The sequence below is a fragment of the Bos mutus genome, chromosome 7 (assembly GCF_027580195.1).
Source record: "Bos mutus isolate GX-2022 chromosome 7, NWIPB_WYAK_1.1, whole genome shotgun sequence".
In the NCBI taxonomy this organism is placed as follows: Eukaryota; Metazoa; Chordata; class Mammalia; order Artiodactyla; family Bovidae; genus Bos; species Bos mutus.
Genome location: NC_091623.1, coordinates 95,988,327 through 96,060,415, shown reverse-complemented (window position 1 = coordinate 96,060,415; position 72,089 = coordinate 95,988,327).

Genomic DNA, 72,089 nt, shown 5'->3' with positions numbered 1-72,089 from the left:
TAGAAACCCTACCCTGATTCCTTTCCTCTAGACCGATGATTCTCAAACAGTAGTGTATCAGAATCACCTGGAGGGCTTGTAGAAACAGAGATGGTTGGGTCCCACTTCCCAGAGCTTCTGATTCAATAGTAGGTCTGGGGTGGGGCTTGAGAATGTGCAGTTTTAACACGTTCCCAGATGCTGCTGCTGTTGCTAGTTCAGGACCACACTTTGAAAACTACAGCTCTGGGGAAACACCTGTACTTTTCCTTTACATACGATTTTACACAGCTTATATAGTAGTTTTGTTTACTGGTTTATTTCCCCAATCAGCATGTATTCATCAGAGGGAAGAGGCAAGGTGTTATCAATCTCTATAACCCAGCACTTGGTACTGAGCCTGGCACATAGATGCTATGTTAACAGAAGGAAAAGTGGGGAAAAGGAAGAGAGACACTTAGAAAAAAGACTGGAAGACAGAATTAGATACAAAGGTCTTCAGAGCATGTCCCCAGATCAATACTTTTTATTTTTGGCACAGAATACTATTATACTACAAAGATAGTATATTCTACTAAACATAGTAGAACCAGTGCAGTGTAGTGGCTACAAGTGTGGACTCTGATATCACACAGCCAAATGTTAAGCCTCCTAGTTTCACCATATGATGTTAGACCTGTTACTTAATCCCTCTTTAAAATTTAGGTTTTACACTCATAAAATGTGAATAATAAAAATTCTGCCTAATGGGATTGTTTTAATATTTATCTGAGGTAATACTCAGTGGTGTTTAATAGTTCTTAGCATATCATAAGCACCCAATAAATGTTAACTACCATTTTATTATCTGTCCCTTTAAATAGCTTAGTTACAAAATGATGTGATTTCAGTGATTGAATAGACATGAGCATCAACAACCAAATATAAGCTAGGTTGCTTATTTCTTAGGAATTTTCGTGTGTTGAAGCACTGGGTTTATTTAAGATTCCACATATATTTTTAAATTCAGATGATTGTTATCAAGGTGGAACGATGGACTCAGGAAGAAACCGACTTCAGTTTTATGAAGTAAAGTTGTACGTTTGCTACTTGAAACTTATTTTTTAAATATTCATCTTGTAAAAGGGAAAAAGCCTTCAAAAGGATACATCTGCTAAAAGAATATTTCCATTAAAATAACTTATGGTTAAAAAGACAGTTTTATCCAAATATCTCAAGAGGCTTTACAGTCATTATCTAAATATCCCTCCAAAATATCATTAACATATGCTATGCCAATTTTCTGGGGAGAAAATGCCTGTCAAGTGAAAATGTTCAGAAGCAGAATTCTAGTGTTAGATCAGTAATCTAAGCCAGAAGGTAAAACATTACAATAAAAAGATGAAACTGACAGGAAAGAATTTTAGACAACTGTATTGAGGAGGAGTCTATAGACCTTACACAAAGATGATCTTTCTCTCAAAGGCTACAAGTGGAAGGGAAATATTGTAATCACTTGAATAGTGTTCCTCCTCCTCTTTCTGTTCACTCATTCAATTGTTCAACAAACAGAATCTAAGGTGTACCAGACTATGCTAAGCATTTATCTTGTACTACAGCATTTGATTTATATACATATTTACAAACAAGATATTGTGATTAACTCTACTTACAGAACAGAAGCTTATAGGGATGAAGAAATGTACCTGATTCCTCCAGCTTTGTTTTACTACAGGGCTACAGTAATCAAGACAGTATGGTAGTGGCACAAAAACAGAAATATAGATCCATGGAATAGGAAAGCTCAGAGATAAACCCACATACCTATGGTTTCCTAATCTATGACAAAGGAGGCCAGGATATACAATAAAGCAAAGGCAGCTTCTTCAATAAGTGGTGCTGGGTAAACTGGACAGCTACATGTAAAGAATGAAATCAGAACATTCCCTAATATCATACACAAAAATAAACTAAAAATGAATTAAAGACCTAAATGTAAGGCTAGACATAATAAAACTCTTAGAGGAAGACATAGGCAGAACACTCTGACATAAATCACAGGAAAATCTTTTTGACCCATCTCCTATAGTAATGAAAATAAAAATAAACAAATGGGACCCGATTAAGCTTTAAAGGTTTTGCATAGCAAAGGAAACCATAGACAACATGAAAAGTCAACCTTTAGAATGGGAGAAAATATTTGCAAATGAAGCAATTGAAAAAAGATTAATCTCCAAAATATAAAAACAGCTCATGTAGCTCAATATAAAAAAACAAACAACCCAATCAAAAAATTGGTGGAAGACCTAAATCAATATTTTTCCAGACAAGATATATAGATGACTGACAAACAGATGAAAAAGATGCTGAACATCACTAATTATTAGAGAAATGCAAATCAAAACTACAATGAGATATCACCTCACATCTGTCAGAAAGGCTATCATCACAAAATCTATTATCCAAACAATAAATGCTGGAGAGGGTGTGGAGAAATGAGAACCCTCTTGCACTGTTGGTGGGAATGTATATTGATACACCACTATAGAGAACAGTATGGAAGTGTCGGGGGGTTTGTAATTTCCTCGGTTCTGTCTATCGCCACAGCAAATTTTGAAGCGATGGATGAACCAGTGTTACAGCTCACAGTTCAGTTTTTTTTTTTTTTTTGGTAAGCAAAGGAAAATACATCCTCAAGGCATGAGGTGGGCTGACCCAAAAGAGGCCTACAGAAGAGCTGAGCGGCTCAATTTTGGCTCCCCTTTTTATATGTTTTTTTCCTCCCCCTGAGCCTGCCCTGTGTAAATTGGGTTAGCCAGGAGGGCTGTTTGCTTCACCTGAGGTCCTAACTCTTGTCCTCAGATCTTGCTTTGTTCTATTTTCATGGGCTTTTTCCTTTCTTTGTCTTTCAGCCACTATTATTTTGGACTCCTTTTTCCTATTCTAGCTACCTAACACTACTGTATAGCATTGTATCTACTCAATGCTCTGTGATGACTTAAATGCGAAAAAATCCAAGAAAAAGAGAGGGGATACATGTATATACATAGTTGATTCAGTTTGCTGTACAGTAAAAACTAGCATAACATTGTAAAACAACTCTATTCCAATAAAAATTACAAAAAAGAAATGTACCTGAGTCACAGAGTATTGGAAAACTGAGTGTTTCTAAATCCAGATGCTGGGTTCTGATCACCATGCCACTCGGTGGTGGTCTGTGACAGGGTGTTCGCAGAACTGGGGATGCATGGAAGCCAAAAGCGGCTTTGAAAATGACTGTCTGAATGTGACTGTATAAACTATTGAGGGGGTGATGGGCAGGAAGCCTAGGGGTCCCCAAACAGAGGAAATAGGCTACAAGTTTCAGACGTTTTTTATCTCTCTTTTAAGCGGCAAAAGAAAACAAACTAAAAGTGTCAGATTCTTTTTCCTTTCTTTATACAAAATTAAATGAAGGTTTATTTTAAAATTCTGTGTTGCCATGACGACACCTGGTTCCACCTAAACTTAACTTTTCTCAAACTTTGAGCTAACCAATGCATTTTTCTTATGGAAATGTTTTTCTTGAGCTACGTTAACGAATTACATCTTTCTTCAAGTAGGTTCAGCCTAAGACTCAGAACTGACTTGACAAACCAGTATGTTTTACTCATGCAAATGTCCTCTTAAGCTATGTTAATGAGACTGTGTATTTGCTTAGAAACCCGCCTTTCTTCAGGATTCTTGTAAATTGTTTTATGGCCCAGGATGACTCACCTTGTGTCAATGTTATCTCAAAATGCATGTTGTGAGTGAGGGGCCTGGTGCCACTCTCTGAGTTCTGAGACATTTCCTTTCTCTAAATAGCAGCCTGCTAGTAGGTATACCATTCAGGTATGACCTAAATCAAATCCCTTATGATTATACACTGGAAGTGAGAAATAGATTTAAGGGACTAGATCTGATAGACAGAGTGCCTGATGAACTATGGACAGAAGCTCGTGACATTGCACAGGAGACAGGTATCAAGACCATCCCCATGGAAAAGAGATGCAAAAAAGCAAAATGGCTGTCTGAGGAGGCCTTACAAATAGCTGTGAAAAGAAGAGAAGTGAAAAGCAAAGGAGAAAAAGAAAGATATTCCCATTTGAATGCAGAGTTCCAAAGAATAGCAAGGAGAGATAAGAAAGTCTTCCTCAGTGATCAATGCAAAGAAATAGAGGAAAACAACAAAATGGGAAAGACTAGAGATCTCTTCAAGAAAATTAGAGATACCAAGGGAACATTTTATGCAAACATGGGCTCGATAAAGGACAGAAATGGTATGGACCTAACAGAAGCAGAAAATATTAAGAAGACATGGCAAGAATACACAGAAGAAATGTAAAAAAAGAGCTTCACAACCCAGATAATCACGATGGTGTGATCACTCCCCTAGAGCCAGATATCCTGGAATGTGAAATCAAGTGTGCCTTAGGAAGCATCACTATGAACAAAGCTAGTGGAGGTGATGGAATTCCAGTTGAGCTATTTCAAATCCTGAAAGATGATGCTGTGAAAGTGCTGCACTCAATATGCCAGCAAATTTGGAAAACTCAGCAGTGGCCACAGGACTGGAAAAGGTCAGTTTTCATTCCAATCCCAAAGAAAGTCAATGCCAAAGAATAATCAAACTTCCGCACAATTGCACTCATCTCACACGCTAGTAAAGTGGTGCTCAAAATTCTCCAAGCCAGGCTTCAGCAATATGTGAACCATGAACTTCCAGATGTTCAAGCTGGTTTTAGAAAAGGCAGAAAAACCAGAGGTCAAATTGCCAGCATCTGCTGGATCATTGAAAAAGGAAGAGAGTTCCAAAAAAACATCTATTTCTGCCTTATTGATTATCCCAAAGCCTTTGACTGTGTGGATCACAATAAACTGTGGAAAATTCTTAAAGAGATGAGAATACCAGACCACCTGACCTGCCTCTTGAGAAACCTACATGCAAGTCAGGAAGCAACAGTTAGAACTGGACATAGAACAACAGACTGGTTCCAAATAGGAAAAGGAGTACGTCAAGGCTGTATATTGTCACCCTGCTTATTTAATTTATATGCATGAGAAACGCTGGGCTGGAGGAAGCACAAGCTGGAATCAAGATTGCTGGGATAAATACCACTAACCTCAGATATGCAGATGACACCACCCTTATGGCAGAAAGTGAAGAGGAACTAAAAAGCCTTTTGATGACAGTGAAAGAGGAGAGTGAAAAAGTTGGCTTAAAGCTCAACATTCAGAAAACCAAGATCATGGCATCTGGTCCCATCACTTCATGGGAAATAGATGGGGAAACAATGGAAACAGTGGCAGACTTCATTTTTTTGGGCTCCAAAATCACTGCAGATGGTGATTGCAGCCATGAAATTAAAAGATGCTTACCCCTTGGAAGGAAAGTTAATGACCAACCTAGATAGCATATGAAAAAGCAGAGACATTACTTTGCCAACAAAGGTCCATCTAGTCAAGGCTATGGTTTTTCCAGTGGTCATGTATGGATGTGGGAGTTGGACTGTGAAGAAAGCTGAGCGCAGAAGAATTGATGCTTTTGAACTGTGGTGTTGGAGAAGACTCTTGAGAGTCCCTTGGGCTGCAAGGAGGTCCAACCAGTCCATCCTAAAGGAGATCAGTCCTGAGTGTTCATTGGAAGGACTGATTCTAAAGCTGAAACTGCAATACTTTGGCCACCTCATGCGAAGAGTTGACTCATTGGAAAAGACCTTGATGCTGGGAGGGATTGAGGGCAGGAGGAGAAGGGGACGACAGAGGATGAGATGGCTGAATGGCATCACTGACTCGATGGACATGAGTTTGAGTGAACTCAGGGAGTTGGTGATGGACATGGAGGCCTGGTGTGCTGCGGTTCATGGGGTTGCAATTGAGTCGGACACGACTGAGACACTGAACTGACAAGGGGGCACTCTTTCTGCCCACTTCTGATGTCTATGTCAGAAGCTTTCTCTATCGCTTTTATATTTTAATAAAACTTTACTACACAAATGCTCTGAGCAATCAAGCCTTGTCACTGGCCCCAGCTTGAATTCTTCTCTTCTGGAGGCCAACATTCCCAATGTCTTTCATGGCTCAGGAACAACATTTCACTAATCTATGTGCAAGTTATAAAAGCTTATGTCTGTATTTAATTTATTAAGCAATTACTTATGTATTTTAAATAGTGTATTCTGAAAGTGATTTGTTAACTTGGAATATAGCTTTTCCCCAAACTCATTTTTCATGGGAGTATGATTGAAATACTGGACATGCATTTCCTTGCCTTCATTAAAACCAAATTTGAGTTTTCAAAAGAAAATTATTTTCACTTTTGTTTAGACTGTTTAATGTTTATGACATAGCATTTTTGGTATTTGTGTCTGCTCTTATCATGGAAATGTTATTCTAAACCATCCATACTTAATTGTATGGCTTTGATGGCTATTTTGCTTATTCAGGCATATATATTATAGTGATTATATGCAGTATTGTATATAATGTATATGTTGTAATGTACTATATGTATATGCTTCTCAGGTGGTGCAGTGGTAAAGAATCTACCGCCAATGCAAGAGACACAGGTTCAGTCACTGATTCAGGAAGATCCCTTGGAGAAGGAGATAGCAACCCACTCCAGCATTCCTGCCTGGGAAATCCCATGGACAAAGAAGCCTGGAGGGCTACAGTCCATGTGGTCACAAAGAATCAGACATGAGTTAGCGACATGACAGGAACAATATGTGTATTTATGCATGCTGTGTGCTCAGTCACTTCAGTCATGTCCAACTCTTTACAACCCTATGGACTGAAACCCGCCAGGCTCCTCTGTCCATGGGGTACTCCAGGCAAGAATACTGGAGTGGGTTGCCAGGCCTCCTCCAGGAGACCTTCTGACCCAGGGGTTGAACTGCATCTCCTGCAGTGCAGGCAGACTCTTTACTGCTGAGCCACTTGGGAAGCCCAATGTGTGTATATATATAACTATTTATACATTATATTAATGTAAAATATGATGTAAAAGTCTTTCTTAAAATTTCATTTCACATTTTCAGGTATACAATTTTACCACCAAAGAGTAATTATTGAATTCATGCTAAGTTTTTAACAGATTTCTGTCAAGTAACCTTTATGAACACTAAGATAGTATCGATAGAGTTGTAGGATCAAATGACTTACTCAAATAGTACTAATTTGCCTTCGAGATTAAATATGTAAGAAATTATTCTGTAATATGAAAGACTTGTTAGGGTTCTAATAAAATCCATCATTTTATTTATTGAGATAGAGTTCTTTTTTGGAGTGGTGGACTAAAAATGTTATTGCCTTATACTTAATCATATTTGATAACCATGGTATTCAAAGGTAGAGGTTTTATAAAGCTTTTGAAAAGTGACTCAAGGGGGTCAGCCCAATTTCCATTTGTTTTATCTTTCTGTCTCTCTGGTGTTAGTTTCATCCTAAGACTGTTCCCCTTTAGCAAAATGGTAGCAGATGGTGCTTTGAGAATAAGGAGAGATGGAAAAAGGGAAAGAAGGAAGGAGAGGGAGGTAGAGAGACAGGGATCAAGACAGTGCTGTTTTTCTAACCATGTAACAAAAGGATTTCATTTAGTCTAACAGGGCCGATTGATATTATCTGCTAACCCTTGAATCAATCCATGTGACCATAGAAATGTCAAGCATAAATTGACTTGTTCCAATTAGAGTGTGCCTCTGAGGCTGGAGATGGATAAATCTCCAAAGTGCATGGCTATTCCACAGTGAGGGATGGATGAAACAGAGGCTGGTGTGTCCACTATTTGTTTCAATGTAGCAGTATTGACTTCTATGGGGATAGTGCATAAAAACATCCCAAAGCACTCTCATATCCATGCTTTCACTTGATTTCCAGAACTCTTGAGTAATGAGGTATCAGATCAGATCAGATCAGATCAGTCGCTCAGTCATGTCCGACTCTTTGCGACCCCATGAATCACAGCTCGCCAGGCCTCCCTGTTCTTCACCAACTCCCGGAGTTCACCCAGACTCATGTCCATCAAGTCAGTGATGCCATCCAGCCATCTCATCCTCTGTCGTCTCCTTCTCCTCCTGCCCCAATCCCTCCCAGCATCAGAGTCTTTTCCAATGAGTCAACTCTTCGCATGAGGTGGCCAAAGTACTAGAGTTTCAGCTTTAGCATCATTCCTTCCAAAGAAATCCCAGGGCTGATCTCCTTCAGAATGGACTGGTTGGATCTCCTTGCAGTCCAAGGGACTCTCAAGAGTCTTCTCCAACACCACAGTTCAAAAGCATCGATTCTTCCGTGCTCAGCTTTCTTCACAGTCCAACTCCCACATCCATACATGACCACAGGAAAAACCATAGCCTTGACTAGACGAACCTTTGTTGGCAAAGTAATGTCTCTGCTTTTGAATATGCTATCTAGGTTGGTCATAACTTTCCTTCCAAGGAGTAAGCGTCTTTTAATTTCATGGCTGCGGGCACCATCTGTAGTGATTTTGGAGCCCAGAAAAATAAAGTCTGACACTGTTTCCACTGTTTCCCCATCTATTTCCCATGAATGAGGTATAAGTAGGATTATTTCCATTTGATGGATGAGGACACTGAATTCAGTGTGGCTAAGTTACCTTGAGCTCAGGTTTATTCTTTAACTCCAGGTTCAACACTTTCTAGACACTTGTTCATTTTGTTAAAATAACTAGTTCAAAAGTTGAATGATTCAGTCAAAATATGCATTTTCTATCATGTTACCCAATACTTGTAGTATTGAATTTTAAAACTTTTGCTATCCTATTATTCCAAAATGGTAGCAAGTAACAGTAGACAATGTTGCCTAGGGATATAAGGAAGAGTCCGAAATCACACCTACCTTGGTTGGCATCTTTGTTTTCAAATAGCCTCTCAGTTAAACAGGGTCACAGACAGAGAGTCCACTTTGTATATTTGCCTTAGAAACTTGCTGCCACCTTTCTACTATTGTGATTGGTAGTTGTAGTTGTAATGTTTGTGTTCTCCCAAGACATCAATATAGGAGAAAGCCTAAATGCCAATATGCAAGGAGAGCTAGAGACCATCTAGAAACTTTACAGTGTTCAAGCAAAGGGTTCTCTGTGACAGTTTGACAGTAGTCTCAGAAGAATAGAAGATTCTTGAATAAAAATTCAAAGAGAAAAATTTCCAAATTGGAAGAAAATCCTTTCTTGGGAGGCTTGCTCACTTTGCTTCTCCTAATAATATCTTTTCACTATTTAATATAGATGTTGACGGTTATAATAGGAAATGGCTGGACTGAGAAGGAATTGTGAAAATATTACAATTGGAGGCTATAAGATTTAGTAATAATTAACCCCTAAAGCTGGTCTTAATATATTCAATTGTTAGGCTGCAGTCCATGGGGTCGCTGAGTCGGACACGACTAAGCGACTTCACTTTCACTTTTCACTTTCATGCATTGGAGAAGGAAATGGCAACCCACTCCAGTGTTCTTGCCTGGAGAATCCCAGGGATGGGAGCTTGGTGGGCTGCCATCTATGGGATCGCATAGAGTCGGACATGACTGAAGTGACTTAGCAGCAGCAGCAGCTTTCACAATGCCATTGAATGCCACCATGATGTCAACAATGTTCCTAAAATTCTTGTGGTCATGTATATACCTTTTTCTGTTTTCTCCGGATCTTAAAGAACTTATACATTTATGTGGCATGGACATGCAGATGGTGGTTCTAGAATTAGTAACAAACATACAGAGTAAAACATTCATACCATATACGTACCTACAGATAGATATGCTTATCATAAGATGGAAAGGAATATTCATACTAGAGAAAGGAAGAAGTGAAGTCGCTCAGTCATGTCTGACTCTTTGCAACCCCATGTACTGTAGCCTACCAGACTACTCTGTCCATGGGATTTTCCAGGCAAGAGTACTGGAGTGGGTTGCCATTTTAGAGGTTAAGTTCTATAACTACTGGGCAAAGCCCTTTGGCAAATGGTGGGAGTAGGGGAATGTATCATTCCTCTTTAACAAATTAAGCATAGCAAGGGGCCATATAAATAATAAAATACATTGGACTTTATTTAATAATAAGCATTTACACAAATTCCAAATCCATTGCAGGGGTCCCCAGTCTCTGGGACCTAATGACTGATGATTTTAGGTGGAGCTGATGTAACAATAATAGAAATGAAGCATGCAATAAATGTAATCTTAAATCATCCCCAGACCATCCCCCCAACTCTGGTCTGTGAAAAAAACTGTCTTCTGTGAAACTTGTCCCTGGTGCCACAAAAAGTAAGGAAGACCAAACTTGACCAAACAAAAGTCACTAGCAACTGAGTATAGATAAATGTCAAATATGGGGCGCTGTTAAAAATGTTAGAGAAAATCAGAAGACTGAAGCTCTCAAAAAGGTGTTCTAGAGGAGATAGGATTTTGTGTGAGAAATTCATGAAGTAGCAATCCCCAGGCAGGCAATAAGTGGGTTAAGTGTTAGTGAATTTGTGGTAAGATGGATGAGGTTTATTTCAGGAGAAGTGTGTTCAAGTCTAAAAATAGTGGGGAAAAAATGGTTAGAGGCCAGCTTGCAATATGCCTTTGAGAAAAGACTGAGCTGCACCAATCCCTTGCTAGACTCACTGCCCAGTGCTCACCAGAAATTCTCTTAGATCCTAGAGGTCAGAAGTATAAGAACTCATGTCTACTTATAGTAGTTCCAAGGATTTCAGCATCATTCTCCCTACCCTACCCCCAACCACACAAACACACACACACTACTCCCCAGGTTACAGCTCCTATTCTTTTCTTGGTTAAAAAAAATTTTTTTTTTCCCAGCCACACAGATAATTTGAAATTTCTCTGCTAGTATTTCTGGGCTTCAGGTACAGCATTTTTCTTAGCTGGTAGCTGCCATGAAATTTTGCTTCAGATTAGGACTTTATTATTATTTTTCCTTCCTACTCTACTCTTTTTCATGTTGCCATACTGTTACTGTAGAATTTAAATCAGTAATACATTTAGGTAGACAGTTTCTATGGAAAATACAAATCAAGATAGAGTCACAGCACATCTAATTTGCTGTGCACAGTTGGTGTTTGATAACGGGCTGTAACTGAGAAAGATTCAACTCCTGTTTTATGCTGTCTTATCATGGCGATTATCATGGAGATTAACAGAAGCAATACAAAACAAAGACTTCATTTTGGGGGGGGGGGGAAACAAGTAAATATGAGTAATAGTCACTAAAACAGAAATGACATTAATGAAATGGTGCTGATATTTTGAAACTGGTTGTGTCTAAATATAAATCAGCATTTTGTTCAACACCTGAAGTGTTAATTAAAATATCTAATCTAAAGCCTTAATCAGTTTTTAAAATTATATTTTTAATTGATTGCTTTACAATATTGATATCTCCATACATCAACATGAATTAGCCATAGGTGTACGTATGTCCCCTCCCTTTTGAACCTCCCTTTCACCTCCCTCTTCATTCCACACTTCTAGGTTGTCACAAGCCCTGGTTTGAGTTCCCTGAGTCATACAGCAAATTTTCATTGGCTATCTATTTTACATACAGAAATATATATGCTTCCATGCTACTCTCTCCATTCATCTCACCCTGTCCTTCCTCTCCTCTGCCCTTGTCTGTAAGTCTGTTCTCTGTGTCTGCATCTCTGTTGCTGCCCTGCAAATAGGTTCATCAGTACCATCTTTCTAGATTCCATATATAAGCATTAATATATGATATTTGTTTTTCTCTTTCTGACTTACTTCACTCTGTATAATAGTCTCAAGGTTCATCCAGTTCATTAGAACTGAGTTGACTGCATTCCTTTTTATGGCTGTCTACTCAGTTTTGAAGAAGCTTAAAACACAAAGGCAAGGATGGAGAGAGTAGAAAAATTGGATGATTACTTAGCCATGACAAACCTAGACGATGTATTAAAAAGCAGAGACATCACTTTGCCAACAAAGATCTATCTAGTCAAAGCTATGGTTTTTCCAGATGTGAGAGTTGGACCATAAAAGAGGCTGAGTGCTGAAGAATTGAGGCTTTCAAACTGTGGTATCGGAGAAGACTCTTGAGAGTCTCTTGGACAGCAAGGAGATCAAACCAGTCAGTCCTAAAGGAAATCAGTCCTAAAAGGAAATCAGTCCTGAATATTTACTGGAAGGACTGATGCTAAAGCTGAAGCTCCAATACTTTGGTGACCTGATGTGAGGAGCCAACTCATTGGAAAAGACCATGATGCTGGGAAAGATTGAGGGCAGGAGGAGAAGACCAGGACAGGGGATGAGATGGTTGGATGGCATTATCGACTCAATGGACATGAATTTGAGAAAGCTCCAGGAGATGGTGATGGACTGAGAAGCCTGGCATGCTACAGTCCATGGGGTCACAAAGAGTCAGACATGACTTAGCGACTGAACAATAGCAACAATTTACATTAAAAAAAAGAAAACTCTAATCCTTTACTATTTCATGGAGCTGAGAATTTCTTCAAAATGAGTTCTGCAAGTCCTAGAGGGACTCCTTTCAAGTTGACCATGAGTATGTGACCTCCTTGAAAATAGCATTAGAGTGAGGCTGGAGCCATTCCGTCTTTGTTTACCATTAACTCCAAAGATCAAAAAGCATTCTAAAATCCCTCTTTGTCCATACTAACCTTTTTATGAACAAAATTCAAGATAGTAGCAATTTTCCAAACTCCACAGAAGGATTAAAGAATAACTTAAATTTTCTTTAATATTTCAAAAGTTGTTTAGAATGGAGGTTTAGATTAGTCATTGAGAATAGAGAAAATGCAGATACTTAAAATGAATGTATAAAATCACTAGAGATTATACACTTTATTATTAATACTTTTCTAGAAAGTATTCCAGTCTTTTGTTTCATTATCAATAAATGCATACATAATATCCATGCATTCATTAATTTATTCACTAGTATGTAATTATTATGGGAGAAAGGTAGGAAAAAAGGAAAGAAAGAAGGCTGACTGAAGGGAAAGAAGGAAGAAAGTAAGGCAGGCAGGCAAGAAGGAAGAATATGCTTTGTTTCAAGTGTTTTTTCTAAATACTATCAATTGGGTGATAAATCTGATAAATAGATCAGACCTAGTTCATACTATTACAAAATGTGTCTAGTTTTGATCATTGGTTTTTTTAACAGAATCAGTTCAGTTCAGTTCAGTCGCTGAGTCGTGTCCAACTCTTCGTGACCCAATGGACCAGAGCATGCCAGGCCTCCCTGTCCATCACCAACTCCCAGAGTTTACTCAAACTCATCTCCATTGAGTTGGAAATGCCATCCAACCATCTCATCCTCTGTTGTCTGCTTTTCCTCCCACCTTCAATCTTTTTGAAGGTGGGAGGAGAGGGTCTTTTCAAATGAGTCAGGTCTTTGCATCAGGTAGCCAAAGTATTGGAGTTTCAGCTTCAATATCAGTCCTTCCAAGGAACACTCAGGACTGATCTCCTCTAGGATGGACTGGTTGGATCTTCTTGCAGTCTAAGGGACTCTCAAGAGTCTTCTCCAACACCACAGTTCAAAAGCATCAATTCTTTGGTGCTCAGCTTTCTTTATAGTCCAACTTTCATATCCATACACAACTATTTGAAAAACAATAGTCTTGACGACATGGAACTTTGTTGGCGAAGTAATGTCTCTGCTTTTTAATATGCTGTCTAGGTTGGTCATAACTTTCCTTCCAAGGAGTAAGCGTCTTTTAATTTCATGGCTGCAATCACCATCTGCAGTGATTTTGGAGCCCAAAAAATAAATAAATAAATAAAGTCAGCCACTGTTTCCACTGTTTCCTCATCTATTTGCAATGAAGTGATGGGACTGGAAGCCATGATCTTAGTTTTCTGAATGTTGAGGTTTAAGCCAACTTTTTCACTCTTCTCTTTCACTTTCATCAAGAGGCTCTTTAGTTCCTCTTCTCTTTCTGCCATAAGGGTGGTGTCATCTGCATATCTGAGGTTATTGATATTTCTCCTGGCAATCATGATTCCAGCTTCTGCTTCATCCAACCCAGCGTTTCTCATGATGTACTCTGCATATAAGTTAAATAAGCAGGGTGACAATATACAGCTTTGATGTACTCCTTTTCCTATTTGGAACCAGTCTGCTGTTCCATGCCCAGTTCTAACTGTTGCTTCTTGACCTGCATACAGATTTCTCAAGAGGCAGGTCAGGTGGTCTGGTATTCCCATCTCTTTAAGAATTTTCCACAGTTTATTGTGATCCACACAGTCAAATGCTTTGGCATAGTCAATAAAGCAGAAATAGATGTTTTTTTGGAACTCTCTTCCTTTTTCGATGATCCAGCAGATGTTGGCAATTTGATCTCTTGTTCCTCAGCCTTTTCTAAAACTGGCTTGAACATCTGGAAGTTCACAGTTCATGTATTGCTGAAGCCTGGCTTGGAGAATTCTGAGCACCACTTTACTAGCGTGTGAGATGAGTGCAATTGTGCGGAAGTTTGAGTATTCTTTGGCATTGCCTTTCTTTGGGATTGGAATGAAAACTGACCTTTTCCAGTCCTGTGGCCACTGCTGAGTTTTCCAAATTTGCTGGCATATTGAGTGCAGCACTTTCACAGCATCATCTTTCAGGATTTGAAATAGCTCAACTGGAATTCCATCACCTCTACTAGCTTTGTTCGTAGTGATGCTTCCTAAGGTCCACTTGACTTCGCATTCCAGGATGTCTGGCTCTAGGTGAGTGATCAACCATCATGATTATCTGGGTCATGAAGATCTTTTTTTACATTTCTTCTGTGTATTCTTGCCCTCTTAATATCGTCTGCTTCTGTTAGGTCCATACCATTTCTGTCTTCTATTGAGACTGTCTTTGCCTGAAATGTTCCCTTGGTATCTCTAAGTTTCTTGTAGAGATCTCTAGTCTTTCCCATTCTGTTGTTTTCCTCTCTTTCTTTGCACTGATGACTGAGGAAGCCTTTCTTATCTCTCCATGCAATTCTTTGGAACTCTGCTTTCAAACGCATGTATCTTTCCTTTTCTCCTTTGCTTTTCACTTCTCTTCTTTTCACAGCTATTTGTAAGGCCTCCTCAGACAGCCATTTTGCTTTATTGAATTTATTTTTGGGGGGATGGTCTTGATCCCTGTCTCCTGTACAATGTCATGAACCTCTGTCCATAGTCTTCAGGCACTATATCTATCAGATCTAGTCCCATAAATCTATCTCTGACTTCCATCATATAATTGTAAGAAATATGATTTAGGTCATACCTGAATGGTCTAGTGATCTTCCCTACATTCTTCAATTTCAGTCTGAATTTGGCAATAAGGAGTTCATGATCTGAGCCACAGTCATTTCCCAGTTTTGTTTTTATTGACTACATAGAGCTTTTCCATCTTTGGCTGCAAAGAATATAATCAATCTGATTTTGGTGTTGGGCATCTGGTGATGTCCAACAGAATAAAATACTTGAATCCATGTCTGTTAATAACTGAATACTATACGTGCCATTCGGAGAAGGCAATGGCACCCCACTCCAGTACTTTTGCCTAGAAAATCCCATGGACGGAGGAGCCTGGTAGGTTGCAGTCCATGGGGTCGCTAGAGTTGGACACGACTGAGCGACTTCACTTTCACTTTTCACTTTCATGCACTGGAGAAGGAAATGGCAACCCACTCCAGTGTTCTTGCCTGGAGAATCCCAGGGATGGGGAAGCCTGGTGGGCTGCCATCTATGGGGTCGCACAGAGTCAGACACTACTGAAGCGACTTAGCAGCATACATACCATTCTACGAATACCACATTGCATGTATCCATTTCCCTATTTAAAAGACTGTTTTGCTTCTAAGATTTGACTTTTACATGTAGCAATAAAAGGTTTATCCTGGTGAAGAAACCTCATAACAACTCTGATTTCCTTAGGACAGATTTCTAGAACAGGATTACTGGGCTAAACTTTCTCAAGGTCCTTGGTTCCAACTTCCAACATACTTGGGACAGGAGAATTCAGAACATACATTCTCAGGATGCTGTAATTCAGACCTCCATCTGTCTGTGTTTTGAAGGAGGAAGGGAAACGCAGATGTCTCTGTAGTTTACAAGGATAATAGGTATGAAAGTTCTTTGTTTTTCTTAGGACATTATTGTTTATTAGTGAAGCCATCTCTCTGCCTGTACAGTCAGTTGGAAAGGTTGCAGAATCAGAGTAGCATTCAGCTATTTTTCTGCCTCATTCATATAATGAACAAGGAACTAATTAATTATGACATTTGAAAGGGTCTTTGATGCCACAATTAAATTAAAATAAAAACTCCAAAAATAACTGTGTGTGTGTAACTTTGGAGAGGGTAATTCTGATGTCATTTTACTCAGATTCACAGCTTCCACTTGAACATCATTTTTACTGCATGTGATCTTGCCTTCAAGGTAAGAGGCTTCAATTTAAACATTCAAGGACAGCAGCAACATGATCAAAACACTAGTTGGGATAGGCAGATACTTGATATGGTGGGCAACCAGCCATGCTCTATTGCCATCTGGAATTCAAGAAAAACTTTTTTATAAACACTTTTTTTTTAGTTGAAACATAGTTGCCTTATACTATTATGCTAGTTTCACATATGCAATATAGTGATTCAATATTCCTATAGATAATACTCCATTTATAGTTACAAGATAATGACTATATTTCCTTGTGCTATACTATATATTTTTATTGCTTATCTATTTTATACTTAGTAGTTTGTACCTCTTTATCTGCTACCCGTTGTTTGCCTCTCCCTGCTTTCCACTCCGCACTGGTAATCACTACTTTGTTCTCTATATCTGTGAGTCTGCTTCTGTTTTGCCATATGCATTCACTTATTTTACAGATTTCTCATATAAATGATAACAGTATTTGTCTTTCTCTGACTTATTTCACTAAGCATAATACCTTCCAGTCCATCCATGTTGTTGCTCATCCCAAATTTTCATTCTTTTTTATGGCTGAGTAGTATCCCATAGTGTATATGTACCATAGCTTCTTTATCCATTCATCTATTGATGGATTAGATTGCTTTCAGATCTTAGCTATTATAATTGTGCTGTTATAAATACTGAAGTGAATGTATCTTTTTGAATTAATATTTTTGTTTTCTTTGGAAACATACCCAGAAGTGTAAATGCTTATCATTGTGGTAGTTCCAGTTTTAGACATTTTTGAAGAAAAACTATTCTCAACAGTGACTACACCACTTTACATTTCAACCAATAGTACACCATGATTCCCTTTTATCCACATCCTCGCCAACATTTGTTATTCATAGACTTTTTGATAATAGCCATTCTGACAGGTATGAGGTGATATATTATTGTGGTTTTGATTTGCATTTCTCTCATATTAGCAATGTGGAGCATCTTTTCATGTGTCAGCCATCTGTATGTCTTTGGGAAAAAATCTTCTCAGGCTTTTGCAGTTTTTAAATTGGGTTGTTAGTTTTTCTGATATTGAGTGGTATAAGCTATTTATATATTTTGTATATTAATCCTTGTTGGTCATATTATTTGCAAATATTTTCTTCCATTCTGTAACTTGTCTTTTTGTTTTAATCATTGTTTTCTTTGCTATATAAAAGATTTAAGTTTAATTAGGTCCCATTTATTTGCTGTTGCTGTTATTTCTTTTGACTTAGGAGACTGATGCCCTTACATCCCCACTCACCCCCAATTGCTTATGATTATGTCACAGAGTCTTCTGCCTTTGTTCTTTTCTAGGAGTTTTATGGTTTCAGGTCTCCCATTTAGGTGTTTCCTCCATTTTGAGTTTATTTTGTATACGGTGTAAGGAAATGTTCTAATTTCCTTGTTTTACAAATAGTTGCCCAGTTTTCCCAGCAAGTTTTCTTGCCTCTTTTTTTGTATATGAATCTTCCAAATTCCTTCTATGAGGCTACCATTACCCCTATACCAAAACCAGGAAAAGACACTACAAGAAATCGCAAGCCAGTATCTCTGGTGAACATGGGAGCAAAAAACAAATTCCTCAGTGAAATATTAGCAAACGTAATCCAATATATGAAAAGGGCCGTATACCGTGATCCACTGAGGTTTGTTTCAGGGATGGCTCAGTGTTCTCAAATCAGTCAGTGTGATAAACCACATTAACAAATGGAGGGATAAAAGTCACCTAATTATCTCAGTAGAGACCAAAAAACATTTGAAAAACATAACATCATTCATGATAAGAACTCCCATTAATGTGGACATAGAGTGAACATATCTCAACATAGTAAAGGGCATTTATGACAAGCCCATAGTCAGCATAAAAGCTGAAAGCCTTCCTGCTACATTTTGGAAGAAGACAAGGATGCCTACTCTGGTGACTTCTTTTTAACATAGTATTGGAAGTCCTAGCCACAGCAATCAGTCAACAAAAAAGAAAAAAAAAAAAACTTCCAAATAGAAAGAGAAGTAAAAATGTAACTATTTTCAAATGATGTGATATTATACATGCTGCTACTGCTAAGTCGCGTCAGTTGTGTCCGACTCTGTGCGACCCCAGAGACTGCAGCCCACCAGGCTCCCCCGTCCCTGGGATTTTCCAGGCAAGATTACTGGAATGGTTTGCCATTTCCTTCTCCAAAGCATGAAAGTGAAAGTGAAGTCCCTCAGTTGTGTCTGACTCTTCACGACCGATGGTTTGAGCAAACTCCAGGAGATAGTGAAGGACAGGGAAGCCTGGCGCGCCAAAGTCCATGGGGTCTCAAAAAGTTGAACACCACCACCTGTTGTGGGTTTGGATATATTCTGGAACAGCATACTTCATTTTGTTTTTGTCTTAACTAGGTGAGGTTTAGTCTGAGCCAAACTGCCAACTGGCTTTTGGATCTGATCACCCTCCAAAAACTCTAGAAAACTCTAATGTCTCAATCAGAAAAAAAAAAAAAAAATGTTAGAACTAGTAAATGAATAAAGTTGTAGGATTGTACTGTGGTTTTATTAAAGTAGTCTCAAATGGTACTTCACAGCTGAGTTAAATGAATTGAATATTTGAGTGTATATTAAACTAAGATCATACTACTTTTACTCAACCTATCCATAATGCTTGTATGTGTAAAAGGAATTCTCTCCAAGAGGATTATTACTACAGTTAATTTCTAAGTAAGGAGTATTCCAACTTCAGTGTGGTGATTAGAAAGGCTTCTTTGAAGAACTGAAATATTGTCTGAAATCTAAGGCGTGAGAAGGAGCTACACATGTGAAACGTGGGAGAAAAAGTACCCTAGGCTAAGATCAAGCCAAGCGCAAGACCTTAACCTAAAAAAGCAATTTGCAGAACCAAAAGAAGGCAGGCTGGTCCATCAACCTCTTTGCCAAAATCTGGTGGGGACCCTGACTGCAAGACTTGCACTTCGTGTACACCATCTGTCCTTTAGCAGCCACAGCAAATCTTGGTAAATAGGCAGGCCTCTATTATTTTTGTTGAGTAGTTGAAATATTGAAGGAATGGCTGGTATGAGTCTTTTATGTAAATTTACATGCATGGTAATATTGCTAACAAACCCTGATTCACTACCTTCCTCTCAGCACTAATGTCTCCAAAGGACTTCACTGGGTTGCATTGAATGACCATTCATCCATTTTCTTGAGAACATTCCTAAAGTGTTCTTGTCTCTATGACTTGGTGACAAAGCTCCTCTTCTAGGAATGCTGAAACATATATGCTTCTGTTTCTAAAATTTCAGCTATGCATGTTCAATGCTTCTAATTTTGCTATATCTGAATTGCAGCTGTGTTCTCATTATATATATGTGTGTATTTGTGTATATGAGTATTTGACTCACCTTAAAAAGCATAAATTGGAGAAGGTGATGGCACCCCACTCCAGTACTCTTGCCTGGAAAATCCCATGGACGGAGGAGCCTGGTAAGCTGCAGTCCATGGGGTTGCGAAGAGTCAGACACGACTGAGCAACTTCACTTTCACTTTTCACTTTCATGCACTGGAGAAGGAAACGGCAACCCATTCCAGTGTTCTTGCCTGGAGAATCCCAGGGACGGGGGAGCCTGGTGGGCTGCCATCTATGGGGTCGCACAGAGTCGGACACGACTGAAGCGACTTAGCAGCAGCAGCAGCAGCAAAAAGCATAAATACTTACTAAGCATTGAAATCTTAGTATGAAAATGACCATATTATATTCAATATCATTCCTATATTTTAAATAGGTATGTACATATTAAAGTGTGAAAGTGAAGTGAAAGTGTTAGTTACTCAGTTGTGTCTCTTTGCAACCCCGTCGACCATAGCCCATTAGGCTCCTCCATCAATGGGATTCTCTAGGCAAGAATACTAGAGTGAGTAGCCTTTACCTTCTCTGGGGGATCTTCCCAATCCAGGAATTGAACCCAGATCTCCTGCTTTGATGGCGGATTCTTTATCATCTGAGCCCCAGGGAAGCCCATATTAAAGTAAATGTGTGTGTGTGTGTGTGTGTGTATAAACTTTCTATAATGGGCATCTATGTTTTAACTTAAAACTGTATTCTCTACTACCAAAGATTATCTGTGCCATGCAGCATATCCTATTCCAATTCACATTAACTTTAGGCCTTTCTTCAATGTCCAACTCAAGCCCCACCTTGTATGGGAAGCCTTTCTTCAGCACTCCAGCTACTAGTGGTATGATGACTTTCAGAGTACTGTTTTATGTATTCTTTTCATTTGTGTCAGGCTGGGCCAGGGAGAAGAATTGAAAGGGATCAGACAGAGTGGCCTGCAGGAACCTTTACTGTTCAAGAACCAGTAATAGGTTGACAGACTGTGGCTTCATTGCATTGTATCGGCTTCAGCACTCAAACAGATTCAACGAGGTCTTTGAAACTGATGCCTTCTGAGAGTGATTCTTGTCATATTGGGGTTGTAGACTTCTTCAGAAGTTTTTGATAACTGAACTTTCTCCTCCAGACAGAAAACACATGAAGCATAAAAGTAGGCACAGAGTTTAAGGTTGTTTAAAAGATCCCAAGAAACCTATCAGTTGAAGTCTATTTTCCAGGTGTTAGGGACCCCATGTCAAAAGCAACAACAAAAATACCCAACCCTGCCAAATAACTGGCATTCATTAAGAGCTTACTATGTTCTGGGCCTGGTATGCAATAAGTCACATGCATTATTGCTTTGTATCTTTTAAGTTTTCTCACAATCCCCTGTGGTGCCTTCTATTGATATCTCTATTTTATAGAGAGGAGAAAGCAAGATACAGAGAGGAAGTTCAGTAATTTTGCTGAAGGCCAACTGCTGGAAAGTTACAGATGCTGATTTTGTACACGGGCAGTCTGAATCACTCCCTTAGCCATAATCTCATTGCCTTTCTTAACTGTATTACTTGTCCCTAATCATGATGAGAGGTGACTAGCACATTCATTTCGTGAGGGAGTATGCTACCAGAAACCTGGGTGATTGACAAGAGCACCAGATATTAATGTTACAAAATCTTCCTTCAGTAATGGAAATCATCCATTCTGAAATACACAGAGAATAAAGATAGATTTGAAAAAGCCCATGTGGTAAAATTTCTTACCTGGAAAGTCCCATAGACAGAGGAGCCTTGGTGGGCCACAGTCCATGGGGTTGCAAAGATCTGGACGCAACTGAGCATGCACGAGCATGCAGGTGGTAGTGAACAGCCTCCCTCCTACTTCTTACCCAGAGATTTGCGTAATGTCTGATTTCTAAGATGAAGTTTAAAAAAAAAATAAAAGAATAAAATTTGCCTTCATTCTCATTGTAACACATTCTAATTTTAAGAGATCACAGGTTAATTAAATTCATTTAAAAACAACTTTTGGGTACTACCTTAATTAACCTTCTAGGTTTCCTCGTTATTCCACTCCTGTTCAGTGCTGTCAGTTTCCCAGGGTGAGGGTTAGAACTCCTCACCTTATCAGGTAGGAGGGGAAGGTGGGAAATAGCATTTGTTCCTCTGTTTGATTAGTAAAGCTCATTAACTGTCAGATATAAAGCACAGACAGTCCATCCAAAGAGAACAGCAATACCAGTGACATTTATTTCATGGCTAGTGTTCAGAGGCTCCTTAGAAACCAATTTTCATTCTTACAGCTCCTGTCCCTGGAATGGGACTTCTCTAGGATTCATAAGCAAGCCTGATCAAAATGCAAAGTGAGAAAGAACAGATAAAAGGTCTTAGATAACTAAAACACAAAACCAGCCCCAAAGACTCATGCCAGAGATAAAGCAGCAAGAGTTTTAACTGCTTCCCTTTATACCTGGGTATTATTTATACAGCTTCAGTAGTGTTGCTGTTTTGTGGTTTTCCTGTGACTTCACAAAGTCAGTGGGCATCAGAGCTATTGATGTCCCAAAACAGTGGAAACTGACACCGGTTTTCTGAATTGATCACTGGTTTTCTGAATTGATCACTATATTCAAATAGTGAATCTATTTTCCCTACTTATCCTAAAATGCTTCCAGACTGCAAACTTGAATGAGGACTTGGCCTCATGTTTCACATGCAAGAGTTCTGTGCGGTGAACCAAGCAATCCTCTGAAAGCATTTATGCTCTCTAGCAGTTTATTCTTTATGCTCTCTGAGCATTTTATTCTTTTAAACAAATATCAGGAAAGGGTCCTTCTCCAAACTGATCTATAGTTTACCCAGAGAAATGGATATTGAATAAAATCAATATCCATTTTTTTTATTTCTATAGAGATGGTATCCTTTAAAACCTGACCTCTAGTCCTCATTTGCCATCAAACCAACTGTATTATTTTCCTTACCTACAGTGTGAGTATAGTGCATGGCATTTATAGTCTGACTAGAAAATCATGTAGCTTTCTGATTATGTGTAGTTTTGTATTAACCTTCATTACATTATTTTACAAACACATGAACTAGCTTATGATTTTCCCCATTTATAGAGGAGTAAACTGAGACACAGAAATGTGAAGTAACTCTCCTAAAGGTGCCCATTTAATAAATGCAGAAGGCAAGCAATGAACAGATTCTGTTGGCTTAGCCAGAAGACTTTCTAAAGTCTTTTCTAGCTCTAACAGTCCATGATTCAAAGCTACATGAATTTCAATTTTTCTTTAATCTACTTTAACCACTGGCTAGCCGGGTGGGGGGCTTAATAAAACATAACACTCACAGCTTATTTCTCAATCTCCTCCAACCACTTCTATTCACAAAAGAACATGACATGGAACAAAGCTAGAGGACCCAATGAACTCCCAGTGTCCACTTGGTTACTCCTCATGTCTCAGAAGAGGAGAGGACTGAACCAGAAAGTGGGATAATTGCTCTATTACTTAAAAACAATTTCAAGGAAGTATCTCTAACGTGAAGGAAAGATGAGTCAATAAGTGAAATTTCATGAAAAAGATACCTCAGAATAGAGTTCTTTGAATTTTGAAAAGGAATTAGAATTACCTGTGGAGTTACTAGAAATGCATATTGATGGGCACCACTACAGAGATTCTGATCCAATATATGGGGCTCATGTGTCTGAATTTTTATCAAGTTCTCTAGATCTGATGTAATTAATGTTAAAAAGGAACTGTCCTAGAGACTCCTTGGAGTCCATTTGAGCTGCTATGACAAAATACCATAGACCCATTAACTGATAAGCAACAGAAATTTATTCATCACAGTCCTGGATGCTGGGAGTCTGTAGATCAGGATGCCAGTGTGGTTGGGTGAGGGCTCTCATCTGTTTTCACACTTTTCCTTTGTATCCTCACAGAACCAAAAAGGCTAAGAATCTCTCTTGTGTGTGTGCTCAATTGCATCCAATTCTTTGCAACCCCATGGACTATAGCCCACCAAACTCCTCTGTTCATGGAATTTTCCAGGCAAGAATACTGGAGCAGATTGCCATTTCTTAGTTCAGGGGATCTTTCCAACCCAGGGATCGAACATGCATCTCTTGTGTCTCCTGCATTGGTAGGCAGATTCTTTATTACTAATGCTACCCTTTAGGTTCTCTTCTATAAGCCACTAATCCCACTCATAAGGATCCAGTCTCCAGTCTCATAGCTTAAGCTCCTCCCAAAGACTCTAATTCCTACTACAGTCACGACTAGGGGGTTGGGATTTCAACATCTGCATTTTGTGGTGCCATAAACATTGAGACCATAGCAGGCAGTGTACCCAGTTGTTCTTAAAATAGTTCCACACTGTATTTGAGGTCTTCCCATAGATGTTTACATTCTTAAATCAAACTTCAAGGTTGATATATTCATCTTCTTTTTTGACATCTCTACCTGGCTATCTCTTAAGTCATCTCATACTTAGCCTCACAAAATTCTTGATTTTATTCTCCCCTGAATATTGTTCTCCACATCTTCCTCAACCCAATAAATAGAATTACTAACAATGTGGTGATTAAAATAAAAATCAGTAACTCATCCTTGCCTCCTCCTGTCCTGCCCATACGTTGACCTTCTTGCCCTCCATCTCTTCCTCCAACCCCTAACCTACTTCTAATATAGATCTTTCATTTGTTTACTTTTCTCTATTGCCACCATCATCATCTTAGTCTAAGCCACCCTATGTGTCACCTGGACTTCTGAAGTAGGGTTCTCACTGGTATCCTGATTCCAATCTATCCCCTCCAATTGGCCTTCTATACAGCAGCTAGTGATTTTTCAAATGCTAATCAGACCACAACACTTATGGTCCACACAAGTGTTCCACTTGAATCACTCTAATGGTCTCTCATTGCAAATAAAATTCACACTCCTTAGTATGGCCTGCCACGGCATGAAGGGTTAGTCCCCACCCAGCTCCAGACATACCAGCTTTCCAACAGAAGGCAGGCTTTGCTCTTCCCTCTGCCCAGGTTGCTCTGCTCATGATGCCATCTGTAAGGTTTTCCTCTAAATGAGTCCTTCTGATCCTTTAGATCTCAGTTGAATTGCCACCAACTCAGAGAGGTGGTCCCTGACTTCTATGGCCCCTTTCTACCTTGTGATCTCTTCCACAAGCTACTGTATTTTCCTCATAGCATTTATCACTATCTAAAATTATTTGTTTATTGCAGATAGAATGTAACCTCCATGGAATCAGAAACCTCACATGTCTTGCTTTCTTTTGTTCCTCAGTGCCTAGCACCCTACCTGGCACTTAGAAAAGACCTGATAAATATTTGTCGCATTTAAGTCCAGAGTTAACAAGTTGTTTGGATATTTTCTTCTTTAAAAAATATGTAAAACTGAGATTATGTGGAGAAAGGTATAATTAATGTAGAAGGTAAAATTCTAGAAAAACAAAAGAGTAGGTTTTGTGAAGTATATCTCCTTTGTCCCTTAAAATCCCACACAATAGAATCTTTTAAACTAGGATAATCCATCCACATTAGTCCCATCCATGCTGATTATGTCTAATCCACACGAATTTCTTAACTTCAGCTCTCTTTTCCTAAGGCAGAAGGCAACTGATCTGATTCATAACCCAGCCCACCGTGCTCATGGTGGCCTCCTCATCATGGATATAGAGGGTTCACTGAACATAATGAAAAGTACTTGGCCCTAAGCAAAAACAAATGATGATGAACCTCTTTGTGCTCTCCTCTGCTGTGAAACTCCTCATCTGTTATTAGCCCACAGAGCATCCTGTTGTGGAAATGTGATTGCACTTCGAACGATCAGATGAATGAAACATGGATGGATTCCTCCAAAGGCTGCATGGAGGTAATTCTCTCTGCTTAAATGTTACAGACAAAGTTCAAATTCTTTCAAACAATAGAGTGTTACTTTTTTTCCCCTTAAGACTTCACATTTAAGAATCAGCTCAAATATAAATCTCTTTGAAAGCTGCCACTTTGCAGTGCAAAAGACTTTAGCATGCTCTACCTCTACACCAAACAGGTCAAGGAAAAAAGTAATACTTAAGAATCTTTTTATGGTGGCAGTTATTTTGGGGTGGTTGTTTTCTTGGCCCCAATGCATTTTTACTTCATCTGGTAGGAAATCTTGATTTTGCTTTATCAAAGAATCCTCTCCTAATGCTTAGTCCAATAATTTAGCTGTGATAGATCCAAACTGGATGTAAGAATGGAAACAGTCCATAAAGTGTTCCAGTCAGATTGTTTCTCCCTGGAATTTTCATCTTGAGTAGACTAACTCAATAACTGGAAATGGTAGTATGTGATGGTGGCCCAGAAGAGAATGTCATTGGTTCCTGTTTCTAAAGTTTCCAGAACTCCTGGCTCCTTGTGTTTTCAGAGACCTGTTTCTGAAGCTTTTATTTTCATTGTAAGAGGTATTCCATGATATTAAACTTGTTCTTATTATCTATGGAGACCCAGCAAACCTCTCCAGAGTATAGTGACATAAAATGATTTTTTTTTTAACTTGTGTTTCTTTAAGTTAGCAGCAACTGAGATTCCCAGATGGCTCAGTGGTAAAAAGTCCATCTGCCAACGCAAGAGATGTAAGAGATGTGAGTTTGATCCCTGGGTCAGGAAGATTCCCTGAAGTAGGAAATGGCAACCCACTCCAGTATTCTTGCCTGGAAAACTCCATCGACAGAGGAGCCTGGTGGGATGAAGTAAATGGGGTCACAAAGAGTCAGACATGATTGAGTGACTAAGCACAAGTTAGCAATTAGGGCTTGGCACAGAGTAAATGGCTAGTTTCTGCTCCAGCATGACTGGGGCCTCAGTCCCGTAGCTACTGTGCTCCTGTAACAGTTCTGTAGCTACCTCCTACTGCTGTTGTGGCAAACTTAAGTGATGAATCTGCTTAAAACCCCAAGTGATGCTAGGCATCTCCAGTTCATCTCTCCAGTAAACTGTGTATTATGGTAAAAACTGATCTCTTATTATTCACTCATATTTTTTCATTGTATTTAGTGCAATACCATAAACCTTAAGTAACACCATGAGACCCATATGAAATGCTATTAATGATGTTAGAAATGCTCCCAAGAAGCAGAACAAAGATATGACACTACAAGAAAAAGTTGAATTGTCAGATATGCATTGTAAATTGAGGTCTTCAGCTTCAGCTTCAGTTGCCCACCATCTCAAGAGAAATGAACCCAGCTAAGTAAAAAGGGGACAGGAAATTCATGAAAATCCCATGGATGGAGGAGCCTGGTAGGCTGCAGTCTATGGGGTCACTAGGAGTTGGACATGACTGAGTGACTTCACTTTCAAACATTGGAGAAGGAAATGGCAACCCACTCCAGTGTTCTTGCCTGGAGAATCCCAGGGACGGCAGAGCCTGGTGGGCTGCCATCTATGGGGTTGCACAGAGTCAGACACGACTGAAGCAAGTTAGCAGCAGCAGCGGCAGCGGCCATTAAGAAAATCATGTAAGGGAAAGGATATCTGCCTGCCTGAATAGGTTTTTAATGCAAACAAAAGTACCCTATTCTTGAATAAAAATGCCACAAAAGACATTTATTAATAAGGAAGAGAAGCAAGCAACAGGGTTTAAGACAGGAAGGGATAGGGTAACTCTACTGTTTTGTATAAATGCAAGCAGACTTTTGATCATAATTGCTCATACCTATAAAGCTGTTAACTCATGAGCCTTGAAGAGAAAAGATAAACACGAGGTGCCAGTCTTTTGGTTGTACAGCAGGAAGGCCTGGACAATGAGAATCCTTTTCCTGGATTAGTGCCACTGATGCTTTGTCCCTGAAGTCAGAAGTAACAGTAAGGGGCTGCTTTTTTAAGTTCTTTTGATTTTTATATTAGACCATGCTCCTGGCTACCCAGAATCCTATAAATTCAATACTTCAGGCACTGAAGTAGTCTGTTACTGCTGCTAAGTCACTTCAGTCGTGTCCAACTCTGTGGGATCCCATAGACAGCAGCTCACCAGGCTTCCCCATCCCTGGAATTCTCCAAGCAAGAACACTGGAGTGGGTTGTCATTTCCTTCTCCAATGCATGAAAGTGAAAAGTGAAAGTGAAGTCTCTCAGTCATGTCTGACTCTGGCGACCCCATGGACTGCAGCCTACCTGGCTCCTCCATCCATGGGATTTTCCAGGCAAGAGTACTGGAATGGGATGCCATTTCCTTCTCTGCTGAAGTAGTCTACTTGCCCCTAAATGCAAAGTCTCTAACTCAGCCTCTAGATCAGGGGCTCATAAGGACCTTTAAGACTCTTTACACATACTACAAAGATCTTCATGACACAGATAACCACTATGGTGTAATCACCCACCTAGAGCCAGGCATCCTGGAATGCGAAGTCAAATGGGCCTTAGGAAGCATCACTATGAACAAAGCTAGTGGAGGTGATGGAATTCCAGTTGAGCTATTTCAAATCCTAAAAGATGATGCTGTGAAAATGCTGCATTCAAAGTGTCAGCAAATTTGGAAAATGCAGCAGTGGCCACAGGACTGGAAAAGGTCAGTTTTGATTCCAATGCCAAAGAATGCTCAAACTACCACACAATTGCACTCATCTCACAGCCTAGTAAAGTAATGCTCAAAATTCTCCAAGCCAGGCTTCAACAGTACATGAACTGTGAACTTCTAGATGTTCAAGCTGGATTTAGAAAAGGCAGAGGAACCAGAGATCAAATTGCCAACATCTGTTGGATCATAGAAAAAGCAAGAGAGTTCCAGAAAAACATCTACTTCTGTTTCATTGATTACACCAAAGCCTTTGACTGTGTGGATCACAATAAACTGTGGAAAATTCTGAAGGAGATGGGAATACCAGACCACCTGACCTACCTCCTGAGAAATCTGTATGCAGGTCAAGAAACAACAGTGTGAACTGGACATAGAAAAACAGACTGGTTCCAAATAGGAAAAGGAGTATGTCAATGCTGTATATTGTCACCCTGCTTATTTAACTTATATGCAGAGTACAACATGTGAAATGCTGAACTGGATGAAGTACAAGCTGAAATCAAGATAGCTGGGAGAAATATCAATAACCTCAGATATGCAGATGACACCACCCTTAAGCAGAAAGCAAAGAAGAACTAAAGAGCTTCTTGATGAAAGTGAAAGAGGAGAGTAAAAAAGTTGGTTAAAACTCAACTTCAAAAATTATCATGGCATCTGGTCCCATCATGCCATGGAAAATAGATGGGGAAACAATGGAAACAGTGACAGACTTTATTTTGGCGGGCTCCAAAATCACTGCAGATGGTGACTGCAGCCATGAAATTAAAAGACACTTACTCCTTGGAAGGAAAGTTATGACCAACCTAGACAGCATATTAAAAAGCAGAGACATTACTTTGCCAACAAAGGTCCATCTAGTCAAAGCTATGGTTTTTCCAGTAGTCATGTATGGATGTGAGAGTTGGACTATAAAGAAAGCTGAGTGCTGAATAATTGATGCTTTTGAACTATGGTGTTGGAGAAGATTCTTGAGAGTCCCTTGGACTGCAAGGAGATCCACCCACCCAGTCCATCCTAAAGGAAATCAGTTCTGAATATTCATTGGAAGGACTGATGCTGAAGCTGAAGCTCCAGTACTTTGGCCACCTGATGTGAAGAACTGACTCATTGGAAAAGACTCTGATTCTGGGAAAGATTGAAGGTGGAAGGAGAAGGGGACAACAGAGAATGAGATTGTTGGATGGCATCACCAACTCAATGGACACGAGTTTGAGCAAGATCCTGGAGCTGCTCATGGACAGGGAAGCCTGTCGTGCTGCAGTCCATGGGGTTCCAAAGAGTCTACCTGACTGACTGACTGAACTGAACTGAACTGAACTGAACACATACTACTCTATGAAGAGGATTTTCAACAACATGGAAGAGAACCCTGTTAAGGAAAACATCATGGAAGTCTAGAAGTCTCCACCAGTGGAGATGCCGTTGTTTACTGAAACGTCTGTGAAAGCCATCTAGCCCCAAACAATAAATTCCTGCTAGAGAAAACTGTCCAGATGTTATATATGACTTTACAGAATTTACAATAGGGCTAATTAAGGAAATCATGAAAGACTGTGGATATGACAATAAAGGTTGGAAATGAATTTCAATTGAAAGCAATGGGTTTCAAGACATTCAAGATATTTAAGAGCCAGTAGATACCACAACAGAGATCTCTTATACCACAGAGACAAAGACAGGATGCATTATCCCTGAGCCTCTGGTTTTTCCAGTGGAACAAGATAACCCAAGGGAACCACCAGCATCCCTAAAGTCCAGCATTGTGGGTTGCTTTGTGAGAGCTCCTTTTCTGGTCTTGCACCATGAGCACTAGAGAAGAATATGCAATATTACTGTGAAGGAGAAAGGGGGAGGAGCTTGAACAGCCAGCACATGGACCTTGGCAGACCAATTTCATTCCTGTAGAGTCCAGGTAATAATCCCAACCAGTGGCTTTGCTCATCAGCAGATCCAAGTCATGCAACCTCTGACCAGTGAATGAGTTGGGAGCAGATCTGCCAAATTTAGATACTCAAACAAGTTTTGCCAGACCTAGAGCTCAGTTTCTCCACATCCAGGAAAGGAGCTCAATCATAGCTCCATTCACTGTGTGTCTTCTGGCCCCAGCTTACTGGAAGGGCTAGTGAGAACTCCCGGAAGCAGTGTGGCCCAGAGGCTTGAGCTGAAAGGTGAGTGGGCAGAGTTGATTATCCCCAGAGCAAAGCCAGTACTGGGTATGGAGTGTTCTGGTATTACACACAGGCAGGGGGATTAGTTCATAGCCAAGGCTGAGGGTAGCTCCCAGACCCTCCCAACTAGAGAGCTTATTTGGGAAATTGAGAGTAGCCTGAAGTGGCCTCTCCCCCTTCACCCAAGTAGGGAGTTGAGACATGACACCACTCACTCTAGAGAGGCCCCATCTGACCAGAAGAGTTGGTGACAACTCCTGTGGCTCAATGGCACTTGAGCCTAGAGACAGGCAGGCAGAGCTACGGGTTTGTAAGCCAAAGCCAGTAACACTGTTTGATCAAGGAACCTGGGATGTGGGTCACCTTGAGATAAGAAAAAAAGAGCTTTACCAGCTTTAGAGCTGTTTTCCCACTGTGCCCAGGCAAGGAATGTAATTTATAGTTCCACCCATTGCTGAATATAGCCTTTAGCCTGTTCCAACAGGGAAGCTAAGCAATATGCAGCACATGGGAAGCTGCATAGCCCATTCAACAGCCCTACATACAGTGGTGTTTTGTTAGTCAATGGCTGCTTCCATCTTCAGAGCAAAAGTGGTGGTCTCACCTGACCAGGGAGTTAAGTGAACATTCTGGCCCCATTTCAGGTTCCCAAACAATGAGGTGTATGGGCCTTGGATCCTGTCCTTCAAGAGCAGGAAAGGTAATTCATAGGCCCATTTACTATTGAATAGAGTACCCAGTCCTGACCATCTAGTAAGCCTAACTAGCAAATCCAAGCAATGGTGGACCCCATCCCACAGCCCCATGCAGGTAGGGAACCAACCAGCAGTCCTAGCCAAATGGAGATTTATGAACTGTCAGACAAAGAATTCAGAATAATCCTCTTAAGGAAGTCTAGTGAACTATAAGAAAACACAGATATCTGTTGCCAGTCAGTGACTGCTCCCTGCATCCATGCTCATCATTTGAATAGTTGCCTCACCCAAAAATAGACCATAAAAGCAGAGCCCAGATGCCCAAGGACATTGCTAGCAAACATACCCAAAACCCAAACTCAGCTGATTGGTGAAGAACTGCCTTTGCCAAAGCAAACCTATAGGCTGGGAGAGGAACTCCATTAGTTAAGTATATAGATTCCAGTATAAGGATGCAAATATTGGAAAAAATCAAGTAAATATGATGCCACCAAAGGAAACTAATAAAGCTTCAAAATAAAGAAATGGAGATTTATGAACTGTCAGACAAAGAATTCAGAATAATCCTCTTAAGGAAGTCAAGTGAACTATAAGAAAACACAGATAACTAAACCAAATTACAAAAATAATACATGATAAAATTCAATAAGGAATTCAGTAAAGAAGTTCAACAAGGAAATAGCAATCATCAAAACAAGATAAAACAAACATAATTCCTAGAGTTGAAATTACAATAATTGAGCTGAAAAATTCAAACAAGAATTTAAAAAGTAGATTAGACAATGCAGAAGAAAGAATCAGTGACCTGGAGGATTAGACACTGGAAATTACAAATTTAAAGGACAAAAAAGAAAATAAAAGAAAATAGAGATAATTATGAGACACAATGACTAGAAACAATATTTGCATTATGAAAATTCCAGAAAGATAAGAGAAAAAGAAATGGACAGAGAGGCTGAAAACTTACTGAATCTGAGAGAGAAATGGACATCCAGATCTACAAGGTCAATAGGACACCAAATAGATTGAACCTGATTAGGACTACCTTAAAGCACGTTATAATTGTCAAATGTCAAAGACAAAGGAAGAGGTTTAAGAGCAGCAACAGAAAAGAGAAATCACATACAAGAAACTTCCATAAGACAATCAGTGAATTTCTCAACAACAACTTCTTATGGCAAAGATAAAGAGACCATATACTCGAAGAAAACTGTAAGGAAATAAATCTCACCCAAGAATTCTATACCCAGTGAAGCTGTCCTTCTGAAACAAAGAAGGGATAAAGACTTTCTTCAACCAACTAAAGCTGAGGGAGAGCAATACAGTAGACTTAGCTCAAAAGAAATATAACCAGATGTTCTTGGAGTAGAAGTAAAAGAATGTTAATTAGCATCATAAAAACATAAAAAGGTAGGACAAATCTCACTGGTAGTGGTAAATAAATAGTCATAGTTAGATTACACAGTATGGTAATAACAGTGTGTAATTCACATGCAACTTTAGTTTGAACATTAAAAAATAGTAATAAAAATAACCATAACTACAAAGATCTATTATCAGTAACACAATGTAATAAAGATATATAACAAAAATAACCTAAAATGTAGGGAAGAGGAAAAGTAAAACTATAAAATTTATGAATTCTACTGAAGTTATCAGTTTAAAATAGGATATTATAAGTTTAAGGTATTTTATGTAAGCTTCATAGTAACCACAAGGAAACTCCTCTATTAATTACACAAGAGAACATGGTGAAGAAGTCAAAGCACACTGATACCAGAAAGTGTCAAAACACACAAAAAAAGAGGCAGCAGGTTAAGAAGTTAAAAAACAATATAGATCTACAAAACAGCCACGAAACTGTTAACAAAATGACAGTAGTAGTCTCCTACCCATAGATAATTACTTTAAGTGTAAACAGATTGAAATAAATAAATGTACAGAATATAGAATGGTTGAATGGTTTAAAAGTCATATCCAATAATATGCTTCCTGTAAGAGACACACCTTAACCTTTAAGATATACATAGACTGAGGTTGAAGGTATGGAAAGAGAGATTTCAAGCAAATGGTAACCAAAAAAAAAAAAAAAAAATGAGCTAGCTATAGTTACATCAAAAACAAAGACTTTAAACCAAAATGGTAAAGAGACAAAAAAGTCATTATATAACAAGAAAGGGTTCAACATATCAGGAAGCTATAGCAATCATAAATATTTATGTGCCTGATATTGGAACACTTAAATATATAAAGCAGAAATTAACAGAGCTAAAAAGAGAAACGAATATTGTACAATCAGATTTGAGGACTTTACTACCCCATTCTCAACAATGATAGATCATCCAGACTGAGAATCAATAGGTGAGAGCAGATTTGAAAAACAACATAGACCAAATTTTTCCTTGGAAGTAAAGCTATGACAAATCTAGACAGTGTATTAACAAAGCAGAGACATCACTTTGCCAACAAAGGTCGGTATAGTCAAAGCTATGGTTTTTCTAGTAGTCATGTACGAATGTGAGAGTTGAACCATAAAGAAGTCTAAGTGCCAAAGAATTAATACTTTCAAACTGTGGTGCTGGAAAAGATTATTGACAGTCTCTTGAACCAGTTAATCCTAAACCAGTCAATCCTAAAGAAAATCAACTCTGAATATTCATTGGAAGGACTGTTGCTGAAGCTAAAGCTCTGATACTTTGACCACCTGATGCAAAGAGTGAACTCATTGGAAAGGACCCTGATGCTGAGAAAAACTGAGGGCAGGAGGAGAGGGGGTAACAGACAATGAGACGGTTGGATGGCATCACTGATTCAATGAACATGAGTCTGAGCAAACTCAGGGAGATAGTGAAGGACAGGGAAGCCTGGCAAGCTGCAATCCAAGGGATTGCAAAGAGTTGGACACGACTTAGCAACTGAACAACAATAAACCAACAGACCTAATAGACATATATAGGACATTCTATTCAACAATATTGGAATACAGATTCTTTTCAAATAAACATGGAACATATACTAGAATCAATCATATATAGCCCATAAAACAAGTGTTACCAAATTCAAGAAGACTAAAATCATACCACAATCTCTGACCACAATGAGATGAAACTAGAAATCAATACAAAAAGAAAATAGAAAATTCACAGACATAGGGAAATTAATCAACACTTTCTTGAACAACCAAAGAAGAAATTTTAAAAGGACTTAATAAAAGTTTCCTGAGACACAAAAATGGAAATTCTACATTCCAGAACTGATACGATGAAGCAGAACCAGTTCTAAGAGGCAAGTTCATAGCAATAAATGCCTATGTTAAGAAACAAGGATTCCAAATAAATAAACTATGCCTTAATGAAGTAGCAAAAGAAGAACAAATCCCAAAGTCAGAAGGAGACATGAAATAATGAAGACCATTATTATTATAAAGAGCAGAAACCAATGAAATTGAGAAGAGAAAAACAATAGAAAAGATTAACCAAATAATTGGTTCTTTGAAAAGGTAAACAAAATGGACAAACTTTTATGCAGACTAACAAATTAAAAAAAAGGGGACCCAAATTGAGACATTACAGTTGATACCTCAGAAATTCAAAGGATCACAAGAGGCTAATATGAACAACTATATGTCAAGAAATTAGACAGCCTTTTGCTTGGTTAGTCACTCAGTCATGTCCGACTCTTCTTGACCCCATGGACTGTAGCCCACCAGACTCCTCTGTTCATGGAATTCTCCAGGCAAGAATACCGACCCAGGAATCAAACCTGGGTCTCTTCCACTTCAGTCAGATTCTTTACAGTCTGTGCCACCAGGGGAGCCCGGACAACCTGGAAGAAATTTCTGAAATTCTTGAAACACACAATTTACTAAGACTGAATCAGGAAAAAGTAGAAAATCCGAGTAAACAAATTACTAGTAAGGAAAATGAATCAGAAATCACAAATATCCCAGGACTAGAGGTCTTCATTGATGAACTTTACCAAACATTTAAAAAATAATTAATACCAATCCTTCTCAATTTCTTTCAAAATATCACGAAGGGGAGACACTCCCAAACCCATTTCATGAGGCCAGCATTATCCTGACACCAAAACCAGAAAAATATGAAGAGAAAAGAAAACTACCAGAGTTAATATTCCTTATGAATATAGGCCTAAAATGCTCAACATGTACTGTGCTATGCTTAGGCGCTCTGTCAAGTCCGACTCTTTGCGACCCGTGGACCATATAGCCCACAAGGCTCCTCTGTCCATGGGGATTCTCCAGGCAAGAATACAGAGTGGGTTGCCATGCCCTTCTCCAGGCGATCTTCTCAACCCAGGGATTGAACCCAGGTCTCCCACATTGCAGGCAGATTCCTTACCATGTGAGGCACCAGGGAAACCCCAAATGCTCAATAAAGTACTAGCAATTTGAGTTTAGAAGCACATGAAAAGAATCATACACCATGTTCAAATGGGATATATATCTGGGATTCAAAGATACAACACACACAACTCAGTCAGTGTGACACAGCACATTAACTGAATGAAAGAATCACTTCAATTGATGTAGAAAAAAAGCACTTAACAAAATTCAACATTCATTCATGATCAGATCAGATCAGATCAGTCGCTCAGTCGTGTCCGACTCTTTGTGACCCCATGAATCGCAGCACACCAGGCCTCCCTGTCCATCACCAACTCCCGGAGTTCACTCAGACTCACGTCCATCAGGTCAGTGATGCCATCCAGCCATCTCATCCTCTGTTGTCCCCTTCTCCTCTTGCCCCCAATCTCTCCCAGCATCAGAGTCTTTTCCAATGAGTCAACTCTTCACATGAGCTGGCCAAAGTACTAGAGTTTCAGCTTTAGCATCATTCCTTCCAAAGAAATCCCAGGGCTAATCTCCTTCAGAATGGACTGGTTGGATCTCCTTAAAAACTCTTAAAAATTAAATATAGAAAGACCACATTAGAGAACATACTAAAAGCCATACATGAAAGCTCACAGCTACCATGATATATTCAATGGTGACAAAACCTTTTTTGCTAGGATAGGAAAAAGTCAGGGTTTCCCATTCTCATCACATGCAACATTTGTTGTTGTTGCTGTTCAGTCACTCAGTCGTGTCCAATTCTTTGCAACCCGATAGATTGCAGCACGCCAGACTTCCCTGTCCTTCACCAACTCCCAAAGCTTTCTCAAACTCATGTCCATGGAGTCGATAATACCATCCAACTATCATGCCCTTGTCATCCCCTTCTCCTCCTGCCTTCAATCTTTCCCAGCATCAGGGTCTTTTCCAATGAGTCAGCTCTTTGCATCGGGTGACCAAAATATTGGAGCTTCAGTTTCAGCATCGGTCCTTCTAATGAATATTTAGGACTGGTTGGATCTACTTGCAGTCCAAGGGACTCTCAAGAGTTTTCTCCAACAGCACAGTTCAAAAGCATCAATTCTTCGGTGCTCAGCTTTCTTTATAGTCCAACTCTCACATCCATACATGACTACTGGAAAAACCATAGTTTGACTATATGGACTTTTGTCAGCAAAGTAATGTCTCTGGTTTTTAATACGCTGTCTAGGTTTTCTTCCAATTTTGTGGCTGCAGCCAGCATCTGAAGTGATTTTGGAGCCCATGAAAATAAAGTCTCTCACTGTTTCCCTTGTTTCCCCATTTATTTGCCATGACATGATGGGACCAGACACTATGATTTTCTTTTTTTTTCAATGTTGAGGTTTAAACCAGTTTTTTCACTCTCCTCTTTCACTTTCTTCAAGAGGCTCTTTAGTTCCTTTTCACTTTCTGCCATAAGGGTGGTGTCATCTGCCTACCTGAAGTTATTGAAATTTCTCCCAGCAATTTTGATTCCTATTGTGCTTCATCCAACCCAGCATTTCACTTGATGTACCCTGCATATAAGTTAAATAAGCAGGGTGACTATATACAGCCTTTGTGTACTCCTTTCCCAATTTGGAACCAGTCTGTTGTTCCATGTCTGGTTCTAACTTTCTTCTTGACCTACATACAGGTTTCTCAGGAGGCATGTAAGTTGATCTGGTATTCCCATCTCTTTAAGAATTTTTCACAGCTTGTTGTGATTCACACAGACAAACTGCATTGTGGGAGACCTGGGCTGGGCTACCCACTCCAGTAATCTGGCCTGGAGAATTCCATGACTTGTTAGTCCATGTGGTCGCAAAGAGATGGACATGACCAAGCGACATTCACTTCACTTCTTCACACCGTCAAAGGCTTTAGTATAATTAATGAAGCAGAAGTAGATGTTTTTCTGGAACTCTCTTGATTTTTCTATGATCCAACAAATGTTGGCAATTTGATATCTATTTCCTCTGCTTTTTCTAAAACCAACTTGAACATCTGGAAGTTCTCAGTTCATGTACTGTTGAAGCCTTGCTTGGAGAATTTTGAGTATACTTTCCTAGCATGTGAAATGAGTGAAATTGTGCTATAGTTTGGACATTCTTTGCCATTGCCCTTCTCTGGAATTGGAAATGAAAAGTGATCTTTTCCAGAGCAGTGGCCATGGCTGAACTTTCCATATTTGCTGTCATATTGAGTGCAGCACTTTAACAGCATCATCTTTTAGGATTTGAAATAGCTGAGCTGGAATTCCCATGCAACATAGTACTATTATTGCCCTAGCTAGTCCTAACTAGAGCAATCAGGCAACAAAAAGAAGTAAAAGATATCATAACTGGAAAAGATGAATTTAAATTGTCTCTAATTACAGATTACATGATTTTATATATAGAAAATCCTAACAACTCAACAAAAAGATGAACAGATCTAATCAATGAATTCAGTAAAACTGCAGGATACAAGGCTAACATAAAAATCAGTCGCCTTTCTATACACTAACAATGAACTTTCAGGAAAAGGCATAAATTTTTCCCATTTACAACATCAAAAACAAGAAAATACTCAGGAATAAATTTCAATATCATGGCAAAACTTATCTACAACAGGAGCTATAAGGCAGTGATGAAAGAAATAAAAGAAAACAGATGGAAAGTTATCTATGTTCATGGATTGGAAGAGTTAATATTGTTAAAATGACAGTACTGATGAAACCCATCTATATATTGAATGTAGTACCTATTAAGTTTCCAATGGTGTTTTACAGAATTAAAAAAAAAAAAAAAAGCACTCCTAAAATTTGTATGGAACCACCAAAGTTGCAGGAGACTTGGGTTTGACCCCAGGGTTTGGAAGATTCCCTGGAGGAGGAAATGGCAACCTACTTTGGTTTTCTTATCTGGAAAAATCTCATGTACAGAAGGAGCTTGGCAGGCTACAGACCATAAAGTTACAAAAGAGTCAGACATGACTGACCGAGCAACTGAGTGCAAAACACCCTGAATAGCTAAGGCAATCCTGAGAAAGAACAATAAAGCCAGAGGCATCACACTTCCTGAGTTCAAGCTACACTACAAAGCTATAGTCATTAGAGCAGTATGGTACTGGCCCAGAGATAAACCCAAGCATATGCAGTCAACAAATATTTGACAAAGGAGCCAAGATACTCAAGAAAAGACAGTCTCTTTAATAAATGGTGCTGGAATAATTGGATATTCACATGTAAAAGAATGAAAGTAGGCTCCTGTATTATACTACCCACAGAACTTAAAATGAATTAAAGACTTAACTGGAAGATATGAAACCATGAAACTCCTAGAAGAAAACACAGAAATAAAACTCCTTGACATAGGTCTTGGTAATGATTTTTTTCAATAGACACCTAAAAGCACAAGTGAAAAATAGTAACAAATATGTGGCACTATATGAAACTGAAAGCTTCTTTGAAGCAAAGGAAACCATCAGTAAATTTAAAATGACAACATATGGAATGTGAAACAGTATTTACAAACTATATATCTTATAAGGGATTCATATCTAAAGTATATAAAGAATTCATATAATTCAATAGCAAAAAAACAAATAATGCAATTAAAATATGGGCAAAGGACCTGAATAGACATTTCTCCAAAGAAGATGTATGAAGAGCCAACAGATATATGAAAAGATGTTCAACATCACTAGTTATTAGGAAATGCAAATTAAAATCACAATGAAATATCACCTCAAACCTGTGAGAATAGGCATCATCAAAAATTCTGGCTTGGGTGTGAAGCAATGGGAAAGTTTTTGCAGCGTTAGGGGGATTGTAAATTGGTACAGCCACCATGGAAAATAGTATGAAGTTTCCACAAAAAATTAACAATAGAACTGTTATATAATCCAGCGGTTCTACACCTGGAATATAACCACAGGAAACAAAAGTGCTAACTTCAAAATATATCTACCTATTCATGTTCATAGCAGCATTACTTACAGTAGCAAAGACATTGAAACAACCTGTCTCCACTGCCAGAAATGGTTGAAGAAATGGTGATGTATGTGTGTGTTTATTTATGTGTGTGTGTGTTTACACACACAATGGATTATTATTCAACTCTAAAAATGAGGAAATCATACTATTTGTGTGATGGAGGAAACTTGAAGGCATCACATTAAGTGAAATAAGTCAGATGGAGAAAGGCAAATAATGTATCATCTAACCTATATGCCCAATCTAAGAATAAAAGACCAATCCATACTCATAGAAAAAGAAATCAGACTTGTGGTTACCAGAGGTAGATGGTGGTGAAAGTGGACCCCAGATAGAGATGGTCAAAAGGTACAAACTTCTATTTACAAGTTAAATCAGTACTAAGGATGTGATGTACAACATGATGACTATGGTTAACACGGATATATAATATAGAGGAAAATTTTAATGGAGTAAATCTTATTATTTCTCATCACAAGGAGACTTTTTTCCTTTCTTTTTATTATATCTATATAAAAATACAGATGTTAGCTGGATCTATTATGGTAATCATTTCACAATATATGTATATCAAACAATTATGCTATACACCTCAAAATTGTCAGTTATTTCCTTTTTTAATATTCCCTGAACTCTTTATTTCTTTACAAGTATTTATTCCCAAACTTTCTCATAGGAAAACATTAGTTATGGGGTTTTTGTTTTTTGTTTTGGGGCTATTACATTATGCAATTTAGAATCAATCACTTGGTCGTAATCAAATGTAAACAAGTTGACCTTTAAACTTTTTTGCCATCTTGAAATTGAAAATGGACTGTGTCTACATGGACCTCAAGGAAAAAATCATAAGAAACTAAATTCTGAAATCATTAGAGCTTGGTATTTTGCACATGTATGTTCAAAGAATGTGTCCATGATGTAGCAGAAAACATGCTGGTGCTCGTTTCAGTTTCTTTACAGTGCAGTGCACTAGTGTTCAGTCCAGTCTGCAGTCCAGTGCACAGTATACAGTTCAGTGCACACCTGGGCACATCTGGACACTTCTGCACACACCTGGACACATCTAGAGCACAGCTGAAGTACAGCTGGAGTACATTTGGTGTGTGGCCCTGAAACACAGCTCGAGCACATTTGGTGTCCAGTCCAAATGCACAGCTGGAGCACAGCCAGAACATCTGGAACACATCTGGCATACAGTCCAAGTGCACATCTGGACACATTTGGGGCAAATCTTGGTACAGCTGGACACACCTGATGTGCAGACCAAGGGCACATCCCAGTGGACAGTGCAGTATACAGTCCAGGGTACCATCCACTGTACATACTGTGTACAGCCCGTGTGCAAACAGGGTACCATCCACTGTGCATCCCATGTACAGTCCAGGGTACTGTCCAGTGTATATCCTGTGTACAGTTCAGTGTTCATCTCATGTACAGTCCAGGGTACTGTCCATTGTACAGTCCATGTACAATCCCATTTACAGTTCAATGTATGGTCCAGTATACATGCCAGTATACATCCAGTGAATAGTCCAGCATATACCAGTTTACATCTAGTATACAATCCAGTGTAGGTTCAGTGTTTCTGTGTCTGTCTTCTCCACATTCATAAAATCCTATGAATGGCTTTTAGTCATTTTTATAGGAAATGGCAAAGAACAAATAGTCAATAGGCTCAAAGAAGGAAGGGTAAAAAGAAAAAAATTTAAGTGAACTGAAAATTGGATTGCTTGGCACTGAATTCAGGTCAGTGGTATGCCAGAGCCCTCTTGTTCCAGCCCACAGGAGCAGTATTCAGAATGTCAGGAATTTCTTCCCTGATCCTTAAGTCCTTTATAGCTTTAAATTAGTGGGACTAGTTACATCAGGGAAATCAGCAAACACTACAAATCAGGGCTTTTGTTTATCAGAGAGTCTGTGTTCTAGTGGAATACAACTGACATCCATGATTACGATACAATTAGTCCAAGCTCATGTCCATCCAACATGTGAGGTCAGAGACAAGTGGAATCAGAATACAGAATTCCTTTGAAGCTAGTGAGGACCCTTAATCTAATTCAGAAGAGTCAAGAAAGGCTTCCCAGAGGAAAGAAATACAGAGGCTATCCAGGTGAAGAAGCAGTGTGTTTGGTGGGGGAGCAGGTACAGTAGGAAGCATTTGCTCTGAAAAGAAAGGGAAATCGAAGTAAGAGCCAGCAGGGTACCTTTGAGAAACTGCATGCAATTCAGTAACAGCCGGGATTAGAGTGAGAGAGCCTCATCTAGTGGTGGAGTAGCCAATGGAGGGTTAGACAGGGTCAGCTCGTGACAGGCTCCAGAACCATTACTGTTTTCCATACTACCTAATGCAAAAAGTGGGAAGTGTGCTGTTATTTGCGCTTCTGCTGGAAGAACTCTTTTTGACAGCCCATAAAGCCATGATGGATGTCAAAAATAACATTGCTCAGCTTTTGCCACCTTGCTATATACTTCCCATATGTGCTTAAGGGAAAACTCGAACCACCAAAGTCATTAATAAGCTTATATTTTAAGTATACTTGAAAGATTCTGAGAAGAGCTGGACATCCTTATTTTTCTAAGACAGATTTTTGGAGAAACATTTTAGTGTTTGCATGACCTTTAATCAGATATACTGCACATGTTTTTAAGATCCCAGTAAATTACTGCCTTCCTATAAGTACTAGGGGACTTAATGGTACCATTAAGAAATGCATAAATATCATCTTTTAATTTTTTTCTTCATGCAGGTTTTATTCCTGCCAGCAAAGTGTTTTTTTTTTTTTTTCAGTTTTGCCTATGGAAATTAAGCAGGATTTTATTAGCAATTAAATTTTTCAAAGTTATCTTTCTTCTGGGTCTAATGTAATTCCTAGAGCCCTTCTCTTGCTGTAAAAGGACTGGGTTCTTCCAAATGTCTTCTTCTTAATCATCACTAGCTCATTAGCAACATTTCTCTCCCCACTTCCTTTTTCCTCTGCCTCTGAAGAAAAGTGATATTGATCTAAAAATCAGGATTCATTTCCACATTACCGAACATTCTTTACTAGATGTCATATCCAACTTTAAAGTATGAAAATTACATTCCTGTATTAGCCAGGACTCTTTCCGGTTTCAAGTGACAGACCTCAACTCAGTCTGGTTTGAGTAAAAATAAATAAAGAACATTTACTGTGCCCCTGCAGTGGAAGAGCCCAGAGTACCCCACTTCAGACCTGGCTGGGTTCAGGGACTCAAGTTACATCACAGCTTCTCTCCCATCTCTTTGGTTTGCTTTGCTCTGCATTTCCTTCAGTTTTAGCAAGTTCTTAACCATGTGGTGACTATATGTGGCCTGGAGGCAATATTCCTACCAGTTAGGAACTGGAAATAAGTAGACAGTAGTGGTTTCATGAAAAACTAAGGTTTTGTTACTGAAATAAACAGGATGGATGATAGGCAAAAAAATGATAGATTTCCCTATACAATTACTTTAATTAGTAGTTTTAAGATTTATGAAATCTAAAATACAGTAAAAATCCTCATCTTATTTTACAGACATGGTAAGGCCTCATATCTTAGTAATTTTTATTTTTGAGGTCCCAGAATTTCAAATTCTGTGATATATAAACTTTGAAACTCATGTGGGGAAAATTTTTTCACAAGGAAATTTTCTCTATACAGCAAGGTTATTAAATAATAAAAAAAATCCCTTTGTTTCCCTTTCTTCAGACACATTGCTAACATTTTCATAAGGATGATACAGTTCTGACATAAGGAAGACAAAATCTAATAAACCCTTAACTTTTCAGCCCTAATCTCATTTTCTTAGCAGCTTTATCTGTACCCTTTTTCTGTACCTAAAAGGAATCCGTTATCCTTTGCTTTACTGACGTCCACATTTAGTGCAAGAGCATTTTCCAGTAGGCGCATCTACAATCTGCAAGACATCTATCAAGACCTAGGGCTCTGCTTACAGAGGGATCCATAACAGTTCCTGTAGCCTCTCTCTCATGGAGCAACATGAAGATTTTTTGCCACCCTCCCTAACTGAAAGAGCCTGAACGCATCTAATGAAGTGTTGACATTTCTGCAGATTACATGGTATGAAGAGCAAATCAGATTCCTTTTATCAAAAACAATATAACATCCTCATTATATTCTTTGACTTTGTTGGATTCCTATCTGTATTGTATAGATCAACATGATCGATAAGTTGAGATCTTCACTTACAGGAAGCAAATATCTTCCCCTCTTTTTTCCCCTAAATTTAGGATGACTTTGAATCCTTTGCATTGGCCCATTGCACATATTAACATTTCCCTCAGTCCCTGCTTCTTTGTAGGAGCCCTTGAACGCTGGCCTTACTTCTTCATCCAACTTGCTTTTGAAGATGTGATTTGAGTTTCCTGACTGAATGGCTTCGGTCCTGTTCTTTTTAGGTTAAAATGAAAATAGCTAATTAGCAGCTCTCTTCTTCAGGATCTTAGGGTTTTCCACACAGGTTATAGAGAGGATTCAGAATTATTATTATTTTTTAGGTAATTATCCAAGTTGATTAGAGAAGACTTAAAAATTTTTAAAAATCTCTCCTTATTTATTACCAATGAGTGTTCAGATGCCATCTGGACTGTTGGGAGAGAGATGAAAGTGATTTGGTGCTACGCTTAGGTCCCATGATTGGCCACCAGCACTGATAATCACATCATTAATAACACATGGACAGAGGAAATTACCTGCAGCAAGAGCAGAAAATGCACGGCAAGAATGTTTTCCACCCTGACCTTTGGAACACAACTTCTCAAGCAGAGAGTGAGGAAAGGTGGAGGCACAGAGAAGACCTCAGTAACATGCCACAGGGTGTTAAAGGTTCCCTAGGAACCCAGGGTGGTTCCTCAGGGGCCCAACAGATACATCACACCTGACCATCAGGCAGAGAATAGGAAGAGCTACCATCTGCTCTGAGTTCACTAGATCTGAGGGTTTGTGTAATGTACAGCATCAATTTGTTCTTTAATCTCTCAACAACCATATCAGGGATTGCCACTGCCTCCATTTCCTACATGCCAATCTGAGTCCAATAGACATTAAGCAACTTAATGAAGTTCACACAGGTGGTAAATGGCAGACTAGAAGTTTGAATCCATATCTACTTTATGTCAAACCCTGTTCTTATCTATTAGATCTGTGAACTGTAAGATGCTTTTGGTAGATGCAACCATAAGAAGAGCAGATAAAACGTTTCATGGTGTTTTGGTCCAAGTATATGCCCTTCACTGGGGACACCACAAGCTTTCTGAAGGAGCCCAGATGAGTAAGGACATAATAATGGAACTAAAAAGCCTGATATTTATAGTACAACTTCCCGTATAAGTGTCATCAGTATATCTCCCAGAGATAGTGTGAGTTTCCCAAATAACACATCTATAAGAATGCTGAATTCAAACCACTAAATGGATGTGAAGTCAGAAGAATGCAGTCAGGGGATTGTCAGTAGGTGAATGAAATGGAGATTCAGAAATGTCTATGTAGGCAAATGTGATGGTCAGAAAATTCTGTCACATGGATGATGATTCATTTCCCAAGGGGAGTTTGATGTGAGAATCCATTCAGCTCCTCTTCTTGACTGAGATCTGTCCAGGCTGAAGGATCCTCTTGTTGTGTCTGATGCCTGATGCCCAGCTTATAATCACAAAGACCAAGATAAGCAACGGGTCTCCTTACTACTAGTCCAGTGCTCTGTCCACATCTCTGGGAACAAAATTCCCATTTCAGTCATTATCATGATTTCACAGAAAAATCTAGAATTAGCTTAGTTAGTAAGACAGAGTTAAATTTTTCTTCTTAGAGAGAATACAACTAGGACACAATTTTTCTTTTGAAATATAACTAGCAAAGTAGTTTCCTGACTTCACAAGAGTCAAAAAGGATTGAAGAATCATTGCCCAACTTTGATCCTCCCACAACTCTTCTCAGAAGAAAACTCAAGAAAATCCCCCTTCCCTCCTCATTTCCTATTAGGCAGGCAGACGTTCTTAGCTGAAGTCGGTAACTCCTTCATAACTGCACCCTGCCATTTCTCCTGCCACATTTCTCTAGCCAACTCTACATTCAGATCTATTTTGGCAGATGTGAGTTCTATATTTCTCTTGCCCCTGGCTACCTTTGAATTACCACAGCTCTGTAGCACTGCAGGTCTATCACCTCAAGGTTTGACAAATAATATTGTATAACTACTGCTGATATCAACTTTAAATGGAAATTAGATTCTTTCCCTATTTTTTATGTTCCACTTTAATTTGGGCAAACTACAGTTCTAGACATCATGTTCACTGCAATCATCTATCTTTTAGGGAGCAATAGTGGTCCTGCTTGCTTAAGTACCTTGCATTTTTCATGTCAGTCTTTCTTTCTTTTTTTTTAGTAGCATACCTGTGCCACGGGGAAGGGCATAATGTGCTCTCATGAATCTGACTGCTCATTCAAGCAATAGGAAATGGGAGAGTCATTTACCCTACTGATAAAATGTGCTGCAGTGGTCTAGGGGACTTTATCTCCTGGATTCTATTACCAGAGTAATATGCATCTTCAGGAGAAATGCCCTAGAGCCTGAACAGATCTCTGGAAGACTGAACTTTAAACCTTATAGTATCTTTAAAAATGTAAGGGGGTGGCAGTATCTATGGGAACACCAAAAAAGTAACTAGCAAACCACCAGTAAACTCTGAAATAAAGCACTCAAATAAGCCGTTTGAATAAACCAAATTCTCAAGCTCATTGGAATAGTAGATGTAACAGGTTTATCTTTACTTGACAAAACACTTTGTTCCCTTATTGAGGGAACAGAGGTCATTTGGGTTAACCTACCTCTTGCAGAACTTATAGACAAAAAGAATCCTGATGAGTTTAGTGGTCATTCTCAGATTGTCTCTACCAGCTATATCTTGCCCTTCTTTTCTCTGCTGTTTGTCCCAGGAAGGCTGGCCTATTTGCATTGTATGACCCAGGCTCTTGCCCTCTGAGCTCTGGTTGCCCTCTGAGCTCTGGTTTACTTGGACTGATGGGAGACACTAATAGGAGATTGGAGAGTCAGGGGAGAGAGAGGGTGGAGCATTTATTCTTTGCTTGTCTGCCTTTTGCTTTGTTGCAATGCTGGCATGACTACGCTTCCTTGCAGCCTTGCATCTACCAGCCAGCCACTTCTCCACCAACTCTTCTGGGTCTAGTAACACCTTCTCCCCTACTTCTCCTTCAAACCTAGGGGTGATAATGGATTCCCAATATTGGCATTCTCTGGCTGTATTATATCTCTAATTGCTTACTTCAGTCCTGTCTCTACTTGCATAATTGTCCAATCATGAAATTATTTTTAATTAAAACTTTTTGCATCTATTTCCTGAAATGATTCAGCTTGAGTTTTCTTGAGAAAAACTTTCTCTTTCTCAACAAGTTGGCTCTTATCTTGGCGTGATTACTTAAAAAGCTAAAAATGCTTTTTGCTAATGGTATCTTAAGTATATTTTGAGCAAATAAAAGCACATACAAATTATATAATAGTCATGAGGTGAATAATCACAAATGATTCCATTTATACTCAACCCTTTATCTACCTAAACTCTTTAAATATTTGAGTTTTCTAACCTGCTACTTTGCTTCTCTGGCTTTGAAAAGTTTCAGGAAAGATTCAGGTGAGGCATTTAAAAAGTGCTTGAAACAGGTTGAATTTCCCTTTAGGAAGCTTGTGCTGTAGGTGAGTTGGTTATTCAAAGGGGCTCTTCCCTTGGTGCCTGGTAAACATGATGCAACTATCCTCTGCCAGCCTCCCTTCTCAGAAAGTCATTCTAAGTCCTAGGCAATTAGACAACTAGAGGCTGATTCTGGACTTCCCAGGTGGTTCAATGGTAAAGAATCTGCCTGCCAACGCAGGAGACTGGGATTAGATCCCTGGGTCAGGAATATCCCCTGGAGAAGGAAATGGCAAACCATTCCAGTATTCTTGCCTGGAGAATCCTATTGACAACAGAGCCTGCTGGGCTACAATCCATAGGGTTGCAAAAGAGGCAGACACAACTGAGCACAGCACAGTTTCTAAAGCTCACTCACTCTTTTAAGAGCAGACTCTATACATTAAAATACACTCCTTTAAATTTTTTTTCCTGGGTTAGTGACAAGATTTCAACCCATTAAAACAGAGTAGGGTGGTGGCAGAGGGGAGACGTTAAACTGTAATGAATGGGCCTTTGGAAAACTGACCCAGAAGAAGCAGAATTACTTTGCTGACAAAGGTCCATATAGTCAAAGCTATGGTTTTTCCAGCAGTCACATATGGATGTGAGAGTTGGACTATAAAGAAAGCTGAGTGTTGAAGAACTGATGCTTTTGAACTGTGGTGCTGGAGAAGACTCTTGGGAGTCACTTGGACTGCAAGATCAAACTGGTCAGTCCTAAAGGAAATCAGTCCTGAATGTTCATTGGAAGGACTGATACTGAAGCTCCAATACTTTGGCCACCTGATGTGAAGAACTAACATTGGAAAAGACCCTGATGCTGGGAAAGATTGAAGGCAAGAGGAGAAGGGGATGACAGAGGATGAGATGGTTGAATGGCATCACCAACTCAATGGACATGAGTTTGAGCAGGCTCAGAAGTTGGTGAATGACAGGTAAGCCCGGCGTGCTGCAGTTCATGGGGTCACAAACAGTTGGACAGGACTGAGTGACTAAACTGAACTGAACTGAACTTGCTGCTTATACATTTTACCTTGTTTTAGGTGAATGAAGCTAACCAGTTTACTGTTTCCATTTTCTGTTTCTGCTCTTTTTCTAATGAGAAAAATGTTTGCTTGCTTTAATTAAATACTTGGAAACTATACTAATTCCTCTTCTAATTTTAGCTTTTCCACATCAGTTTCATATATTTTTAGATATTGCCCATCAAGAACTTGCTAATGGTAATTAAAAAAATGCTTCAAACATTCACAGTGTCTAGATTCTCTAGTTGTAAATGTAGAAAAAAAGGTATTTCTTACCTCTGTTTTTCAATTAGTGTCCCCTTCAAGTGAACTTCAGTCAAGAAATACTAAGCATTTATTTGGAGTCAATGCTGGTCATGATGAGGAATATAACATAGTGAAATTAATGTTCTTTATAAAATGTCTCTTGAGAGTACTGTCATAGTTGTATAAAGATGATGTACAAATATTGAAGGTGGTCTAAATATAATTTATTTTCTTTAATACGTTTTGAAAAATTAAACGTTGAATTTTGTAAAAAAAAAAAAAAAAAAGAGATCGTTCCTTACCCTAAATGGGTTCAATTGCCAGCCCATGGATGTACTATAATTTGGCATATTCCATGGGAAATCTTGGAAAATTCAATGTTTGTGGTTGCAACTATTCCCGAGCACTGGAGACCCACAAACCAGGATAATTTGTGACTGCTTATGCATAGATTGAACTGCTTAGCCTTTGGGTTTCAGCTAAGAAGAGGGTAAGATCATTGATCTAGTGGGTGAGCAATGCTGACATTTCAGTATCCATAATGCATCTCATCATGCCCTTAATGTGCACAACTCACATTAAGTAATAAAAATTTTACATCTGAAAAGAAATTCAACTGTAGTGTTTGTAACCCTGAGAGGAGAAAGTAAGCAGTCTGGGAAAATGCTGGTCTTTATAGAGTGTAGGAATACTGGATAATTTAAGAAGTAACATGTCATATGGGTGTGAATGTATGACAGGAAAGTGACACAAATTTTATATAAGTGCTTTTTAAATTTTTTTATCCATGACCTATGATAAAAATAACTTTTCTTCACAATATAATAAACACACACAATGAACCAGAATTTTAATAACACAATACTTTCTTTTACTGTAGGTCATATATTCTTATGTTTTCCTAATCTTTTCTCTTTTTCTATTTCTTTTTAAAAAGGCTGATTGCGACCCACTAAACTGACTGTATGAACCACTAATGGCTTGTGATCCAGTCTGAAAATCACTCCTATTAACAATATAAATGAATAAAGAGTAAGTCAGTCAGTTGATGAAGTTCTTTCCATCAGTTATCTAGCCAGAATTTATTTTAATAGTATCATAAATTACTTTAATCATGTGTGTATAGATTCATTAAGGGTCTTATGGGGTCACTTAAATTTTTCATTTATTCTTCATTGCACTTTATGGAAGGAATTATGTAATAGAGTGTGTGTGTGTGTGTGCGCGCGCGCACGTGCATGTGTGCTCAGTTGGGTCCAACGCTTTGCAACCCCATGGCCTGTAGCCCTCCAGGCTCCTCCGTTCATGGGATTCTCCAGGCAAGAATATTGGAGAGAGGTGCTATTTCCTACTCCAGGGGATCTTCCCAACCCAGGGATTGAACCTGCATCTGTTGCATCTCCTTCATTGGCAGGTGGATTCTTTACTGCTAGTGCCACCTGGGAAGCCATATAATAGAGTAATACCTTGGATATAGGGGGTTGCAGACCTCTCAGGATAAAGTCAAATATGTGGTTTACTTAGTTGCTCAGTTGTGTCTGACTCTCTGTGATCCCATAAACTATAGCCCACCAGGCTCCTCTGTCCATGGGAATTCTCCAGGCAAGAATACTGGAGTGGGTTGCCATGCCCTCCTCCAGGGGATCTTCCCAACCCAAGAATCGAACCCAGGTCTCCTGCATTGCAGGTGGATTTTTTTTTTTTTCTCTAATTTTATTTTATTTTTAAACTTTACATAATTGTATTAGTTTTGCCAAATATCAAAATGAATCCGCCACAGGTATACATGTGTTCCCCATCCCGAACCCTCCTCCCTCCTCCCTCCCCATACCATCCCTCTGGGCCATCCCAGTGCACCAGCCCCAAGCATCCAGCATCGTGCATCGAACCTGGACTGGCAACTCGTTTCCTACATGATATTTTACATGTTTCATTGCCATTCTCCCAAATCTTCCCACCCTCTCCCTCTCCCACAGAGTCCATAAGACTGTTCTATACATCAGTGTCTCTTTTGCTGTCTCATACACCGGGTTATTGTTACCATCTTTCTAAATTCCATATATATGTTAGTATACTGTATTTGTTTTTTCCTTCTGGCTTACTTCACTCTGTATAATAGGCTCCAGTTTCATCCACCTCATTAGAACTGATTCAAATGTATTCTTTTTAATGGCTGAGTAATACTCCATTGTGTATATGTACCACAGCTTTCTGAGCCATTCATCTGCTGATGGACATCTAGGTTGCTTCCATGTCTTGGCTATTATAAACAGTGCTGCGATGAACATTGGGGTACACGTGTCTCTTTCCCTTCTGGTTTCCTCAGTGTGTATGCCCAGCAGTGGGGTTGCTGGATCATAAGGCAGTTCTATTTCCAGTTTTTTAAGGAATCTCCACACAGTTCTCCATAGTGGCTGTACTAGTTTGCATTCCCACCAACAGTGTAAAAGGGTTCCCTTTTCTCCACACCCTCTCCAGCATTTATTATTTGTAGACTTTTGGATCGCAGCCATTCTGACTGGTGTGAAATGGTACCTCATAGTGGTTTTGATTTGCATTTCTCTGATAATGAGTGATGTTGAGCATCTTTTCATGTGTTTGTTAGCCATCTGTATGTCTTTTTTGGAGAAATGTCTATTTAGTTCTTTGGCCCATTTTTTGATTGGGTCATTTATTTTTCTGGAGTTGAGCTGTAGGAGTTGCTTGTATATTTTTGAGACTAGTTGTTTGTCGGTTGCTTCATTTGCTATTATTTTCTCCCATTCTGAAGGCTGTCTTTTCACCTTGCTAATAGTTTCCTTTGATGTGCAGAAGCTTTTAAGGTTAATTAGGTCCCATTTGTTTATTTTTGCTTTTATTTCCAATATTCTGGGAGGTGGGTCATAGAGGATCCTGCTGTGATGTATGTCGGAGAGTGTTTTGCCTATGTTCTCCTCTAGGAGTTTTATAGTTTCAGGACACTAATAGATGGAGAAATATACCATGTTCATGGATTGGAAGAATCAATATAGTGAAAATGAGTATACTACCCAAAGCAATTTATAGATTCAACGCAATCCCTATCAAGCTACCAACAGTATTCTTCACAGAGCTAGAACAAATAATTTCACAATTTGTATGGAAATACAAAAAACCTCGAATAGCCAAAGCGATCTTGAGAAAGAAGAATGGAACTGGAGGAATCAACCTACCTGACTTCAGGCTCTACTACAAAGCCACAGTTATCAAGACAGTATGGTACTGGCACAAAGACAGAAATATTGATCAATGGAATAAAATAGAAAGCCCAGAGATAAATCCACGCACATATGGACACCTTATCTTCGACAAAGGAGGCAAGAATATACAATGGATTAAAGACAATCTCTTTAACAAGTGGTGCTGGGAAATCTGGTCAACCACTTGTAAAAGAATGAAACTGGACCACTTTCTAACACCATACACAAAAATAAACTCAAAATGGATTAAAGATCTCAACGTAAGACCAGGTGGATTTTTTTTACTGTCTGAACCACTAGGAAGCCCAGTAAGTTCAATAAACAAAGTGGTTTAGGAGTTGAATAAGGGAAGGAGTATGGTTGAGCAACTGATCTAAGAAAGTAACATGATATGACCGTAAAAGATGAGTAGTTTGTCAGGTAGAGACTGGGAAAAGACAGTTCAGGTTAGAAGGGCGTGATCTATTTGGGAGACGAGTGAGAAGTTGATTGTGTCTAAGAGGTAGGTAAGAAGATATAGTGAGGATTCAATATGTGAGATTGAAATGAATCGGGTAGCAAGATCAGGGCCTAGTTCCTTCATTTACATGATGGAAGTTTGAAGTTCCCTGTCACTGAACAAGTGAACAACTTTCATAGACATGGATTATTTTATTCCAACTGGACACAACAGGACCTTCGAGTTTCTTTAAGATTTGGGGTGGAATTCAGGAAGAGAAGAATAAAATTTATAAGATTATTTATGTCTTATACTGCAAACTCCTTAAGCAAGTAGAGACCTCGGTCTGATTCATTCATATTTCTAGCAACTAAATAGATATTTTTCCAAAAAAGACACACAGATGGTCAAAGGGCATGTGAAAAGATGCTCAACATAGCTAATTATTAGAGAAATCCAAAACAAAACTGCAATGAAGCATCACCTCACATTGGTCAGAATGGCCATCATCAAAAAATTTACAAATGTTAGAGTGAGTATGGAGAAAAAGGAACCCTCCTACACTGTTGGTGGGAATGTAAATTGGTGAAGCCACTGTGGAGAAAGTATGGAGTTTCCTTTAAAAAACTAAAAATAGAGCTACCATATGATTCACCAATCCCACTTCTGGACAGATATACAGAGAAAACCATAATTCAAAAAGATACGTGCACCCCTTTGCAGCACTATTTACAACATAAAAGACACAGAGGCAACCTAAGTGTCCATTGACAAACGAATAGATAAAGTTATGGTATATTTATACAATTGCACATTAAAAAATCATAAAAAGAATAAAAAAGTCATAAAAAAGAATAAAATGATGCCATTTTCAGCAACATGGATGGACCTAGAGATTATCATACCAAGTGAAGTAAGTTAGACAAAGACAAAATCACATTACACCATTTATATGTAGAATCTAAAAAAATTATACAAAAAACCAAAATGAATTGTATACAAAACAGAAATAGACCCACAGACAGAAAACAAACCTATGATTACCAAAGGTCATGGAGGAGGGATAAGTTAGAACGTTGGGATTAACATATACACCTACTGTGTATAAAATAGATAACCAACAAGGCTTTACTGTGTAGCACAGGGAACTATACTCAATATTTTGCAATAAACTATAAGGGAAAATAACCTGAAAAAAAAGGTATGCATGTATAACTGAATCACATTGCTGTACACTTGAAACTAACAATATTGTAAATCAACTATATTTCAATAAAATAAGTAAATAAATTAAACAGGACCTGGAGCATAGTAACTAATCAGGATATTTTCTAAATGAATAAATCACTGAGTGAATGAATAAGGGAGTGGACAGTTTTCCTTGATTGGTGATAATCACCTGAATGCTACTTGTCCAAGGTCCCTTGTCCTCTAATATAGAGTTTGCATTTATTCTAATTCTAGTAACATTCTAAATTCAGTGCTCTCTTTCCATCCTCTTCCTGGCTGTTATATTCTAAGTTCCATAGGCATCCTTTATAATAGTCTATATTTGTTGATCCTGTTCTTTATTTAGAATCTCTTTTTATCTTTTATGTGTCTTAGCCAGGAATCTTGTTCTCCAAATGAAATCTTATCCATGAAACTTTGCTTGGAATATTTTATCTCTCAGTGCCCTTGATTCTATTCTCATTTAATTATTACATTAAAATAACTTAATAATTAATATTTTCATACACACATATATTTTAAACTTCAGAATATTTGAGAAATGAAGAAGGTATCCAAAATAAGCAATTTCTATAATCTTAGTATGAGAGAAAAGTTTGTTAACATTTTGTTCTTTTGTAGTTACTAATATTTTAATATATCTACATTAATGAATTAATAATATATGCATATATGTGAATACAAGTTGAGATTAGGAGATGTGTAACATTTTATACATCACTTTTCACTTAATTAAATGTGAATTTTTCCTCATTGTCTTAGTTATTTCTCAAAAATCTCACTCTAATATTTATAGAGTATCTTATTATTCTATTACATTTTAGCACATATTTAAGTTCTTCATATGCTTTGTTGGACACTGTGTTGTTTCCAATTTTTTACTTCTTAGTCAACTTTGTGATATTTTTCTAGTCAAAGCTTTATATTTGTACTTACAATTTCCTTTTACATAAAGAAAGAGAAGAGAAACTACTTGGAAAAGGAGTATAAGCATTTTAAATAACATTGCTGAATATGAAAAATGGAAAATTGTCCCAATTTCTATCCTGGGAGGTTATTGTAATTTATACTCTCCCCAGGAGAGTATAAATGGCTTACCTTTACATACTTCTCAACCTTATTCTTAATATGTTTTAGAGCTTAGTAATTTGAGAGCAAAGAAAATGACATTGGTACTGAGTGAATTTGGTTTTATTTTTCAAGAGGTGGCTTCTAACATTATTGTATATTGTTTATTTTCCATTTTTTTTCAAATGGCTATACGTGCCCTATATTCATCTTTAAACTCAGATGTTAATCTTTTTTTTAAAAAGCCACTTGTTTTTAAGAATTCTCTGATTTTCTAGAGCACTTGTCCATTCCTCACATTATGTGGGACATATCTATGTATACATATATAGTCATACACATACCAACTGGCTTATAGAGTTTTGGGCAAAGAGGTCCTGTCCTTCCTGAAATCTCTTTCTTTGAAAAACAGTGTAGATAAATGACAAGGACATACCTGTGGAATCCACTAGAGCTAAGATTAAGTAACAGCTTTTCACTGGGGCACATGCTTCAGTCTCCTTAAACCTCAGTTTCTTTCTTCTTAAAAAAAAAAAAAAAAAAAGTTCACGCTCAGTTGCTCAGTCATTTCTGAATCTTTGTGACCCGATGGACTGTAGCCCACTAGGCTCCTCAGTCTGTGGAATTTTCCAGGCAAGAATACTGGATTGCTTAGCCATTTCCTACTCCAGGGCAATAAGGGGCAAATAATCTCTTCTTCAGAGTGTAGTGACAATTAGATGACTTATGTAAAGCCCTACAGTGACTGGCAGGTGGTAGAAAGTCGTAAATAAGGTGGTGCTATAAATTGTGGTGGCGCATATAAAGAAGTGGTGCTAGAGAAGACTCCTGAGAAAGTCCCTTGGATAGCAAGGAGATCAAACCAGTCAATCTTAAGGGATATCAACCCTGAATATTCACTGGAAGGACTCATGCTGAAGCTGAAGCTCCAGTATTTTGGTCATCTGATGCAAACAGACGACTCATTGGAAAAGTCCCTGATGCTGGGAAAGTCGAGGGCAGAAGGAGAAGAGGGTGTCAGAGGACAAGATGGCTGGACAACATCACCAACGCAATGAACAAGAACTTGGGCAAACTCCAGGAGATGGTGAGGGCCAGGGAGGCCTGGTGTGCTGCAGTTCACGGGGTCACAAAAAGTCAGACAACACCGAGTGACTGAACAATAGCAGCAAGTACAATTAATTCTGAGTTGTCATGCCTAGGCTGTAATTAGGCATATTACAATTACATTTTCTGTCTTAATGAACTAAATAACTAGAAGAAATTTCTTTTTCACGTGCGGGACCTTTCTCACATGAAGTTAATAATATCTTCATCAGTAGATTCTTGAAGAGCTTTTCCAAAATAGGGTTGTGGAGTGACCTGGTCCAAGCAATTCAGTTTGGAATTCTGCTTCAAGGATTGAGGTAGTCAGAAATGTTTGTGGTACTGCTCTCTGATGAAATATGCCATTAAACTTTGACTTTCACCAAATAATGAAAGAAATAGTGCTTAGAAATACTGTAGTTGGCTCTCTTCCCACCAACTCTATCTTTTTTTGTAGCACTAAAGATATAGAGACCTCTGAAGAATGCTTTCAGGGAAAGCTACATGATTTCTTACAGTTGCAAGGAAAGTTTTCTCCTTTGATTGATCATGGCTTTGGAGGGCCATGAAATCAAGCATTTTGCTTTCATTTATGCCCTTATTTATTTTACTGGCCACACACAACCAAAAGATCTTATGAAATGAGCCTTGAATCGTTTCCCAATTCCTCTCTGCATTAGTGGGAATCACTCCCATTCAGCTGATATTCTTTCCCTTAAGTTTTCTGCCTTCTAGATCAGTTTCACCTCATCTGGCCAGTGGCTACTGTGAATCCATAGATAATGTCACTTTAACACATCCTTATTGATCTAGAGATAGCTGAAGTTTGACTGCATGTCCACTAGTCCCCAGATGATTTCCCCATCAACAGGGATCTCCCTCTTTATCTTCTACCCACCTCCTTCATGTGCCAAGATAAAATGGAAAGTAAATTACCCTTGCTGGACTATTTCTGTCCCTTCAATTTTCTCACTACTTTCTTGAGACAGACAGCTTTCTATTTTCTTTAACATTTTTCTTTCTTGGGTAGGGAATTGAAAAGACATTCTGTCATCTGAGATATTGCTGTCCATTTTCTTTCCTTTCTTTTCATCTATATTTTATTTGTGTTAGCTTTTTCAGACTTTAGTCAGTCTTTTCACATGCCGTTCTTTCCTTGTAATTTTATATCAGTTTTATCGATGTATAATTTACATACCACCAAAAGTGTTTCTTTCTTAGTATTTTTGAGAGGAAGTAAGAAGCAGGAATAAAAGCAAAATATCTTTTTGGTCACATAACTTTTATTCCTATCTTTTATTTGCTCCTTAATCAAAAATTAAACCTATATTTAATATTTTACATGTTTTTTAATAATGATTTTTACATTATTTCTTGTCAACTCTTGTTTTCTTTCATATTAGATTGATAATTTCTCTGGTCCGTGGTTTGTCTTTCTTTCTGGTAAACATTTATTTGTCTGTTTTTTATTATTTATCTAAACCTCAGGAGTTTAGAATTTTAAAGTACTCATAACCTGTATAAACTTCTAAAAATTTTTCTTTGAGATATTTGGTATGCTATTGCTCCTACCTTATATACTGACAGAATGTCTAAAATATAGAGCATAGTACAACAGAAGGCCAGAACAAGGTTATATCATAGCACAATAAAATATGTACTAATTAAAATAGGTACTAAGAATTGTTAGTACAGGAAGAAAAAGGATGGCTACTGGAAAATACTGATTTTATAGGATATTAACAAATAGGTCCATTGAGCCAAAACAGAAATGATGTCGTTTTAGATGTATCTGGTGGTGAAACTAAAGTCCAGTGCTGTAAAGAACAATATTGCATAGGAACCTGGAATGTTAGGTCCATGAATCAAGGTAAATCGAAAGTGGTCAAGCAGGAGATGGCAAGAGTGAGCACCAACATTTCTCCTGAAATGAACTCAGTGAACTTTAGTTCTCAGTGAACTAAAATGGATGAGAATGGCCAAGTTTAATTCAGATGACCATTATATCTACTGCTGTGGGCAAGAATCCCTTAAAAGAAATGGACTAGCCCATGGGCTTCCCTGATAGCTGAGCTGGTAAAGAATCCACCTGCAGTAAAGGAGACCCTGGTTCAATTCCTGGGTCAGAAAGATCTGTTGGAGAAAGGATAGGCTATCCATTCCAGTATTCTTGGGCTTCCCTTGAGGCTCATCTGGTTAAGAAGCCTCCTGCAATGCAGGAGACCTGGGTTCGATCCCTGGGTTGGGAAGATCCCATAAAAAAAGGAAAGGCTACCCACTCCAGTATTCTAGCCTGGAGAATTCCATGGACTCTACAGTCCATGGGATCACAAAGAAACAGAAACAACTGAGTGACTTTCATTTACTTCATTCACTCATAGTCAACAAAAGAGTCCAAGATGCAGAACTTGCATGCAATCTTGAAAATGATAGAATGGTCTCAGTTCATTTCCAAGGCAAACCATTCCATATCACAGTAATCCAAGTCTATGCCCCAACTGCTAATGCCAAAGAAGCTGAAGTTCAATGGTACTATGAAGACCTACAAGACCTTCTAGAACTAACACCAAAAAAAGATGTCCTTTTCATCATAGGGCCTGGAATGCAAAAGTAGGAAGTCAAGAGATACCCGGAGAAACAGGCAAGTTTGGCCTTGGAGTACAACAAGAAGGGGACAAAGGCTAATAGAGTTTTGCCAAGAGAATGCACTGGTCATAGCAAACACCCTGTTCCAACAATGCAAGAGATGACTCTGCACATGGATATCACCTGATGGTCAATACCAAAATTAGATTGATTATATCCTTTGCAGCCAAAGATGGAAAAGCTCTATAAAGTCAGCAAAAGCAAGAGCAGGAGCTGACAGTGGCTCAGATCATGAACTCCTTATCACAAAATTCAGACTTAAATTGAAGAAAGTAGGATAAATCACAAGGTCATTCTGGTGTGACCTAAATCAAATCCCTTACGTTTATGCAGTGGAAGTGACAAACAGATTCAAGAGACTAGATCTGATAGACAAGAGTGCATGAAGAACTATGGATGGAGGTTCATAACATTGTATAGGAGGTGATGACCAAAACCATCCCCAAGAAAAAGAAATGCAAAGGCAAAATGGTTGTCCGAGGAGGCCTTTCAAATATCTGAGAAAAGAAAAGCTAAAGGCAAAGGAGAAAAGGAAATATATACACATCTGAATGCAGAGTTCCAAAGAAGAGCAAGGAGAAATAAGAAAACCTTAAGTGAAGAATGCAGAGAAATAGAGGAAAACAATAGAATGGGAAAATTTAGAGATCTCTTCAGGTGAATTAGAGATACCAAGGGAACACTTCATACAAAGATGGGCACAATAAAGGAGAGAAATGGTATGGACCTAACAAAGACAGAAGATATTAAGAAATGGCAAGAATAACACAAGAACTGTACAAAAAGTCTTAATGACCCAGATTTAGCCACAACTGTGTTGTTACTAACCTAGAGCCAAACATCCTGGAGTGCGAAGTCAAGTGGGCCTTAGGAAGCATTGCTATGAATGAAGTTGGTGGAAGTGATGGAATTCCAACTGAACTGTTTCAAATTCTGAAAGATAATGCTATTAAAGTGCTGCACTCAATATGCAACAAATTGGGAAAACTCAGCAGTAGAAATAGGGCTATAAAAAGTCAATTTTGCATGATACAGGGTGCTCAGGGCTGGTGCACTGGGACGACCCAGAGGGATGGGATGGGGAGGGAGGTGGAAGAGGGGTTCAGGATGGGGAACACATGTACACCCGTGATGGATTCATTTCAATGTGTGGCAAAACCAATAAAGTATTGTAAAGTAATTAGCCTCCAAAAAAAAAATAAATAAATAAATAAAAACGACTAAAAAAAGAAAAAAAGGCATTTTTAATTCCAATCCCAAAGAAGGCCAGTGCCAAAGAATGTTCAAACTACTGTACAATTGTATTCATTTCACATGCTAGCAAGGTAATCCTCAAAATCCTACAAGCTAGGCTTCAAGAGTATGTGAACTGAGAACTTCCAGATGTACAAACTGGATTTAGAAAAGGCAGAGGAACCAGAGATCAAATTGCCAACATCCATTGGATCATAGAAAAAGCAAGAGAATTCTAGAAAAATATCTACTTCTGCTTCACTGACTATGCTAAAGCCTTTGTATGGATCGCAACAAACTGTGGAAAATTCTTAAAGTGATGGGAATATCAGACCACCGTACTTGCCTCCAGAGACATTGGTATGCAGGTCAAGAAGCAACAGTTAGAACCAGACACGGAACAACAAACTAGTTCCAAATTGGGAAAGGAGTTCATCAAGGTTGTGCCTTATCACCCAGCTTATTTAACTTATATGCAGAGTATATCACATGAAATGATAGTCTGAATGAATTACAAGCTGGAGTCAAGATTGCTGGGAGAAATATCAATAACCTCAGATATGCATATGACACCACCTTTATGGCAGAAAACAGAGAGGAACTAAAGAGTGTCTTGATGAAGATGAAAGAGGAGAGTGAAAAAGCTGACTTAAAATTCAACATTCAAAAGCTAAGATCAGGGCATCTAGTCCCATCACTTCATGGCAATTAGATGGGAAAAAATAGAGATAGTGACAGACTTTATTTTCTTGGGCTCCAAAATCACTGTGAATGGTGACTGCAGACATGAAATTAAAAGACAATTGCTCCTTGGAAAAAAGCTATGACAAACCTAGCCAGCGTATTAGAAAGCAGAGACATCACTTTGCTGACAAAGGTCCATATAGTCAAAGCTATGGTTTTTTCCAGTAGTTATGTACATATGTGAGAGCTGGACCATAAAGAAGGCTAAACGCTGGAGAATAGATACTTTCAAACTGTGGTGCTAAAGAAGACTCTTAGAGTCCCCTAGACAGCAAGGCGATCAAACCAGTCCATCCTAAAGGAAATCAATCCTGAATATTCATTGGAAGGACTGATGCTGAAGCTGAAGCTCCACTACTTTGGCCACTGATGTGAAGAGCTGACTCATTGGAAAAGACCCTGATGCTGGGGAAGATTGAGAGCACTAGAAGAGGGGAGTGATAGAGAATGAGATGGTTGGATGGTATCACCGACTCAATGGACAAGAATTTGAGCAAACTCTGGGAGATAATGAAGGACAGGGAAGCCTGACATGCTGCAGTCATGGGGTCGCAAACAGCTGGACATGACTGAGTGACTGAACAACAACAACAAACAAACAAATAGTTCTAGGCCTGCTGAATTTGTGATACTATATGTTTGTCAATCAGCTCACAGGAGGAAAGTAGAAAATATGCACTGGGATTCCCTATTACATTTTTTCCAGAAACTATGTATGGAGTATCTCCTAGGACTGAGTCTGCTTCTAAGAGGTAGAATAGTTAATGAGGATTTACCAGTTCTGCCTTAATTTACAGAGCTTATATTCTAGATTCATGCTGTCTAATAAAATAGCCACTACTCAGACATAGATATTAAAATTAAAAAATGAGTTCCTCAGTTGCATTAGCCACACTTTAAATGTTCAGTAACCACATGTGTCTAGTGGCTATCATATCGGACAGGATTTATAACATTTTAAGATCACAGAACACTAAAGTAGAAGGGATACTCATTCAGATAGTGTTTTATTTTTTATTTTTTAAAGCTTAATAATAAATCATATAAAATGAAAAGCAAATATAAATAATATTCTATGCATCTATGTAATCTCTACCAGAATAAAGCATATTTTGCTAGTTGCCACATTTGTCTCAACTGATTCTTTTTTTTTTTTTTAAATATAAAACATTATGAAAAATCCATGGTCCTTCCCTTTTCCTCTCCCTCTCCTCCTGAAGATAACTATTATCCTCAAGATGCTGTGAATCACTCATAAGCATGTTTTTGAACTTTTACTGCATGGGAATACATTGATATACAATACAAACTCTTATTTTATGCTTCACAATTTTTTACATAAGTGTCAGCTCTTTGCAACATGCTTTTCTTGTTTGTTGCTTCCATTTAACATTTTCTTATGATATTTAACCAGTGATGTATATCATTCTATACATTAATTTTTTCTGCTCTGTAATATTTGTGTGTGCTGCAACTGCTGCTAAGTCACTTCAGTCATGTCCGACTCTGTGCGACCCCATAGACGGCAGCCCACCAGGCTCTCCCATCCCTGGGATTCTCCAGGCAAGAACACTGGATTGGGTTGCCATTTCCCTCATGTGTGTGTGTAAAAAGAAACCCACTGTGCATTTATTTACCCTCAGGAGCTTTCCAACTAAAGTTGTAATACCGTAAACATTTTACAAGCTCTGCTGGACAACCCAACCTCTGTGCCAGGCCTAATATGAGTTCAGCAGCCCACAGATTCTAACCCTTTTATAAAAGTGCACAGAAGGGAAGGGTCCCTCCATGGTACTGCTGGATGCCCCACCATGGCCTTGCTTTGGTGGGGGATGCTCCGAGTGGTCATGTACTTATTCCCTGATAGGACCATAATGGGATCAATCAGCAGTGGCACTGCAGTCTCAGAGCATCTGATTGAGTTGCTGTTTTCTGGAATCATGTTTATTAATTCTTTCCTAAATAAATGAGTCTCTATGCAAATCAAGTCCTAAGAAATAGCTTGTAAGACACATGCACTCATTTCTTGAAGGGAAAAATAAGTCAGTAAGTTTATGTCAAAATTTCCACTCTATCTGAATATATTTAGCTACTATCTTTTGATGTTCTGATCTCATAAATTTAAAAGCAATGCTGGATCGTAGCTAGGGAGACAGGCAGCAAGTACTGGGTATATTTCTCCTTTCTCCTTTCTTTAGCCTTGTCCTCTCAAAGAATTCTGTTCTTTATGAAATGTGAAATCAGCCTCAGGATTTTTAAGAATGTCAATGTTATACTGACTATTTCCATTTTGGGTGTTTAAAGTACACCCTTCTTATGGTTGTCTCAAGTACAAACTGAACCTGCTTTCACCTACAACGTGAAACTGCTTTTGTATCATTTCAAAGACGGGGAAACTGAAAATGTTGATATATTCCATTGCTGTATTTCATGCATTTTCACACTCCAGGTTATTGGTTTAGGAAAAACATTAGTAAATTGGGCATTTAAACAAATTGATTCAGAGGGGGTTGTAAGACTGATTATCAAAGCAGGCCTGAGGGCCATTTTCATGAATCGTATGTTCTAGGAACCTCACACAAAACACATTAGAAAAGTAATTACTCATCTCTATCTAGTCCAGTAAGGTAAGCCAGTAGGTGCCTCCAAATGGGTGGGACAGTTTAAAAAAATTCTTTTTCTGTTTAATTTCTTTTCCTCTAGCAAAACATTTTCCCCCAAGTTATGTCTACTCTAAAAGTATAATAATATAAATAGAAAGACCTAGGACCCTTCTTCCCACTCCCCACCTCACATGCTCAGTCACCCCTTTCCCCCCACAGATTTATAGCATATAAGAATTCTGAAGGACACATCATTAGTAAGTGCTAAAGATTCATGAGAAACTGCTAGAGGACTTTAGTTTCCGGGTTGGTTATTCTAAATCACTTTACAATGGAAAAGAACTAATTATTCTGGATAAAATATTTTTAAATCCATTTTTTAAATATCTACCATTGACATGGCAAACATGTAAAGTACCTGTAATCTACAGACACACATACACACACAAGAAGGAAGGAAAGTAGGAAGAAATAAAGAATGAAAAAGGGAATGAGAAAGAAAAAAAAGAGTGAAAGAAAGAAGGAAGGAAAAAGAGAAGAGCATCCTGAGAGGTAGGCTAGCGCTTGAAGTGACTTTCACCTTGAGATGAGCCTCACTAACTCAAGATTCTGTTTTAAAAGCTATGCAGGATATAAGAGAATAGAAATAAGGCTAGGGCCTCATAAAGTGAAAATGTAATAGGAAACCCAGTATCAGTCTGCATATCCAAAGGGCTACCCTTTCAAGTAAGGTTTTGGATAAGTAAACATACTACCCAGAAGAAGACAATATGGAACCAAACCCTGTCTCCTCTGATCTTGGCAATGGTTGAAGAGGAAAAAGTTGCCTTTGAGAATTAATAAACAACAAACTGGCCTCACTTAGATTTTGAGCTCTAATTCCTGTTACCATGTATAACTAAAATCATCTTAAGCAAATAATTTCAAGTAGGTAATAACTGGGGAATCAAATGTAATACTTTCTGGAAAAATCCAACTTCAGCCTAACTTTCAAAGAATTACTGCAAAGGATTTCCCAAGGAATGTGACCTCAGAGTCAAAGATCATATATCATATAAGCAAACGAGGTGCCGTGAGTTAGAGCCAAAGAAACAGCAGAGAGTAGAATCCTATCATAAGGAAAATGATCAAATACAGAATAAAAAACAACTGTGTTTAATGTGTTTCAAGATAAAACAGAAAAGACTGACATCATAAGTAAGAAAAAATAGATTATAAAGAAACCACACACATGTGGAAAAGAAGCAAATTAAGTTTCAGGTATGAAAAATATGATAATTAAAGTAAAAAAGGAACTAAAAGGTGAAAAGAGCAGATTAGATTCTGCTGAAAATAAGTAGTTATCTGGAGAAAAGATCTAAAAAAACGCTGAATATATTTCAGAAAGACAGAGAGATGAAAAATATATATATTTTTTAAAATATACTTTTTTTTAAAGGGGGCAATTGGGGCATGGAGAACAGCTTAAGAAGTTTGAAAAATAAGAATAGGGAAAACCGGGAAAGGTTGATATTATAAGTGATAATGTCAGAAGTGTTCAGAATTGTTGAAAGGTATCAAACTATAAGTCTATAAAACACATGAAAAACCCACACAAAATAAATTTTAAAATTCATATGTATATGAAACATACATATATTTATACACATGTGTATATATCACTGTCTTTGTCGATCAATTAATCAATCAATCATCAATCTATGAGTCTGTAGAACACATGGGCAAAGAAAAAATGTTGAAAGAAGCCAGAGAAGAAAAAGAGATCACTGACAAAAGAATGGTAATTAACCTGACAGCTGAATTATCAACAGCATGCATTGGAAGCCAGAAGACAAGGGAATATTATCGACAATGTGCTAAGACAAAAATAATTTTCAAGAACAAGGACAAAAGAAAGGCATTCAGAATTTTAAAAAAAATTACAGGAGTTTACTTCACTAAAAAAAAAAAAAAACTAAAGGATGAATTTTGAGTGGAAGGAAATTAACCTCAGATAAAAAGTCTGAAACAGAAAAAGGGAGCTCTATTATTGTCATGTAAAAAATTTAAAGTTATTATATAATGTTTAAAGGTTATAAATAAAACAAGATAAAACTTCAATGGGGGAGAAACATGCACATTGCAAGTAAGGATAGTTGGAATTAAAACATGTTAAAGCTTTTATAATGTTTACAATGACAGCAAAGGCCCTGGTTCATTTTCTACTTCATTTAATTAAGGGAGCACATTGATATTGTCTTAGAAAGAATAACATTAACATTCGTACTCTTCAGTTATGCTAAATGAAGGACTTCTAGAGGTCTGCTCTTTAACATAGTGCCTGGAGTTACCAATATGGTAATATGCACTGGAAAATTTGTTAGGAGGTAGATCTCATGTGAAGTGTTCTTACCACAAATGAAAACAGAAAAACCAAAAGGATGCAGGGAACCTCTGGGAGGTGTTGGACATGTTTGTTACCTTGATGGTGGTGATGTTATCACAGGTATTTGCATAGGTCCAGCCTCCAACTCTATGCATTAAAACTGTACAGTTCTTTGTATATCAAGTACATCTCAATAAAGTTGCTGCAAATCCAAATTACTGCTTCATTAGTGCAACTGAAATCAAGAAAGAAATGAAAAAATGTAAATGTCAATAAATGTCAAATTGCAGGTAAAAAAACAAGACTGTGAAAAATCCAAATAGTAGTATAACACAATTAATGTAAATTGCTTAAACTCTCCAGTTAAAATATAAAACTTGTTGGAATATATTAAATTAAAAACAAGCAGAACTATGTGATCTATACTGGAGACAGATCTAACATGGAGGGACACAGAAAAATATGGAAAAATATAACAAGTCAATAATAACTAAAATTAGACTAGCATATTTATGTAAATTTCAGGCAATTAACTTTGAGACAAAAATATAATTAAAAATAAATAATATAAAGAGACATAAACAAAATGAGAAAATATATAAAATACTAGGGAATAAAAAATTCTAAATATGTTATGTGCAATATACCTCCAAAAACTAGAAAGCCACGATTGACATAAATTTAAGTAGAATTAAAACCAAATCTCATAGCAGGATGTTTTAAAGCAACTCTCTGAGATATTAGGAAATCCAAAAGGGTCACACCATACTTTAGAAAAATTGACATCATTCAGACTATTATGAACATAGATTAATAATTAGAAAACAGTAATAAAAAATGCATTTAAAAAAGAATTCAAAACAGTATCTAGCACAAAGAAGAAATCAAAATGGACAAATATGAAACACAAAGGTAGAGAAGATTGGAATAGCACATTTAACCTTCAAAAGGCCATGCAAGAACATCCTTGTAGTCGACAAAGAAGACTGTGAAATAAACCACACCTCTGGGTACTCACATCCTGTGTAGGCCTACTTACAACTGAATATGGGAATACCCTGTGTAACCAACAAGGTGTTATGCTAAGCAACTTCCAAGGTTAGAATACAAGAAGACTTGCAACTTTCACCTTAGTCAACAGAAATGCATGTTCTTGGGTAAACCAGCAGCCCCCATATAAGAAGTCTAATTAGCTGGGAATCACCACAGAGTAGAGACCTAAGCTAGTCAAATGGAGTGAACACTAGGAAAGAGATGCCCAGCTAGTTCCCAGATATTTTAGTTCTTCCAAATAAGATGCCAGAAATACCATCAAAGATTTCTTAAATTTCTGGCTCTCTTGAGCCTGAAGATGGCTCCAGTATCAGTTTCCATCTAACTGAAATTCCACATGAGACTCCAATCTCTAAGTTGTAAAATCATGAGAGATAAAAATAAATTATTATTTCAGCAACCAAATTTGGGGACAGTTTAGTATTCTGCAGGAGATAATTGAAATAACCATAAAATTAGAGATGAAACAGCCTTTACAAACAGACCTAACATACTTTATAGGACTAGTATCATTTGGATTATGTTTTGTGAATATCAGCAGAATTAGAGAGAAAAAAATAACAATAAATGCTACATTTATGAAAAAAGGGGTTTGAAGCATAGTTCCATGTCTGGAAGAAGAGGAAATTAGGGTAGAAACTTAAAAATATTTATTAGTTAGTCATAGATAAAATAGAGACTTATGTGGTACAGCTTGTGGGTAATAGATATACAGATGGGGCAATTTTATTGCCTTAAATTTTAACATTTTTAAAGAGGAGGAAAGGGTGATAATTAATGGATTAAATCAATCAGGGTTCAGTTAGGAGGCAGAAACCATACCATAAATTTCAGGAGGGAACATTTAAAGAACTGTTAGTTGAGAAAAATGGTAAACTTCTATTGGAAGAGCAGAAGAACAATTTGAAGAAATAGCTACATGTATATCTACAGCTGAATCACTGTGCTGTACCTGGGAAACTAACACAACATTGTTAATCAACCATACTCCTATATGAAATTAAATTTAAAAAAATATGACAGAGAGAGTGACTGCAGAAAGCAGTTAACACCCTTAGGGCTGGCAGAATAAAAAGCAAGTAAGATTCACAGATGGGAGGCTCAGTAATAATAAATTTTAGACCTCTGAGAAATGGTGCAGGTTTTCCGAAAACATACAAACCACTATGGCAGTTGCAGAAGGTCACTCACCAGGACCAGGAGAGCAGCATGCCCTCCTGGTAAAGAACATTTCTGAATAGACAGCTGAGCATGGCATTGACTGTCCTTGCTAGGAAGGCTGCAGGGACCAGCCGTGGACCAGTCCACCTGCTACAGATGAAAAACAGAAAGAAGCCACTTTTTCCTCCATTCTTGCAGTCTCCTTATAGTGCCTCTTATTGTCAGAGTCTAATATAGAGAAATATCAATAACCTCAGATACACAGATGACACCACCCTTATGGCAGAAAGCAAAGAACTAAAGAGCCTTTTGGTGAAAGTGAAAGAAGAAAGTGAAAAAGTTGGCTTAAAACTCAACATTAAAAAACTAAGATCATGGCCTCCAGTCCCATCACTTCATGGCAAATAGGTGGAGAAACAACGGAAACAGTAAGAGAAACAAACAAACAAAAAACAGTTATTTTTGGGGGCTCCAAAATCACTGCAGATGGTGATTGCAGCCATGAAATTAAAAGATGTTTGCTCCTTGAAAGCAAAGCTGTGACCAATCTAGATAGCATATTGAAAAGCAGAGACACTAATTGACCAACAAAGGTCCATCTAATCGAAGCTATGATTTTTCCAGTCATCATGTATAGATGTGAGAGTTGGACTATAAAGAAAGCTGAGTACGAGTTGCCAGTCCAGGTTCGATGCACGATACTGGATGCTTGGGGCTAGTGCACTGGGACGACCCAGAGGGATGGTATGGGGAGGGAGGAGAGAGGAGGGTTCAGGATGGGGAATACATGTATACCTGTGATGGATTCATTTTGATATTTGGCAAAACTAAGACAATTATGTAAAGTTTAAAAAAAAAAAAAAAGAATTGATGCTTTTGAACTGTGGTGTTGGAGAAGACTCTGAGAGTCTTGGACTGCAAGGAGATCCAACCAGTCAATCCTAAAGGAAATCAGTCCTGAATATTCACTGAAAGGACTGATGCTGAAGCTGAAACTCCACTACTTTGGCCACCTGATGTGAAGAGCTGACTCATTGGAAAAGACCCTGATGCTGGGAAAGATTGAAAGCAGAAGAGAAGGCGATGACAGAGGATGGGATGGTTGGATGGCATCACCGACTCGATGGACATGAGTTTGATCAAGCTCTGGGAGTTGGTGATTGACAGGTAAGCCTGGTGTGCTGCAGTCCATGGGATCGCAAAGAGTCAGACACAATTGAGTGACTGAACTGAACTGAACACAGAGGCAGCTGGAAGAGGAAAATTTTGATTTGCAGAGTCCAACTCCAGCATCAAAAATAGGACAAAAGAAGGGCAATTTATAACTGAGAGCAGATAAATTAATTTTAGACATTCTGAGGATTCAACATAACTTCACAATAAGCATAAAGAAGCTAAGAGAAAGGAAATATTAGAGACAGAAAAATAATGAAAAGATAAAAAGGACCAATAGATGAAATAATTTTTATGTTCTCAAAACTAATAAAAATAATAAATCTCTGGACAGATTAATAAAATAAATATTAAATCATGATATAACTACAGATATGACAAAAATTAAAATATGAATGTATATTGAATAATTTCATGTTGAAAAATTTGAAAACTTAGATCAAATGGACTAAATTCTAAAAGATACAAATTACCAAAACTGATGTAAGAAAAAACAGTGAATGTAAATTATCCTATAATCATTTAAGAATCCTAATTAGCAATTGAAAAATTTCCTACTAAGAAAATATCAAACTGAATGAGTTCAGCTAGCATTTAATGAACAAATAATTCAAATTTTCTAGACAGTTTCTTTGAGATAACAGAATAAAAAGGAATGCTTCTTGAGTATTTCAGATTAGTTGGAAAGTATTGACTGGAGCTGAGAATAATGAGATAGGGACAGTATAAGAAATAAAACCTGTACTTTATTTTCCCTCAGCAACGTATAAACATCCTAAACAAACTGTTAGACAACCAAGTACACAATAGAAAAAGTACAGAACCAGCTAAAGTGTACATCAGAAATAGGATATAATAATTGTGGTGTATTTATTTAATAAACTCCTAACTATGCTGTGCCTTAGATGGAAAAAACTATAGCTATAAGCTACACCATGGATGAATTTCAAAACCAACATTAAATAAATAATATAGGAAAAAACTATATCCTATACTATTTTACACTTTTATGTAGATCCTGACTCTTAGTAACACTTTTCTTACTCTCCTTCCTCTTTCCTCTCTGATTCATCTTGCCTAACACAACACCTTGTAGAAAGAAGAACTGCTGCTGCTGCTAAGTCGCTTCAGTCGTGTCCGACTCTGTGCGACCCCATAGACGGCAGCCCACCAGGCACTGCCGTCCCTGGGATTCTCCAGGCAAGAACACTGGAGTGGGTTGCCATTTCCTTCTCCAGAAAGAAGAGCAGACACCCACTAAATACTTGATGAATGAGAGACTGTATGATCAGAGCTACAATTTCAGGATTACATTAGGTATCTTTGCTGTGTAACAGAGTTCCAAAATATAGTAGATTGGTAAAACATGTATCTCACAACTTCTGTGGGTCAAAAATTCAGGGTAAGTCTGGCTCCCTGTATGACTACAATTGCGATGATAGTCAGGGCTATGGATATTCAACATTCAAATGAAGTTTAACCACTTGCAAACTGACTCGAGACTGTTGACAGGATTCAGTTTCTCTCTGGTTATGGCCTGAGGCTGCCTTCAGTCTCTAACTACATGGACATCTCTATGCGACAGCTCACAATATGGTACCATCTTCCATCACAGGAAGTGATAGCAGCAAAGAGAGAGTGTGAGCAAGAAGAAAGTCATAGCTTTTTATAATTTTCTCTCAGTAGTGGCATCTCATCACATTTGCCATAACCTAAGTCACCAGGTCCAGCCTACAATCAAGAGAAGGGATTGCATAGTGTCCATTCTGAGTGAGATAAATAATAAAGTCTATAAGTGGTCAAGGAAGATCATTTATCATTGATCTGAAAAGACGTCAAGGACTTGGGATTGGGTTTGAGATTTTAAGTATGGTTTGCACTTTGTTAAAGAAAGATAAGGAGGACACCCATGCAGAAGACTCATGAAATATGGAGTGAGAAAAAAAGAAAGAGAGAAATCATACTGGGAGTGTTTGAATGGCATGGCTTTAATGCCAGATGATTGACTCTGCTGCTGCTGCTGCTAAGTCACTTCAGTCATGTCCAACTCTGCAAGCTATGGTCTGTAAGACCGTAGCTCACCAGGATCCTCTGTCCATGGGATGCTCCAGGCAAGAATACTGGAGTGGGTTGTCATGCCCACCTCCAGGGGATCTTCCCAACCCAGGGATCAAACCCAGGTCTCTTACATCTCCTGAACTGCAGGTGGATTATTTACTGCTGAGACACCAGGGAAGCCCAACTAACTGTAGGTAAAGGCTTACGAAGAATAGTGAATGGAGATTAAAGTCTCCAGGACCTAGTTAGTACAAGAAAATGTATAATAAACATTTGTTAAATAAATGAATAAATAAAATCCTAGGCCTTTGTCTATTTGCAGCTTTAAAAGATATACAGATTAAGAATCTAACCTTTTAAATGTTTATTTCCACAATTATCTACCTGGTGACTGTGAGCAGTCAGGGAAGTACTGATTTCTGAGATCCATTGTCATTGAGGGACTGGGACTTTGTGCTCTTACAGCTGCAGATGGGACATGAGAGATCAACACGGAGGCACCTGCCAGCTCCAGGTTGGCTCAAGGTTTTAGGGAGAAGACACCTGTGACAGGCAAGTAGGGAGAAAGTCAAATGAAAGGCATTGATCATGCCAGAACACAAGAAACTGCATATATTCCTGGACAACATATGTAGTCTTTTGTGATTGGCAATCCTCATTAAAACACTGATTAAATCTCGCTAATTCCTTGCCGTAGCATGATTCCATTGTACATTATTTCACAGATGTCAGGAACAAGTTCCCAAGTAAAACACCTCGGATTTTGCAGAATGAGATTCAAGATATACCAATTAATTTCTTTTTTATGAAAGATAATGATGTTTTGGGTAATAGGTTGACGATGTGGTGGTTGGGAATCATCATCATCACCATTAGCTCTCAAGTCTTTTTTTCTTTACCCTAAATGACAATGTTCAAAGTTGAATTTGTGTCTGTGTATGTCTGTGCGCATATATAAAAACGTGTTTATTTTTTTATGGCAATTTAGAAGCTTTCTAAACTGAAGTTAAGTAGATGTAGGGGTATACACACACACACACACACACACACTCTTACGCCTTTAATGAAAGTGAAAGTTGCTCAAGTCGTGTCAGACTCTTTGTGACGCCATGGACTATACAATCCATAGAAATCTCCAGGCAAGAATACTAGAGTGGGTAGCTATTCCCTTCTCCAGGGGATCTTCCCAACCCAGGGATCCAACCCAGGTCTCTCGCATTGCAGGTGGATTCTTTACCAGCTGAGCCACCAGGGAAGGCCTCTTACACCTTTACTCCTCCTCTAATGAGATCCTAAAGACTACACAGTGACCACAGTAGCAAGATGCTTCTCTTTCTTTAAAGCCAATAAATTGTGAATTGTGCTTCTGAAGGGGCCAATAATGCTGATTGGGAAAATCAGAGGAAATGGTACAATCTGAGGAGCTCTAGAATCTGGAATTTACACGGAATGCTCTCCTAGATTGTATTTCAGCCTCAGCATATACACAGGTAGATAGAGAACTGACTGCCAATG